General features: G+C 34.6%; 4 protein-coding genes and 1 non-coding gene across 5 annotated transcripts; 1 reads left to right on the plus strand and 4 right to left on the minus strand.

Annotated features, from left to right (window-relative positions):
• Positions 1 to 41,739: 41,739 nt before the first annotated feature.
• Positions 41,740 to 43,044, minus strand: LOC116117031 (protein SENSITIVE TO PROTON RHIZOTOXICITY 2-like). Its single transcript, XM_031403066.1, has one exon. The coding sequence runs from the start codon at positions 42,975 to 42,977 to the stop codon at positions 41,742 to 41,744; it is 1,236 nt and encodes a 411-aa protein (XP_031258926.1). The 5' UTR covers positions 42,978 to 43,044; the 3' UTR covers positions 41,740 to 41,741.
• A 6,001-nt stretch (positions 43,045 to 49,045) lies between these two features.
• LOC116117028 (50S ribosomal protein L9, chloroplastic) lies at positions 49,046 to 52,344 on the plus strand. The gene is made up of 6 exons (XM_031403063.1): positions 49,046 to 49,225; positions 49,381 to 49,508; positions 50,552 to 50,597; positions 51,307 to 51,404; positions 51,489 to 51,536; positions 52,023 to 52,344. The coding sequence occupies exons 1-6, from the start codon at positions 49,070 to 49,072 to the stop codon at positions 52,141 to 52,143; spliced, it is 597 nt and encodes a 198-aa protein (XP_031258923.1). The 5' UTR covers positions 49,046 to 49,069; the 3' UTR covers positions 52,144 to 52,344.
• Positions 52,345 to 52,710: 366 nt separating this feature from the next.
• TRNAV-UAC lies at positions 52,711 to 52,783 on the minus strand. Its single transcript has one exon. It is a non-coding gene; the product is annotated as a tRNA-Val (tRNA).
• A 2,818-nt stretch (positions 52,784 to 55,601) lies between these two features.
• On the minus strand, positions 55,602 to 57,059 carry LOC116117025 (zinc finger protein ZAT5). Its single transcript, XM_031403060.1, has one exon. It carries the CDS (start codon positions 56,963 to 56,965, stop codon positions 56,039 to 56,041), a length of 927 nt encoding a protein of 308 aa, XP_031258920.1. The 5' UTR covers positions 56,966 to 57,059; the 3' UTR covers positions 55,602 to 56,038.
• An 8,743-nt stretch (positions 57,060 to 65,802) lies between these two features.
• Positions 65,803 to 69,854, minus strand: LOC116117021 (superoxide dismutase [Cu-Zn], chloroplastic). Its single transcript, XM_031403053.1, has 8 exons — positions 69,514 to 69,854; positions 68,811 to 68,872; positions 68,677 to 68,716; positions 68,438 to 68,533; positions 68,323 to 68,354; positions 67,917 to 67,992; positions 67,472 to 67,525; positions 65,803 to 66,122 (listed from the first exon to the last, which is right to left on the minus strand). The coding sequence occupies exons 1-8, from the start codon at positions 69,788 to 69,790 to the stop codon at positions 66,097 to 66,099; spliced, it is 663 nt and encodes a 220-aa protein (XP_031258913.1). The 5' UTR covers positions 69,791 to 69,854; the 3' UTR covers positions 65,803 to 66,096.
• Positions 69,855 to 71,655: the final 1,801 nt, after the last annotated feature.

The raw sequence follows: 71,655 nt of genomic DNA on the forward strand, positions 1-71,655 counted from the left end.
CATGATGCATATTTGGAATGAAATTGTGGATGCATGATTATTATTATGATTGACTCCCGGATTGGAAACCATACCCATCCCCCTCCAGACATCAGCTAGTATTTGATATTTATCCTCATGTGCGCATTGAGATGGGTCGTCCTACCGAATGATTGGGATATCCTACTATGACAAGACGGACGCCTGACGAGCTCCAGGCGGGATTACACCAGGCGGTTATTGGCCAGTGTGGGATTTTGGATGCCCCGAGGGTAGACCATGGGCGAGATTATATTTGATACCATATCATAACACCTTAAGGGTAGACTATGGGTCGAGCATGGTTATCCAGTGATGTTCGTACCATCCCGAGGGTAGACTGTAGATGGTGCCACCTTGAGGGTAGATTGCTGGTGGTGTAGCTTCATGTCTGAGTTAGGGACTGGTTCAGATAGTTATGATCCAGGCCCCTAAGTGCTAGTAGGGTGGTGATAATTGATTTATTTTATATGATAATGGTGTGTGATTTCATGGCATCCGAGAATAATATATACTGTTTGTTGCCTTATCATGTAAGTGCATTAGTGTTGTGTGGCATACAACTAGATTATTCATGCATGTTTTCAAAGTTAAAGTTATTTTCATATCAAATATATTATCCACTCACTGGGCTTCCCAGCTCACTGTTTTATGTTTCCTCCCCCAGGATTGTAGATCGGGTTCGTGTGGAGTATACTCTACGCTCTAGGTTGGCCTTGACGCGTGATGATCTGCATCTTTTACAAACTTTAGTGGACTCTAATACTACGTTTCTTTTGTAACTAGATTTCAGTTCCTGCTTTTAGAATAATTATTTTTTGTATTTCCACCTTCTAAACCTTAAACATGCAAATGCACTACTTTTCACTTTCGTCTATAAATGGAATTGTTTTCATGAAAGTTTTTTTTTTTTATATATATATAGATTATTCACCTTCCTTTCGGGATCCTGGGTCTCTCAGAGCGCCCGGATCTGGTGGGATAGGGATAGGATCGGGAGGGGGCGTGATAGATTGGTATCAGAGCCTAGGTTTCGAATTTTGAGTGCATTTGCACAAGTATGCATACATGTTTTGTATTCTAACAAGTTAAATTGATTTTATAAATATCATCATGCATAAACAAGATTGATTGTGCACACGATCTATGAGAGCAATGAGTGATCCTCAAGGGCAAGGAGAGGATTAGAATGCGGGGACAGAGGGTGAGGCTTTTGCGGCCCACGAACAAGGACCCCATATAGAAGGACCTGAAGGGGGTCAAGGGATGGAACAGGAGATGAAGCAAGAGATCCATTCTTCTAGTAGTGAGTTTGGGATAGAGAGAGCCATTGGGAGATTGGCCCGGTTGTTTACCCGTGCCACTGGTGATCGGGCACAAGAGAATTTGAGGAACAGGAATACCGTAGAGAGGGCTAGGAAGTTAGGGGTTGAGAAATTTAATAGAGATGGTGATCCTATGGTAGCGATGAGATGGTTAAAGGGTACTGAGAAAGTATTCAGGGTTATGGCATGTACTGATGAGGAAAGAGTGAGATTTGCAGAATTTCTGTTAATAGGGGGAGATAATTGCTGGTGGCAGTCCACTCGAGGAAAGTACCATAACCCCACCTGAATTGATTTTAGACAGGAGTTCCTATATTGTTATCAACCTAGGGTTTATCGGGAAAACAAAAGAAGAGAGTTCTTGATGTTGACTCAAGGGAATATGACCGTCAAGGACTATAGAAACAGATTTATAGAACTTGCTAGGTTCGCTCCGGGTATTGCAAATAGCGAGGAAGATAAATGTAGAAAATTTGAGCATGGCCTTAGGGAGAGGATCAAAACAGCGGTGGTTGGATATGCCTATTCAGATTTTGTTAGATTGGGGGAATCCGCTATGAGGATAGAGCAGAGTTTAATAGTGAGAAAGAGAGAGAGAGAGGAACCATGCAAACAGAAACGTGGTAATCGATATTAGGGGATTGGTGGTTCGAGGAACTGTATGCCGAGACTAGAGGGCAGTTTCTCTTGTACATCCAGTAGCCAGGGTTTTGGGACCAACAGGAGGTAGGGACAATTTGGTGGCAAACAATCAGTCAGCAAAAATTCTGGTGGAAACTAGCGACAGTTGGTAATCAGTGTGGTCGATCTCATGCGAGGCAATGTTGGGGAGTGACCCCAGTTTGTTATCATTGTGGACAGCCTGCGCATTTTAAAAGGGAGTGCCCTAGTTTATCTCAAAGTGGGATTGCCCTAGTTTATCTCAAAGTGGGATTGTATCATAGAGGTCACATTTCTAGAGCACGTTATTTCAGCTGAGGGTGTTTATGTAAACCCACAAAAAGTGGAAGTAGTTTTGAATTGGGAGAGACCTACTAATGTTACCGAGATTAGGAGTTTTCTAGGATTGGCAGGGTACTATAGGAGGTTTGTGGAAGGGTTTTCCAAGATTGCCACCCCGCTAACCAAGTTAACTTGGAAAAGTGTGAAGTTTAATTGGTCCCATGAATATGAGCAAAGTTTTCAGGAATTAAAGTGGAGATTAACAACGGCTTCTATCCTCACTTTGCCCTCGGGTGTGGAGGGATTTGATATTTATAGTGATGCATCTAAGCAAGGGTTAGGATGTGTGCTAATGCAGAATGGAAGGGTAATCGCCTATGCTTCTAGGCAGTTAAAGAAGCACGAACAGAATTACCAAATTCACGATTTAGAGTTGGCAGCAGTGGTTTTTGCATTAAAGATTTGGAGGCATTATTTGTATGGAGTAACCTGCTAGATCTATACTGATCACAAGAGTCTAAAGTACTTGTTCAGTCAGAGGGAGTTAAATATGCGACAACGCCGATGGATTAAGTTGATTAAGGATTATGATTGTGTAATAGACTACCACCCCGAAAAAGCTAATGTGGTAGCTGATGCCCTCAGTAGGAAGTCCAAGGTATGATAGCTCACTTAGGAGTGAACCGTTATGAATTACTACAAGAGTTGAGGACTTTGGGAGTTAATCTATTTCTAGGCAAATTTTATGGGTTATTGGCTAATTTTCAGGTGAGGCCAACTATAGTCAATAAGATACGGGGGATGCAAAAATCAGACCCTCAATTGGAAAAGTTAAAATCTGAAGTTAGTAGTAGGTCACGGACAGACTTTTGGATAAGAAGTAATAGGACCTTGATGTTAGGAAATAGGATGTGTGTACCAGATCAAAAGAAGTTAAAATGAGAAATATTAGAGGAAGCCCATTCCTCAGCATATGCTCTACACCTAGGGAGTACCAAGATGTATCGGACTCTCCGAGAGAATTATTGGTGGTTTGGTATGAAGAGAGAAATAGCAGAGTTTATTTCCAGATGTTTGATATGTCAACAAGTTAAGGCTGAACATCAAAGACCGGCAGGACCCTTGCAACCCCTTCCTATTCCTGAGTGGAAGTGGGAACATATTATAATGGATTTTGTGATAAGCCTCCATCACACAAAAAACGGCCACGACAGCATTTGGGTAACAGTGGATCGATTGACGAAGTCCGCTCATTTTTTGCCAATAAAAATGACGTATTCACTAGACAGATTAGCGAGTCTTTATGTGTCTGAAATAATTAGACTTCATGGTGCCCCAGTATTATAGTATCAGACAAAGATCCAAGGTTTGCATCCCGATTTTGGCCTAGCTTACAGAATGCTTTGGGAACAAGATTAAGTTTTAGTACGACCTTCTATCCTCAAACTGACGGACAATCTGAGAGGACTATTCAGACACTGGAAGATATATTAAGGGCCGTGGTGATGCAGTTTAAAAAGAGTTGGGATTCATTTTTACCCTTAGCAGAGTTTGCTTATAATAATAGTTACCAAGCCAGCATTGGAATGCCGCCATACGAGGCTCTATATGACAGGAAATGTAGAACTCCGATATGTTGGAGCGAGGCAGGTGAAAGGAATTTCAATTCAAGTTGGGGACATGGTATTTTTATGAGTTTCACGATGGAAGGGTTGTCGGAGTAGGTGCCCTAGAGCCAATCAATTATTGTAGGATTGACTCTTGGTAATAATGTTCATTAATCAATAATAAAAGGCATTTTATTCTATATCGCGTAAATGATTATTATTGCAATATGTATTGATAAATGTCCTTGGAATGGTAGAACCATGACGAGGGTATCAAGTGTTTCAAATCTTGACAGTGAGAATCCTATGAGCACATATGTTGGTCATTCTAGAAACGTCCGTAGCCCTAGTGTATTCTGAAGTAAGGGCATAGATAATACGATAATGCTATCATAGTGTTGAACGACCCTGTCGAAAGACAGTGACTGATCTCACCTATCAAGGTTGTTGGTGACAACTTGGTGCAACACATGGGTGCTTGCTGTAGGCGAATACACCATAGCAAGTTCACTGGACTGACCCACTAGAGGATTCCTGTAATGCCCCACTTGAGGTACATAGCTAACGTTTCTTCTTTTGCTCTTATTTGAGTTCGTTTATTAGTATTATTGTTTGGTTGACCTTTGATTGAGTGGTGTGTTGAATACTTGCCCTGAAATTGGTTGAAAAATAAGAAGTTCAGTGTTCCAGGCTTCGCCGCGGCGAAGAGGTGTTGAAGCCACGGGAAGCTGCTGGACAGTTTCGCCGCGGTGACAGAAGCTTCCTCGCTGCGACGACGTGCCAACCAAAATGTTTGTTAAGTTTTAGATATTTTCTTCCCTAAGGGCAATTTGACCATTCTACCCCTAATTAGTAGGAAAAGTGGGGAGTAAAATGTAAGGAATTTTCATGGAGAATATGTTGATATGGGGGTGTGGTTGTAATGAATCAAAGGATATAGATGGAATTCCCAAGGAAGAGTAAGGGCAAAATGGGAATGCTTGTGCATAAATTTCATTAAAAGGAATTAAGTCATTGCAAACCCTTCATTCTTCTTCTCCATCGCCACTCTCCTTTCTTACTTCCTCTCAAATTCTCTTTCTTTTGTTCAAGGATTTTTAGAGGGCTTTTGGAGTGATTTGAGGTAGAAAATCAATCTAAGGCATCCTAAGGTAAGGATTCTTGCTTTGGATGTGAAGTTTTGTGAGATTTTGAGTATATTTGAATATTGAGGGTTTTTGTTCATTTGTTTAAAGAGTAGAGAAAAAGTCAAGCAAACCAAGAGAAAGGAAGAGCTAGTGAGATCTCTCCATAACAAGGTAAGTAAATCCCAACCCAAGTTGAGATTTGAGAATTTTCTTGATTAGGGTTTTTAATAGCAATTATGTATGTATGTTATATACATGTTATATGCCATGTTATTGAGTCTTAAATGGAGATTATTATTGCTTTGTGATTGTTCATACATTTCAAGTATAAGAAGTGAGATGTGGGTTGGAAAGGTAGTTTGAGATGGAATTGAAGGATATTGAGAAATCCTTTTTGGAAGTGTCTTTCTTTGGTAGGAATTATGGCTATGTGAGGGAGTTTCTCCCCATTTTGGATGGTTAGAGAAAGACATAGACTTATTGTTATAGTAGAGTTTTATTATGCACTTGAGTTGTTTGATGAAATGCCTAATAGAGGTTTGAGTATGAGTAGTGAACCTTAATTCTTGCAACATTGCATGTTGGCATTTCATAAGTGCATTAGTGGAGATGAACCATCCATAGGCATTAATTGTGCATTGAGAAGTGACCTAAGAAAGAGTAGGAAACTTTGTGTATGCACTTGCTCTATGAGTAGAGAACTTTGTGGATGCAACTACTCTAAGGGTAGAGAGAATGAGAAGTGCTAGAGTAGAGTGAATGAGAAGAGTATTAGAAATGGGTTGATGCTTTGTGATCATCACCCGACAGTTATGAGAATCGGGTTGATGCTTCGTGATCATCACCCGAATAGTTATTAGAAATGGGTTGATGCTTGGTGATCATCACCCGATAGTTATTAGAAACGGGTGGATGCTTTGTGATCATCACCCGGTTAGTTATTAGAAAGTGGTTGATGCTTTGTGATCATCACCCGATATTTATTAGAAATGGGTTGATGCTTTGTTATCATCACCCGACAGTGATTAGGAACGGGTTAATGCTTTGTGATCGTCACCCGAAAGTCATGAGGAACGGGTAGGTGCTTTGTGGTCTCCACCCGATAGTTACGAAAACCAGGTAGGTGCTTCATGATCCCCACTCGGTAGTCACTAAGAACGGGTTGTGCTGTGTGAACTCCACTCGACAGTCATGAAGAGTGAGATGGTGCTGTGTGAACGCCATCCGACCGTACCTTCGGTAAGATGAGGCCATGACGTTTAGTAGAAATAGAAACAGAAACAGAAACAGAAATAGTGTAAGGAAAGAATTAAGAGAAATACATACGGGGATAAACAGATAGAGGGTTTACTTACTGAGCATTATTTTGTGCTCACCCTGTTATTTTCCTTTGTGGATGCAGGATCTAGGTGATGATGCGATCGGAGGGGCATCGGCAAGCGAGGAGGAATAGCTACACTGTTTCCCTTGTTTTTGTCTTTTTAAATGGCTTTTTGTAAATGATGCTCTTTGTGTATAAAAGACTTATTACACATAATAAAAAGAAAAGTTTTGGGCCCATTTTCTATTGTTATTATGCATGCATTGTGCTAGTTTACAGCAGTTGTTACAATTCCATATGGATGGTAACTCCAATGTCTATGGAACAAATCCTCTAACGAATGGCGGTGCATGTGATCCTTAGACTTGAGATCACCAGAGCGCCTTGTGCACCGATTAGTGTAGTTTGACACTAGCCTAACGCGGTTCTATTCAGAGCTGTCAATATGGTGGTGATTGGCTGCATCAAGGAGTGTGTCAAGACTATGGTGGATAGACAGAGGATTCATCACTCCCGGGTATGGGAGAAGTTATCTCACGGTGCAATTCAGTATATGGCAATAACACTAAAGCTGTGACCACAATGGGATTGAGTTGTTGCTCTATCCAATTTATAATACAGGTCATTGGTCCAGAAAATGAATACATAATATCGAGAGTAACCGAAGGTGATACTATTTCTATGCATTTGTCTCGTCGAGATAACATATGATGAAAGGATCGAAATGTACGGTAACCATATCGTTGACAAGTAGCTACTTTGCTTAATCTGAATCTATCGAGTGGCTACGATGCCTTGCTAGGGGCCAATCTTGGTCCATGTGTAGTGAGATGATCAATTGGTGTTAATCGTGATACTACACACTGCCGGTATAATGAGGAGCCTATGGGTCACACACATAGAAGANCTTACTTCAGAATAATACTGGGGCTACGGACGTTTCTAGAATGGCCACCATATGTGCTCATAGGGTTCTCACTATCAAGATTTGAAACACTTGATACCCTCGTCACGGTTCTACCATTCTAAGGACATATATCAATACATATTGCAATATAATGATTTACGCGATATAGAATAAAATGTCTTTTATTGATTAATGAACATTATTACAAAGAGTCAATTCTACAATAATTGATTGGCTCTAGGGCATCTACTCTAACAATATCCTACTAGGACAAGACGAATGCCTGACGAGCTCCAAGCGAGATTACACCAGGCGGTTATTAGCCGGTGTGGGATTTTGGATGCCCTGAGGGTAGACCGTGGGCGAGATTATATTTTGATACCATATCATGACGCCCCGAGGGTAGACTGTGGGTTGAGCATGGTTATCTAATGATGTTCGTACCATCCCAAGGGTAGACTGCGGATGGTGCCACCCCGAGGGTAGATTGCAGGTGGTGTAGCTTCATGTCTGAGTTAGGGACTGGTTCAGATAGTTATGATCCAGGCCCCTAAATGCTAGTAGGGTGGTGATAATTGATTTATTTTATATGATAGTGGTGTGTTATTTCATGGCATCCGAGAATAATATATATACTATTTTTTGCCTTATCATGTAAGTGCATTAGTGTTGTGTGGCATACAATTGGATTATTCATGCATGTTTTCAAAGTTAAAGTTATTTTCGTATAAAATATATTATCCGCTCACTGGGCTTCCCAGCTCACTATTTTATGTTTCCTCCCCCAGGATCGTAGATCGGGTTCATGTGGAGCATACTCTATGCTCTAGGTTGGCCTTGACGCATGATGATCTGCATCTTTTACAAACTTTAGTGGACTCTGATGCTACGTTTCTTTTGTAATTGGATTTCAGTTCCCGCTTTTAGAATAATTATTTGTGTATTTCCACCTTCTAAACCTTAAACATGCAAATGCACTGCTTTTCACTTTCGTCTATAAATGGAATTGTTTTTATGAATGTTTTTTTTTTTATATATAGAGTATTCACCTTCCTTTCGGGATCCTGAGTCTCCTGGAACGCTCGGATCCGGTGGGATAGGGATACTCGGGAGGGGGTGTGACAACAGTGCTTTTGCACTCCTTGACATTGCTGTTTTGCTACTGTTTCATTGTTGTATCACTGCTATTTCACTGCTGTTTTACTATTGTTTACCTGCTTTTTTACTATTGTTGTTCCACTATTTTGCTGCTTGATTTTCTACTATTTTTCCTGCTATTTTGCTGTTAATTTTTAATAAATTTTCAACACCCAGGAGATTAGTTAAAGCTGGCCCGAAGACCCCGTCATTAAAAAAAAATGATGCTTGCACCATATTTTCGCAAAACATTAAGATTTGAAAAAAAAAAAAAATTGAAATAACAGCTTTATGGATGAATAAAATAAAAAGATCGCTCATTAAAATAAAGAAATAATTGGTTCATAAGTTATTAAATATAAAAAGAACGCTCATTAAAGGGATTTATGAGTGTGCAGGGAGGAAGGTGAAGATTGTTGGACAGATCACAAAGTGCAAAGTCATTGAAGGAAACGCTACCGTTTTAGCTCAAACAATAAACATTCAAAACACTGTCGTTTAACTATCGTTTAGAGTGCTAAAGTCTACTGAAATTGTGTATATGTAAAACAGTAGCACACTTTTCTTTGTAATTAATAAAAAAAGTGCAGTGAAGAAAGTGTATCTTCTCTGCTCTTACTCTCTCTCTCTCTCTCTGTTTTTCAATTGCAATCTCACATGGTATCAAATCTCTCAATCTATCCCTCAAACCTACAATCAGCCTCTGTATAACAATAGACCACCTTACTTTGGGGGAGTATCATATGGTAGAAGAAGAGGACATAATGCTGGAAGAGGAAAACTAATTTGTCAGTTATGTAGTAAAGCAGGGCATTCAGCTGGGCAGTGTTATCATAGGTATAACTCTGCTTTTACTGGTCTGTCTCAGAATCCCATTGGCTACCCATCACAACCACCTAGTTCGTATCATGAAGGATTATCATCTCAGCCACATAACAATCAACATTCATACAACCATCATCAATACAACAATGGTGACAATCATTACCCATCCAGCATTCCTCAGTTTAATGGTCCTACAGGAGGTTCTTATTGTCCATCAGCTTATCGACAACCAACTTATAATACTCAAGTTGGCACTCAACATGGGAACTTCAACAATGGCTTAAATCATTATGACAATGTGGCTGGTACTGCTTATAATGTTCCTAGTAGCAGATAACTGGTCAGAATCAAGCGCATTTCATGGCTGTGGGTTAGCACAACCCTTTCAACCTTCTTTAGTGCAATCCCCTCCACAAGCACAGCAGCAATTTGCGGTGGCTACATCTCTTACACCCACAGATCCAATGTGGTACATGGATTCAGGGGCAACTGATCATGTCACTTCAGACCTCAGTCATCTCAATGTCAGCAAAAAACTACAGTGGAGTGGATCAACCTCAGGTTGGAAATGGTGAGTACCTTAATATTTCTCATACTGGCCATTCCTTTTTGCCTAGTACTTTTCACTCAAAATCTTTGCATCCAAAAAACATTCTTTGTGTCCCTAAGATTACAAAAAACCTATTAAGTATCTCTAAGTTTACTAAAGATAACAACGTTATTGTTGAATTTGATGCTCACTGTTGTGTTGTCAAGGACAAATTCACAAGAGCAATCCTACTGCAAGGGGATCTTAAAGGGGGTCTGTGCCAGCTAAATTCCTCTTCCAACAAGCCTTCCACTCATGTGTCATCCCCAAATAATTTGTCTTCCCATATAGCCTCTGTTAGCTCTATTAAGAAACCTAAGTCTCAACTGTCAAATACTTGTAATGACATTAGGTTTTCAGTGTAGTTAAATGAAGGTCAGTCCAATAATACAAGTCAGTTCTATAATAAAGGTCAGTCATCTTCAGGTCAGATTTTCTCTGATCTCAGTGATAATGTTGATTAGGTCTCTCATGTTTTAAATAATAGCACTTGTACATCTCTTGTTACTGAAAATTGTCAATGTACTACTTGCTTGAAAAATAATGAAATTTCTGATTCTGCCAATAGTTATGTCTCTAAAACAGTCTTTATATCTAATAATTCTGATCACAAACACAATAATACTGATGTTCATTGTTTAATTGCTAACACACAATCTGATGAATACATGCTTTGGCACAAACGATTAGGTCATCCTCATTCACAAACTCAACATCAAATTTTAACTGATTTGCATTTAAATTTTCCATCGAAAATTAGGACCTCTGTCAGTTCCTATGTTACCTACTGTGATGCTTGCCAATTAGGCAAATTACATCAGTCTACCTTTCCAGCATCACAATCTCATGCCATAGCTCCATTAGAACTGATTCATAGTGATGTGTGGGGCCCTGCCCCTTGTACCTCAGTAAAAGGTTTTAAATACTATGTGCAATTTTTGGATGACTATAGTAGATTTACATGGTTGTTTCCTCTTAAGACCAAAGCTGAAGTTAGATAAGTTTTTATCAAATTTCAGCATCTTGCTGAAATCCAATTTGGATATAAACTAAAACCCTTACAGTCTAATCAAGGTGGGGAATACAAAGCCCTTTTACCATACTTAGTTGATCAAGGTATTCAGGTTAGACAGTCTTATGCTTATGTTCACCAACAAAATGGTAGGAGTGAGAGGAAACATAGACACATTGTACAGTCTGGTCTTACACTATTGGCCTATGCATCTATGCCACTGCAATAATGGTGGCTAGCCTTTGAAATTGCTGTTTACTTAATTAATAGACTGCCCACTCCTATCCTAAATAATGTGTGTCCTTATAAAAAGCTTTTTAACCAAATTCCTATCTATGAAGGCTTAAAAGTTTTTGGTTGCTTATGTTTTCCTTACACTAGGCATTACAACAGGCATAAATTTGATTTCCATACCATAAAGTGTGTGTTTGCTGGTTACAGTTTAGTACACAAAGGTTATAAGTGTCTAAAACCTGATGGAACAGTAATTATCACCCCTAGTGTACAATTCAATGAATGTGAATTTCCTTTTGCAATCAATAATATGTTTTCTTTCCCACACCCAAATCTGAACTCTTCATCTCAGACCAGTGTTGACACTTGTACAAGTCCACAAGTTTTACATTTTTCTTATGACTCTAATCCTAGTCATTATCACCCTTCAGCTCCCCTTGGTTCCCCTGCAGTAATTGACTCTTCTGATCATCTTCTTCAGACAATGCAACAGTAGGTAAGACTTCTCAATTTGTTGTGTCTCCTCCACACACTATACCAACTTCTACAACACCAATTCCTTCTCCTAATATCTCCAATATCCCTACTATAACTCATTCTGATCATAATCAAACCACAGTAGATACTCTTCCTATTATTCCTGCAGATTGCTCTTTCTCAACATGTCAACTTGTTGTTGATCTCACTTCATCACAAGTTGTTGTTGACTCAGATGACAGTTGTCTCGGTGAGACCCTTTGTTCCAATAAATCAGCACCATGTCAGCTTGTTGTTGATCTCAATTCACTGCAAGTTGTTGCTGAACCAACTGATAAGTCAGTATATGAGAATATTCATCCAATGGTGACCAGATCTAAGTCAGTTGTCCAGTCCCATATGGTTTCTTATAGTCAAACTGGTGATGATAATTATTTTGCACTTCTCATTGGTGGGTTTGACAGTACTGAACCTACTGAATCAGAACCTGGTATAGTCTCTGAAGCTCTCCAGAGCAGCAACTGGAAAGCTGCCATGCAGTGTGAGTATGATACACTTATAGCCAACAACACCTGGACACTTGTTGGTCCTACTTCTGATATGAACATAGTGGGAAACAAATGGGTTTTTCTCACAAAATTTAATGCTGATGGAACCCTACAGAAATATAAGGCCCGGTTAGTTGCAAAGGGTTTTCAGCAGACTCCCGGTCTTGATTACTTTGAGACTTTCAGTCCAGTGATTAAACTAGCTACTATACGCATTGTTCTCACTCTAGCTGTGACACATGGATGGGATATTCAACAGATAGATGTTAACAATGCATTTCTCAATGGAGTTTTAACTGAAACAGTCTTCATGAAGCAGCCACTTGGTTTTGGGAGTTCTATTTCTCCTAATGCAGTTTGCAAGTTGAACAAAGCACTTTATGGTCTCAAGCAAGCTCCAAGAGCTTGGTTTGATCGATTGAAGGCTGCTTGACAACTTAAAGGCTTCCAAAACTCAATATTAGACTCTAGTTTGTTTATCCTGAAACAAAACACTCGTTTTATTTATTTAGTGTATGTCAATGACATATTGATCACAGGTTCTGATCAGGTCTTTATTAAGCAGTTGATAAAAGATCTCAATGATAATTTTGCCTTAAAGACACTTGGCTCACTCAAATACTTTCTAGGCTTGGAAGCAACAAGAGATTCAGCTGGTATTCACTTAAAACAGTCTAAGTATGCTTCAGACTTATTAGTTCTAACCAAAATGATGAAGGCACATCCATGCTCAACTCCCATGACTGTATCAAACTCAGTTCAACCGACAGTGAGCTGTTTCAGAATCCTAGCTTGTATAGAAGTACTGTAGGAGCACTATAATACTTAACCCTTACAAGACCAAATATCAGTTATACTGTTAACAAGTTAAGCCAATTTTTACAAGCACCTACTGATCTTCAATGGCAAGCTTGTAAGAGGGTGTTGAGGTACATTAAAGGTACTCTGGATTTTGGTCTTGTGTTCAAACCAGCAAGCATTCTTCATGTTGACTGTTATGTTGATGTTGATTAGGGAGGAAATATAGAGGATCGAAGATCTACCAGTGGCTATTGTGTTTACCTAGGACCAAACTTAATTCAGTGGAGTTCTAGAAAATAGAAGGTTGTTGGCTTTTCCTCCACTGAAGCTAAATATAGAGCCCTTGTTCACACAGCCACAGAGATAGCCTAGCTTGAAAATATGTTTACTGAGCTTGGCCTAACCTTTCACACTATACAAGTAATCTGGTGTGATAATGTTAGTGTTGGTGCTCTTGCATCTAATTCTGTATTTCATGCTCGACCAAACATATTGAGATTGACGCTCATTATGTTCGAGAACAAATCTTGGCAAAAAAGCTAGCCATCCAATAAGTTCCCTCCAAGCTACAAATTGCGGATCTTCTTACAAAAGCACTCTCAGTTTCTCAGTTCACTGAGTTAAGAGCCAAACTGAATGTGGCGTCATTAGGAAATGTGTGCAAGTAATTGATAGTTGGTTCAGTGCTGAGATTTTTTTTTGGTTTGCAGCTCATTTACTTAATCTACAGTTCTGATAAATTGGTGGTGGTTTATAGATTCTCTTACTTTGTTTTTCATCTACTCAGTTAGTTGATCTGGAGTTATTAATCTGGAGTGATTGTTCTGGAATTCAGATGATTTTTTTTTTTTATCTGGTTTGCGACTCAGTTAATTAATCTGCAGTTCTGATAAATTGGTGGTGGTTTACAGATTCTCTTATACAGATTCTCATATGCTCAGTCAGATGATCTAGAGTTATTAATCTGGAGTGATTGTCCTAGAGATTGTTCTGGAGTTATATCTGACTGTTCTGGAATTCTGATGATTTTTTTTTTTTTAAATTGCTCTAGAGTTCTGATAGTTGGTCTAGGTTATTGATCTGGAGTGAAGTGATTGTGCTGAAGTTTTTTTTTTTGGTTGTTCTGGAGGTCTGATTTTTTACTGTTAGTGCTCTTTGAAGGTTCTAGTCTGGGTTGCAACTCAGTGAGTTGCTCTTTTGCAGTGCTGATAAATTTCTACAAGCATAGATCACTGATCTGATTGCAACTCAGAAATTTTCCTTGTTATGTTGCTTTTAGTTGGTGGATGTGTTCTGCTATTGCGGATCAGATGTTTTCTTCCAGTTCAGTTGATTGATGTTTTCAATCTAGATACTTGGTTTGCCTTGCAGTTCTGCTATTGCAGATTTGAAGTTCTTGTTTTGCAGTTCTGCTATTGCAGATTTGATGCAAATTTGAAGATCTTGTTTTGCAGTTCTGCTAATGCAGATTTGAAGTTGAAGTTTCTTGTCTTGTAGTTCTGCTATTGAGATTTGAAGTTTCTTGCCTAGTTGTTCTGCTCCTGCAGATTTGAAGTTTCCTTTAGTGAGAAAATGTAGCCCAGCCATTTGGTTCAATGTAGTTAGTTCTTTAGTTTGAACAATGGTGTGAATCAAATGTAGCTAAGTTAAATTGCGTGATAATCAAATGCAGCTGAACTAAGTTGAGCTATGCAGTCCATTTTTCCAGCAACTTATGCAGTCCAGTTTGAGGGGCAATGTTGGACAAATGACAAAGTGCAAAGTCATTGAAGGAAACGCTGCCGTTTTAGCTCAAATAATAAACATTCAAAACACTAACGTTTAGAGTGCTAAAGTCTACTGAAATTGTGTATATGTAAAACAGTAGCACACTCTTCTTTGAAATTAACGAAAAAGTGCAGTAAAGTGTATCTTCTCTGCTCTTACTCTCTCTCTGTTTTTCAATTCTCTGTTTTTCAATTGTAATCTCACAAAGATAACGGATAATTTTGGAATATATATTTCAATGAATTTTTTTTAATTAATATAATCTAATTTGGGGCTTAAAAGAATTTTAGTGGGCCAAATAGCACCACTCAATTCTTAAATGCCTCCCCTTTAGGCCCTTACTGCCTTGACTATTATTTGAGTTCCTTAATAATAATAAGGAAAAAAATGATCCCTCAACTGAACTTATTATAATAAGGGATAATATTTTATCACCCCCATGTTTCAGGTTAATATTAGTGACCTCCTAACTTTTTTAAATGAACATTCTACCCCAAGATTTTATTGTACACTACTCATGCTGGTCTTTTGACACTTTTTTATTTTCATGTAAGTATCATAGTTCCATAATTCCATTTTGTCTAAATAATATAATTATCTCAAAAATTATGATACATAAATGTATATAAGTTTTGTATAATAATGGTAGAAATAACTTAATAAAAATAAAAATAAACTTATAATATAAAAATTCTATAGCTGACAATTTTCTACTTCTATTTACACGAAAAATTAGTATCTATAAGAAAATCTTATCCATACGCAAATTCTTTTTTACGCAAAATTTTGAAATTTCATGTTCATTTTATAATGTATCTTTCAAAACCAAATAATTTATCTTCAATACTATCTGCCCCCAAAATTTATCCTATTAGACAATGTCAGAGTTTGAAAGAGAAGGCAAGAGAGACGCTAGATGTTGTCTGAGTATGGCAGAGAAGAAAATGTAGAAGAAATTGTTTTCTTATTGAGTTGTGTATTTGTTCGTGTACATGTTGCCTATTTATACTAAAATACTAACAATTACAAAGGGTAATACAATAGTTGACATAATGTCATGATCTCACAATAATGCTGTAATCACACAAAACAAGGAAATGAAATATTTGACATTAAAACGCAATATCAACATTCCAATACTCTCTCTCAAGCTTGTGGTTTGTATATGTCGTAAACTCCAAACTTGCGTAGTAGGTATGAATAATGTCTGCTACATAATGGTTTTGTGAAAATATCCATTGGCTGCTCTGAGGTTTGAATGTCGTAGTAGGTATGAATAATGTCTGCTACATAATGGTTTTGTGAAAATATCCATTGGCTGCTCTGAGGTTTGAATGTGCACAGCCTTAATCATTCCTTCTTAAATCTTGTCTTGATGAAGTGATAGTCAATTTCAATATGCTTTGTTCTTTCATGAAACACCAAATTCGTTGCTATGTCATTTGTAGCCTTATTGTCGCAGTACAAATTGACATCCTCTTCACTTGTACCTTTAGGTCTTTTAGGAACCCAAGAATTCAAATGATCTTACATGTGGTTTTAGCCATGGCTCCGCATTTAGCTTTTGCTAACGAAAAAGATATTGTTGACTGCCTTTTTGTTTTCCATGAGATGAGTGATCCTCCAAGTTTTATACAAAAACCAACGATTGATTTCCTTGTCATTTGGCATGAACCCCAGTTTGAATTGCAGTATACTGCAATATCCAAGTCTCCTTGCCGAGGTAAGAGAAGTCCCAGGCCAATGCATTATTTTAAGTATTTGAGTACTTTCATCGCTACATCCACGTGGGATTGTTTCGGAAGATTGTTTTACTGAAGAATTGAATTGATGATAATTGAATACAAGAATATCATAATTTTACTAATTTCATGGGCTAGCTTCTTTTAATTTTTGGCTATTTTTCTGTTGTTTTTTCAATTACAATACTTTGAGAATCACTAGGTATTCATAGGCTACTATTAATTACATCACCTTTCCTAGAATTCAATGATTTATTTCTGTTTACACCAATATTTTTAAATCTACAAGGACTATAACTTTCCTTTTATCCTAATCCAAGTCTAATTCTTCTTCAACAGGATTACAAATCATTTTACCCTCCCTTAATTTGTAATCTTTGATTAATTCTTGAATTTCTTGATTTTTCTTCAAATTCTTGTGACCTCCATCTTCGATTTGTTTTTGGCCTTCAACTTCATGCTTCGATCTTTGAACACTTGTTCCTTCTTGAATTGTTGCATCAATTTTACTTTTGCCTTTTGAGACTTTACTTTCTTCAACCTCTTGAGTCTTGCATGGATTGAACAAAGTGGCATTATGTGATTCATAAACATTAATTAAAGACCATACCTTGAGGACTTTCAAGCTTGAAAGATTTCTTGTTTGAGGAGTTTTCAACTTGATCTTTTGAGGGAGTTGTTAAATTTTCTTCTTCTTGGAGGTTCCTTTCTTGGGTAGATTTAACTTGAGGCAATAAGGATCTACCAAAATCATTAGATCGTTTTTCTTGAAATATCGGCATAAAAAGTGGAAAAAAAAAATTATTTTTGGATATCTCAATAGTTGCCACTACGGTATTATTTTTTTGATAAATGATTTTGCATCTATTGTTATCAAAAGAGATTGAATATCCTCTTGATTTGGCCTACACTTAAGAGGTTTTGAGTCAAATTAGGGATATAAAATGAGACTTCCCACATTGTTTGGGAAGGAAAAGGTTGAGCTGGTTAAATACTGGGGAAATTCCCTAAATGTCAAGATGCATTTTGGCTTTAAGTGAGGGCTATTGAGCCTGAAAACAAAATCATGAGGGACTGGGTTTCGGAGTTGAGCCACCCAGATTGCCAAAACAGACAATATCTTGATTATGAAGATAAGTTTTATGTTACCTATTTTAGTGAAGACTACAATTGTGCCTTTTCCTTTTAACAATTTGTAGCTTCCGTTTACCAAGTTTCCCTTCAGAATAAATTTTTTGATCAAAATCTATGAACATGTCGCGATTTCCAATCATATGATTGCTGCAACCGCTATCCAAGTACCATATAAGATTTTGTGATTTGGTGGCAGTATCATTCTTGTATGAATAGAATAAATATTCTTCTTTGATTCTTTTCGTAAAACTGGCCTTCTTGTTTTTTTTCTTTTGATGCCAGCAATCTCTTTGAGAGTGATTATGGATTTGACACATTTTACATTGAAAATAACACATTTTGCAAATAATGGATCCATGATATACCATAGTAGGCTCTGATACTACTTGTAGGAAAATTTTCGCAGCAGAAGATTTCTTTATTGAAGAATTTTATTGATGATAATTGAATACAAGAATTTCATAAATTTACTAACCTCATGGGCTAGCTTCCTTTATCTTTTTGGTTTACTGTTATGCCAAAAATACACATTGATGTCAGCACCACCAATTAGACTCAATAAACACTTAAAGGCAAATGGTATTAGCTATCAAAACCTTAATCGCCTCAAAGAGATATATATAAACTTGTCCCACCTTTATCAAAATAAAGGATCGGGATGAATGAGAGTTTTCCATGTGTCAAGGCATTTGCAAAAGCACTCATTACATTGAGTTAAAAAGTGCATAAATAGGCTACTCTCTTCTTGAAAGAAAAATGCTGGGCATATAGAGCTAGACATACATTTGAGCTTTATTATTTTTCTCTGTAAACAAAACATTACACCATCTTTGTACCTTACAGGCTATATCAAAAAAATAGTTAGAAATATAAAATAACAGTGGATATAAGATTTGTTTTAAGCATCCGAACCACTATAAAAATATCTCTTGTCAGTTTTATTTATGTTTCTTCAAATATATATCTAATCAACTCTCACAATCATATCACGTGTAATTTCTAAGAATCTGTTAACACTTACACATGCGACGTCGTTATTGTCAAAATCATGCGTCAATAATTACTATCTCCTGTGTTTTTTTTTTTTTCAGTTACAATACTTTGAGAATGACTAGGTATTTATAGGCTTCTTTTAACAACATTAGTTTTCCTAAAACTCAATGATTTAATTTTATGTTTATACCAAAATTCTTAAATCTACTAGGATTAGAACTTTCCTTTTATCCTAACCCAAGTCTAATTCTTCTTCGACTGGGGGCAGTAGATTTTATTTCTGGTTTCTGTGGTTACTGCTGCCCGTGTAAAAGGTCTGCTGAGTTTTTTGTTTTTGCAGCAATCTAGAGTGCTTTTTCTTCTGCTTTAGATTGCTTTGTTGCTGGGCATTAGGATTGGTTGTCATTCCTTGTTGCTCCATTCTTTTGTATTCCGCAGCTCTTTGGCTTGTCAAAGGGTTGGCGTTAGGTTGTAAATTTGTTATTCGTTAATTTTATTACAGTGCTTACCCAAAAAAAAAGATGTGGGTGTGCATCAAACTTATATTTATACATGAAATATTAAGAACCATGCATGCTGCACATTGTAGACTATGATTAAATAAATCATTGGCAATACATTATATAGAAAACTAATTTGATGAATGAAGAACCCTTTGAGAAGGAAAAAATAAAATCATGTACTATATAATGGTGGAAACTGGATGAGGCACATAATATGAACAAGTTTGGTGGCAGTCTTGAACGCAAATAACATATGATAAGCAGCGGTGTAGCCAAGATTCTAATTTTCGGGTGGTTGGAATATTTTTTTTTTTTTTTGGGTAATTAAGCTTTAAATAGAAAAAGAAAAAAAAAATGTACAAAGAGACCTATAAAGGCGGCCAACCTACTACAAGACAAACCTTTGAGAGGATCAAAAACAAAAGTCTAACCAAGACAAAAGCGCTACACAGGACATTATCTCCCAATGCACATCCTACCGGATGACAAACCCTAGGTTATGACGAAAACAAAAACCTATACAAGACCATCTCCAAAACATACACAAGACAACCATCACCAAAATAAAGCCAACCAACAAAAATATATTTTATGTTTAACTAATAAAATTTTCTCTATTTATATATAATGTGTTTTACATTTACTCAAAACATTTTGCCTCATATTTTACTAGTTTGAAGTTATGTTTTATTACAATATATATTTAAAATCTAATGATAGAAACTTAAAAAAAAAACAAACTTTAAGAGGAAAGATTCTAGAGACCCATTACAAAAATGTGTATTATTTAGTCAACGCATTTCCAGTAGTAAAAATTTAATCTCCCTTGCATAATTAATTACCTTATTGATGACACTATAACTAAATCTAATCTTAATTATTTAGTGTGTTTTACTAATTAGGAGAGGCATATAAAAAAGAGAGATAAAATGGTAAGTTTTGACATTGTATAAAATAATAAAATATAAAAACAAAAAAAACTTAAAAAGATTGTAAGAATTAAATATGAACTCTTAAAGTATAAAATAGGTAAGAATCTAATTAAATATTTTTACACTACTATTTAGAACATATGTCATGTCTAATTTAATTACAAAATATATATACTATAGAAGTTTCTTAAGGTTGAGATGGAGCCAACAAGTAAATCATATGTATTTTATCATAAATATATAATATTTATGCTAAAAAACAAGGAATTATTCTTTGGCTAGGTGGCCAGGGCACCTCAAGCTGATCAAGAGTAGCTCCGCCCCTGATTTAATATATATATATATATATATATAATGTATGTATGTATGTATGTATATAGAAAGCTAAATACCAATGCAGGTTGTTTACCTGTTAACCATATAATACAAAGGGTGTAGATTGCAGTTCTGTAAAACATAAAGGGTCACACAGTAACTCACCAATACACTGTCATTTTAAGTTAACCTTCTTATTAGATAATCACTTTGAGCTCAAACGAGCTAATGTACTACTCTACTTTACCAATTCTTTCATGTATTCTCTCCTTTGTATATAAGAGAGATTTTTTATTGTAATTTTCATTCATTCAACTAAATACAAATCAGATCTTACATTTTTCTTTCTTACCTAAATCTTCACATGGTATCAGAGCCATTAACTCGCGTCAATGGCTGAGAATTCTGGTGTTGATAGTTCTGCAAAGAAAGTGAATAACTCGCGTCAATGGCTGAGCTTCATTCGTCTATCGTTCCTTCAAGTCTTCAAGTAATAAATCTGAAGCTAACAAGGGACAATTACCGTGATAACTACCGGTTCTGGCGCTCGCAAGTTTTGTTCACAGTAGGAGCTCACGAATTGGAAGAGCATTTGACAGGTTTGATCCCCTGTCCTGAGCCCTTACTTACCTCGCCTATTGATATTTCAACTGAATCAGGAATAATTAGTTCTAAAGAAACCCTAGCTAAAGAGAAAATCAATCCTGAATATGTTACTTGGAAACGCAGTGATAAATTTCTTGTTACCTGGTTACTTGCGTCAATATCCGAGTGTATGTTTAGTTGTGTATCTAAGTGTTAGTTTTCTACCAATGTTTGGTTTACACTTGAAAAGGAGTTCTTGTCAGAGTCTAAAGCTAGGGCACTTCACCTAAAAAGCTTACTTCAAAATACTCAAAAATGTAGCCTTAGTGTTAGTGACTACATCAAGAAAATGAAAGACATAGCTGAAAGTTTAGCATCCAGTGGACAAGTTGTTTTCGATGAAGATGTTCTTCAATATGTTCTAGATGGATTAGGTCCTGAATTTGATGCTGCTGTAGTCAATTTGACTTCCAAACTTGAGTCTATGTTTGATTCTGTGAGTGTTCAAGAAGCACATTATCTTTTACAGAAATATGAGCTAAGACTAGAGAAATTTAACTCTGTTGATTTTCCAGTAAGTTCAGTTCACATAGTTGCAGTGAGTAATTCTAGTAATTCTCATTTTAAACATACTCATTCAAGCACTATGAACACCTCAGTTAGCTCTACTGGAAGTCCAGCTTCTCTCACACAGTTTACACCTTCCCTAAACACTTTGTCTAATCCCTCTTACACACAACATTATCCTCTAGGAGCTACGATTCCCACTGAACAAACCTATTCACACTATACTCCTCCCCAGCCTTACTATAATCTGTCAGTACCTACCTATAGACCTATTGTTTTTCACAATGCTGGCAGAGGTCGTGGTAGGAGCAATGGCAGAAAGAGGCCAATATGCCAAGTCTACAGCAAGATTGGTCATATTGCAGTACAATGTTACCACAGGTATAACTCCAATTATAATGGGACCTCACCTCAATACAACTCTTCCCTACAACAGCTAGGTGTTGGATCATATTTCTCTCCTGATTCCCAAGTTCCTGACACCCTTGGACACAATTATGTCAACAATTCCACTAGTAACATCCTGCCACAACAATCTGTCCAGTCCTCTCAGTCACATGAAGGATCACAATATCAAGGACAGTTTACTAAAACCTCTCATCAACCACAATCACAGCTCTCAACAATTTCACAACAAGGATTCCAATTACCCAGCAAACAGCAACAAACACCTAACCAAGCCTACCTAGCTTCTCACCAGAACATACAGCAACAAACACCTTCTCAAGCCTACCTAGCTTCTCAACAGACCATACCTATCAGCTCTCATCCCTCATCAGATCCTGCCTGGTATATGGACTCCGGTGCTACCGACCATGTCACTGCAGATCTTAGTCAGTTGAATGTGAGTAGAAATTATGGTGGAATTGAACAATTACAAGTAGGCAGTGGTGAGTTTCTTGATATATCCCATGTTGGCTTTGCTTCTTTACCTAGTTTTCTACAAAATAAATGTCTACGTCTGAAAAATGTTTTGTGTGTACCAAGAATTACTAAAAACTTGCTCAGTATATCCAAATTTACTAAAGACAATAATGTTGTGGTTGAATTTAACTCTGACTGTTGCATTGTTAAGGACAAGGTTTCCAGAGCAGTTTTACTACAGGGAGAACTTAATACTGGGTTACATCAGTTAAGACTTCCATCTGTCAATTCTTAGGACACTTTAGCTCAGTAGTCTGTTCCTCTTAATGTACAAAGCCTAGTTTCTGTCATCAGTCACAAACCTCAAAATAAAAATTGTTTTGCTACTCATGAGTCTGTATCTACTCTAAGAGATAAGATACCACACAAGAGTCATAGTGAGTTACAAACTAGTGTCTATTCCTCTGCTATTAATGCTGCTAATAATGTTGATAATAAGCATACTAAGTCAGGGCTGGATAGTTGTAATGTTTCTCCAATAAATAAAACCTTTTCTGTTTCTGATTCTGATTACTCTTTGTCTAATAATAATGTTGGACTTGTTAGCAATATTGATGATATTTATTCTAATAATAATAGTCATGATGCTATTGATAATTTTATTAATAGAACTGCTAGTCATGATGTTTCTATTGTTTTTTATGCTGGTATTCATTCTGTCTCTAATAGCATGTATCCTGGTACTAATAGTCATGTTGTTGATAATACTCATAATAAGAATGCTAGTCCTATTGTTCCTGCTATTTTTAATCATATTGTTCCTCTTGTTTTTGGGGCTAATGATATTAATTCTGTTAATTGTCTTGTTGATTTTGATGCTGATGGTATTAATTATGTTGATGAACATCGTGTTGTTGATAATGTTAGCAGTAATACTGATGCCAATTTGGCAACCAGCCAATTGTATCCTTTAGCTCTTCAAGTCACCTGTCCTAAACAAAACATTTCATCACTCTGGCATAAAAGATTAGGACATCCACATTCTAAAGTTTTTCTGAAAATTATGTTGCAAGTTAATCACAATCCTTCGAAACATATTCCTTCCATTTCCTTTTGTGATGCATGCCAACTTGGCAAAATGCACAAAAACAGTTTTCTTGTCTCTAATTCTAGAGCTACTGTTCCTCTTGAATTAGTTCATAGTGACATTTGGGGTCCTCCTCCAGTGGCTTCCATTGAAGGTTTTAAGTACTATGTACATTTCCTTGATGATTTTAGCAAGTTTACCTGGCTTTTCCCTTTAAGAACCAAAGCTGAAGTGCATTCTGTTTTTGTTAAATTTCATCATCTAGCTAAGAGACAGTTTAATCATAAACTTAAGTGTCTACAGTCTGATCAAGGTAGTGAATATAGGGGTTTAGTTCCTTACCTAACCAAGTCAGACATTCAGTTTAAGCACTCTTGTGCTTATGTCCATCAACAAAATGGACGAAGTGAGAGAAAACATAGACATATAGTTGAAACTGGTCTCACCCTACTTGCCCATGCTTCCATGCCTATGAATTTTTGGTGGCTTGCATTTGATACTGCTGTATTTTTAATCAATAGGATGCCATCTGCTGTTCTTGATTTTCATTGTCCTTATCAGTTGTTGTTTTGTAGATTACCTCTTTATTCTTCTTTAAAAGTTTTTGGATGTGCATGTTTTCCTTACCTAAGAGATTACAATAGGCACAAACTTAGTTTTCATTCATCTAAGTGTGTTTTTGTAGGATATAGTCTAGTTCATAAAGGCTATAGGTGTTTAAGTCCTGAAGGAAAAAAATTTATTACTCCTAATGTCACCTTTAATGAAGATGAATTTCCTTTTGTGCACAACTTCCTTCACTCTTCAGTTTCAACTTCTGCACAGTCAGCAAACATTCCTTCTAGTATTAGATTTCCCTCTTTGTCAATACCATCATCAATGTCTCCTACTGGTTTAGCAGCTCCTAGTAGTAAAGTTTCTCCAATAGTATCATGCTCTGCATCCATTCCTCCTTCAACAGTTGATGCACAAAATTCCTCCTTAACATCACTTTCTCATCAATCCAATAATGTTTCCAACAACACTTCATCTTCAGAACATGTACCAGTCACAACATCTCCTCCAACACCTTCAACATTACATCCTATCACCATTCAAAAATAACCTACTACATCACAACCTCACAAATTACAAAATCAGAAATCTTCACACAGTTAGGAACCTAATTTTTGTCCTCTTACAGTAGACTTAACACAGTCTCAATTTGTCATTTCCTCCACTAATAATCCCACTGCATCACAAACTCTTAACACACAAAATCAGTCTACTACATCTCAATTTCACCAGTCACAAAATCAGGAATCTTCTCATTGCCCTCTTGTAATTGATTTGACTATATCACAGTTCCCTACTTCATCAACTGGCCTACCTACTGCATTTAACCCTACTGAAACAGATCACTCACTATCAGCAACCTTTTCTCTACCTCTAAACACACATTCTATGTTAACTAGAGCAAAAACCAATCTTCAACACAAAACTGCCCTTATCATATCTGGCTAAGAACCTGCCCTACCTGAACCTGATTCAGTTACTGAAGCCTTGGTCAGTAATGAATGGAGAGAAGCCATGTAACTTGAGTATGATGCATTGGTAAAGAATAAAACTTGGTCTCTTGTTCCCAAGATGAGTGATATGCAGATTGTTGATAACAAATGGGTCTTTAGGACAAAGTTTCATGTTGATGGGTCCCTCCAAAAGTACAAAGCAAGGCTGGTTGCCAAGGGGTTTCAGCAAACCCTTGGTTTGGATTTCTTTGAAACTTTTAGTCCTGTAATTAAGCCTTCAACCATCAGAATTATCCTAACCCTTGCTGTGGCCAATGGATGGGACATTCAATAAGCGGATGTCAATAATGCCTTCCTAAATGGCACCCTCAATGAAATAGTCTATAGGAAGCAGCCTGAAGAGTTTTAAAATCCTCAATTTCCTACTCATGTTTGCAAGTTAAATAAAGCTCTTTATAGACTTAAACAAGCTCCAAGAGCCTGGTTTGATAAACTGAAGTTTGCTCTTCTGGACAAAGGATTTAAAAACTTTATATCTGATTCCAGCCTATTCATTTTTTAAAATGATTCCTACATCATCTATGTCTTTGTATATGTTGATGATATCTTAATAACTAGCTCTAATATCTCATCCATACATCAGCTTGTTCAAGATCTTAATGATCAGTTTGCCTTGAAAACTCTTGGGTCAATTAAGTACTTTCTTGGTTTGGAAGCCACAAGGACCTCTACTGGAATTCATTTGAAGCAAACAAAATACATTGTTGATTTGCTATCCAAAATTAAGATGATGGATGCTCATGCATGTTCCACACCCATGGCTATTGGCACAAAACTGTCTTCCACTGACAGTGAACTGTTCAAAGATCCCAGCCTCTATAGAAGCACCATTGGAGCACTTCAATACCTAACTCTAACCAAACTCGACATCAGCTTTATTGTTAATAAGCTGAGTCAGTTTCTACAAGCACCAACGGAGATTCAATGGCAAGCTTGTAAGAGAGTTTTAAGATATATCAAAGGTACACAGTATCATGGGTTGCAGTTCAAACCAACTACATCTTTGAATGTTGAATGCTATGCTGATACAGATTTGGGTAGTAGTTTAGATGATCGACGGTCCACAAGTGGGTACTATGTTTATCTAGGCCCTAATCTTATCCAATGGAGTTCTCAAAAACAGAGAGTTGTTGCTCTTTCTTCAACAGAGGCTGAATATAGAGCCTTAGCATACATAGCCACTGAAATAGCTTGGTTGCAAAGCATGTTTTATGAGTTAGGTTTGATTCTGAACACTCCTCCAGTAATTTGGTGTGATAATGTCAGTGCTGGTGCCCTTACTGCAAATCCTGTTTTTCACTCAAGGACCAAGCATATTGAGATTGATATTCATTACATCAGGGATCAGGTTTTAGCTAAAAAACTCATGGTTCAATATGTTCCGTCTAAACTACAAATTGCTGATTTTCTTACTAGAGCCTTATCAGCAGCTCAATTCCTTGAATTAAAGGAAAAATTAAATGTTGTAGCAATGACCAGTCCTGAAAATTGAAGCAGAAGTATAGATAAGAAGTAGTTGTTGTGACAATGCAGTTCTGTGGAAATATAATTATGAAACTTTGATCTGATGTTTGTACTGTTTTGTGAGTGCAGTTTTGAAGGTCTGCTGTTGGGATTTTTTTTTTTTTTTTTGGTTGAAGTGGTGAGTGCAGTCCCAAGAAATCTGAAGATTTGATGTGCGTGTGTGAAAAAAAAAAAATTGTTTTGATATGGTGAAGTGCAACTTTGAGAAATTGAAGCATAAGCTTGGATTAAGAAGTAGCATTTTAGTTGTAAAAATGCAGGCAGCCATTACAGTTCTAAAGCTGTGAAAAAAAAAAATTCTATGAAAATGAAGTTTGGTTTGTGTGCAAGTGTTCTCTGTTGATGTGCAAATCTGAAGTTGTGAAAATGTAGGTTCATACTTTGATGAATATTGTGTAAGAAGCAGTTCAGTTATGAAAATGTAGTTAAGAAAATGCAAGTTGATGTGCAGATCTGAAGTTGTGAAAATGTAGGTTGATACTTTGATGAGTACTATGTAAGAAGCAGTTCAGTTATGAAAATGTAGTTATGAAAATGCAAGTAGCTATGCAAATGCAGTTCTGAAGCTATAAAAATGCAACAAATGCTAAAAATGCAGTTCTCTATTGATGTGTACTGTGTTGCTGGAAGAAACAAAAGGTCTGGTAAGAAAAATGTAGTTTCTTTTTTTTTTTAAGGAAAGTGTTAACTTTCAACCATATGAGGAGTAGTCCAGTTTGAGGGGAAATGTTAACCATATAATACAAAGGGTGTAGATTGCAGTTCTGTAAAACATAAAAGGTCACATAGCAACTCGCCAATATGCTGTCGTTTTGAGTTAACCTTCTTAGATAATCACTTTGAGCTCAAACGAGCTACTGTACTACTCTACTTTACCAATTCTTTCATGTATTCTCTCCTTTGTATATAAGAGAGATTTTTTATTGTAATTTTCACTCATTCAACTAAATACAAATCAGATCTTACATTTTTCTTTCTTACCTAAATCTTCACATCGCCATATGACACATTTTGGAACTCATACAATTGTTCTATTTTGACACATATGATTTGTGTTTACTATGTGGTTGAATTTTATTGGTGATGTTGTTGAGAGATATTAATTGCTGAATTGATATTCCAAATCCAAAAGTAAAAGCATACTTATTTGAGTGACACATATGACACTTTTTTCTTTTCTTTTCTTTTTTTTTTTTTTTTTTTTTAGCTCTAAAATTGTTTTATTTTGGAGCTCTAGAATTGCTCTCTCTTGCCACGTTGAATGTGTGGTTTAATGAGATATTTTTAGCTCTAAGATTCATGAATACTCATGCTGGTTGTTCGCCATGAATACCCATGTAGGTTGTTCGTCATGTGGCACATTTTGGAAGCTCTAGAATTGCTCCATTTTGACACAATGGATTGACAAGCCAGTCAAATTGCTCTATCTTGACATGTTGGATTGGTATTTATTGCTCCATCTATAATTATTAATTAATTAAAAAAATTTGAACAATTCTAATTATATAGGTGCATTGCATTGACATTCTAAAGGTCTAACCATAATGACACCTTATATTTGTGATTGTCATGTGGTTGAATTTTATTGGTGATGATGTAAACAATATTAATTGCTACATTGGTATCGCAAAGCCTAAATAAATAGACATAAAGATTGGAATACATAGGTGTATTGCATTGTTGTATTAATAATTAATAATAATATTAATTATATAGGTGCATTGCATTAGCATTCTATAGGTCTAACCATAAGGACACCTTGGATTTATGATTGACATGTGGTTGAATTTTATTGGTGATGATGTAGACAATATTAATTGTTGCATTGGTATTCCAAAGTCTAAATAAATAGACATAAAGATTGGATTACATAGGTGCATTGCATTGGTCGTAAAAGCATATATGTTTATTAATAATTATATAGGTGCATTGTATTGACATTCCAAACCTTTCTTCGTATTCAATTCGTATTTAATTGTATTGGCATTCGAAAGGTCTAAATAAGGGGTTATAAAAGGGGCGTATGTTCAACTGTGTATTATCGCAATATGATAGTTGGTGCCAACAATACGTTTGGTCTTTTGTTAATTGTTTATAAGTCATGTTAGTTTGTGTCAATAATACGTCTGTTCTTCATGATTTTATTTATCGATGATTTTTTATTTATTTATGTTTTTGTTGTTGTTTACAGGTCAAAGATTCATGAATTGGCATGGAATAAAGGCAGGATGTCCAATTGACATTGTCAAATGAGTTGTTATTTTGATTCGTTCTTCTGAACTGTAAGCATATCTTCTAACTATTTTAATACGAAATTGTAAGTATATCTCCTAACTATTTTAACGGTTATTATTTGATTGAATGATTGTTTTTGTTTGGTCAATCTATTTGAATGATTAATTGTGTTAGTCCTATCGAACGGTAAGTGTATTCCTTAACAATTTTAATATAAAGATTAATTAACTTTTGTTGATTTCGTTTTCAGGTAACAATTGTTATAGAAATGAAAAATTGTTCCTTGACAAATCTTAACATGAAGATCAATTAAATTTTATTATGTTTGTTTTCAAGGAAATGTTCATGTATTTTACTAAGATCAAATCGAGGATGATTTTATTGTCAGTCGAACTGTGAGTATGTGTCATATATATATTAGTAGAAACAGTACAATTGTGTTGAATATGTTTTCTGTAAAAACTTTTGTGCATTTAATTTGTTATATGAATGATTTATTGTTTATGTCTTGTTGATGTGCGAGTATATATGTTAAATGAATAAATTTTGGCTGATTCCATTTTCCAATTAATCGGTATTATTTGAAATATTTCTTACCATTCTTAATATGGTAATCCTTTAAATTTGGGTTAAGTAAACTTTTCATTTTATAATCATACGCATTTTGGTTTCCACTGAACAATCAATAGTAAATTGACCATGACTTGCACAATAAAAATCCAATTGATGAGACGATTGAATCTTTAGAAACTAGACAGACAGGGCTTTAATTTGATATATTATACGCTTAATTTGGATAATTGTGGCCCCCACTGCCAAACCATTCCTTTCATCATCACACACATTTTGGCTTCCACTGAACAGTCAGTAGTAAATTGAACATAACTTACTCAATAAAAATCCAATTGATGAGAGGTTTGAATCTTTAGAAACTAGATAAACAAGGCTTTAATTTTATATATTATACACTTAATTTTGATAACTGTAGCCCCACTTCGGAACCATTCCTTTTATCATCATATAGATTTTGGTTTCTCTTGTTTCTCGATTTCTACTAAACAGTCAGTAGTAAATTAGTCATAACTTGCTCAATAAAAATTTCATTGATGAGCGGTTTGAATCTTTAAACACTATACATATAGAGATTTAATTTGATATATTATACGCTTAATTTGGATAACTGTAGCCCCACTTCTGAATCATTTCTTTTATCATCACACACATTTCAACTTCCACTAAACAGTCAGTAGTAAATTGACCATAACTTGCTCAATAAAAATCCAATTGATGAGAAGTTTGAATCTTTAGAAACTAGATAAATAGGGCTTTAATTTTATACACTTAATTTGGATAACTGTAGGCCCATTTCTGAACTATTCCTTTTATCATCACACACATTTCGGTTTCTCTTGTTTCTCAATTTCTACTAAACTGTCAATAGTAAATTAGCCATAACTTGCTCAATAAAAATCCAATTGATGAGCGGTTTGAATATTTAGAAACTAGAAAGATAGGTCTTTGATATATTATATGCTTAATTTGGATAACTTTAGCTCTACTAACGAACCATTCTTTTTATCATCACACACATTTCGGTTTCCACTGAACTGTCAATAGTAAATTGACTATAACTTGCCCAATAAAAATCCAATTAATGAGAGGTTTGAACCTTTAAAAACTAGACATATAGGGCTTTAATTTTATATAGTATACGCATAATTTAGATAACCATAACCCCACTATCAAACCATTCTTTTTATCATCACACACATTTTGGTTTCCCATGTTTCTCGATTTTCATTGAACAGTCAGTAGTAAATTAATCATAACTTTCTCAATAAAAATCCAATTGATGAGCAGTTTAAATCTTTGAAAACTAGAAAGATAGGGTTTTAATTTGATATATTATATGATGAATTAGGATAACTATAGACCTACTGCCGAACCATTCATTTTATCATCACACACATAAAACAAATTCAATTTTAGTGATGACAAAGGAAAACAAATATTGATATGTAGTTTTAATTATATTTTTTCTATCTCTTTTTGTTGATTTTTGGATTGATTTTGTTGTTTGATTTGTGGGTTTTGTGGATTTCACAATTATTGTCTTTCTTTAAGATGCTATCATCAAATGTTTTTTTTTGCTATAGGTGGTGGTCAATTCTAATTGCAGCAAATGGATTTGTGTTACAAGACCTTTTATCTTCATGGCTTCTTCAATGCTTCAATTAAGTTGCCTTTAGATTATACTGTTGGAGTTGTTGTTGCTTTCTATGTGAGTTCTCTTCTCAACATTCTTAATTTTTTTTATTTCTAAAATAATAATAATAAAAATAATTCATTTTCTCTTCTCAACAATCAAAATCAATTGTCTCCTTTGGCTCTGCAAGTCTCTTGCTTAAAAGTTCATATTTTTCAACATGGTTTCTCTTTCTTTGATTAATTTATAGACTTATCAATAATACCCAGTGGGTTATCCTGCAAATGTTTTTGTTTTTCTTGACAAAGTTTTAAACTTTGGTAGCAGTTGCAAAGTTCTCAACAGATTTTTCTTGCTTTCTTCTTTGTTTGTTGATTTTCTTCTCACTTGGTATCAAAGCCATTGGCAAACATTAAGAATGGCCGAATCCCCTCCTACCTCTACTGCTTTTCATAAATCTGATAACTAATCTTCACATAAACACAATATTGATTCTAGTAACTTCTCTAACTCATATACAATTTCTTCATCAGTTCTTCCAACAATTTCCCCAAAATTGACCAGAGATAATCACCGGTTTTGGAAGTCTCAAGTGCTCTTTGTCGTAGGAGCTCATGACTTGGAAGAACATCTGACTGGATTAACCATTTATTCGAGTTCAGTCAGGTAGTTCCAACTCTGAAATTACCAAGAAACCTAATCCATAGTATAATTTGTGGAAAAAGACCGACAAACTTCTGGTTAGTTGGCTATTATCTTCAATTTGTGAATCCATGTTTGTTGTAATCTCTAAATGTCCATGCTCTACTGACATTTGACTTACTCTAGAAAAATAGTTTCTCACTGAATCACAGGCTAAAACTTTGCATGTTAAGAGTCTATTACAAAATACAAAGAAAAATGAGTTAAGTATGCATGAATATTTTCTCAAAATGAAAGGTTTTGGCTGAAAGTCTTTCATCAAGTGGAGTTGTAATAACTGATGAGGAACTGTTAAATTACATATTGGATGGACTCAAATCTGAGTATGATACTGCGGTGGTGAATATCACAACTAGATTAGAATCTAAATTGGACCCTATATCAGTTCAGGAAGCTCAAATTATCCTACAAAAGCTTGAACTTAGGTTAGAGAAGGCCAATGTTGTGATGAATTCTGTAGTACATAATGAATAATGAATTTCATGGAGTTCTGCTAATATAGCTAATCTGAGTGTTGATAATGGTCGAAGTAAAGTACAATCAGATCAAATTGCCTCCCTTTCTCCTAGTGCACCTCAAAGTTCCTGTCATGTAGTTACACCACCTCTCTCACAGCCACATCTCTCACAGTGTCATAACCTTGTCAATTCATATTATCCTAATAGTCAACAACAATCATTGTACTTACCTTCTCAAAATCAGTACTATGCTTATCCATCTTCTGGAAATTTTTATGGTGGAAGAGGTCGAGGCAAAATAGGAGGCAGGAGCAAATTTGTGTGTCAAGTATGTGGAAAAACAGGACATTTAGCCTTGAATTGCTATCATAGGTTTGATGTTCACTTCATAGGACATAGACAACATGGTAACTTTCCTAGAAAAAATTTCAACACTACTGGAGCTACTGCTGGATTTGTAAGACCACCTGACTTTACTCAGGGTAGCTCATTTCCTCCTGTGCACTCACACTATCATCCACAAGATCTAAGTTCAAGCTCTTCAGTCTCTCTTCCAAGGGATTACTCTTCTCAACATAATTCAATCCCAGGATCATCCACCACGCATACGGGCAGTTCATCAAATCAACTCTCTGCAAATTAGAATAGTCAAGCATTTTTGTCTCAATCACATTCACAGAATCAACCTTCTACTGCCATTAATTACATTGCTACACCCTCTGTTGTCCAAGATGCTGCCTGGTGCATGGATTCTGGGGCTACAAACCATTTTAATTACCTCAGACTTCTCACAACTGACGGCAAGCACAAGTTACACTAGGAGTGAACAACTACAAGTAGGTAATGGTGAGTTGCTCTCCATTTCACACCTTGGTTCTGCCATGATAATCTGTTCTACTAAAGTTTTACATCTTAGAAATGTTCTTTATGTGCCTTCAATTACAAAGAATTTATTAAGCATATCTAAATTCACTAGAGATAATCATGTTCTTGTTGAATTTTATGCTGATTCTTGTGTGGTTAAGNTTGAATGAAAAGTTGAGAGAATTGAAGGATGAAAGAGGCGGTGGAAAGAAAGAAATGAGAAGGTTTTCTAAAACTAAACCTTTAATATCTCATATTTTCTCCCTTCTTTCCCATCTTACCCTTACTCTTTCTTAGGAATTCCATCTTTGTCCTTTAATTCTTTGCAAATACACCCCCAAATAAACTATTCTCCATGCAATTTCCTTGCATTTCAATCCCCACTTTTTCTGATAATTAGGGGTAAAATGGTTATTGTGCCCCAAAGGAAGAATTCTCTAAAAACTCAAGGAAATTTTTAGCCGAGTCTTTGCCGCGGCGAAGCTATTTCTTCGCCCCGGCGAAAACTTACAGCAGCTACACTGCGGGTTGTAGCACCTCTTCGCCGCGGCAAAGCTTCTTCTTTGCCCCGGCAAAGACTGTAACATCAAAATTTTGTCAAGTCTTTACAATTTTCAGGGCAACCACTCAACCAAACCAAACAATTAACAACATACAGACTCAAATGAGGGTAAATCAATAAACATTCAAGTCATTCATCAAATCTTAACTACGTACCTCAAGTGGGGCGTTACAGTACTATGCTTATCCATCTTCTGGAAATTTTTATGGTGGAGGAGGTCGAGGCAAAATAGGAGGCAGAAGCTAATTTGTGTGTCAAGTATGTGGAAAAACGGGACATTTAGCCTTGAATTGCTATCGTAGGTTTGATGTTCACTTCACAGGACATAGACAACATGGTAACTTTCCTAGAAAAAATTTCAACACTACTGGAGCTACTGCTGGATTTGTAAGACCACCTGACTTTGCTCAGGGTAGCTCTTTTCCTCCTGTGCACTCACACTATCATCCACAAGATCTAAGTTTAGGCTCTTCAGTCTCTCTTCCAAGGGATTACTCTTCTCAACATAATTCAGTCCCTGGATCATCCACCATGCATACGGGCAGTTCATCAAATCCACTCTCTGCAAATCATAATAGTCAAGCATTTTTGTCTCAATTACATTCACAGAATCAACCTTCTACTGCCATTAATTACATTGCTACACCCTCTGATGTCCAAGATGCTGCCTGGTACATGGATTCTGGGGCTACAGACCATGTTACCTCAGACTTCTCACAACTGACGGCAAGCACAAGTTACACTGGGAGTGAACAACTACAAGTAGGTAGTGGTGAGTTGCTCTCCATTTCACACATTGGTTCTGCCATGATAATCTGTTCTACTAAAGTTTTACATCTTAGAAATGTTCTTTATGTGCCTTCAATTACAAAGAATTTATTAAGCATATCTAAATTCACTAGAGATAATCATGTTCTTGTTGAATTTTATGCTGATTCTTGTGTGGTTAAGAACAAAACATCCAAAGCCATCCTGCTCCAAGGCATACTTAAACCTGGTCTTTACCAACTTCAAATACCAACCTTGGATTTTTTTATTCCAACTGAAGTTTTGGCAATTTTTTTACCTTGGAAGTTTTGAAACAATAGTGCACTTTCAATACATAGCTCTAGTTCTCAATCATGCTTACAGCCATTAAGACCTATTGCTTCTAATAAATGTACACCTGATTGTGTTTCAACTGATCAATTGTGTACTGATTGTAATAAGTTTCCTGATTCTGCAACTGTATACTCTTCTGGTACTAAAAATAATAAGGTTTCTGAGTCTACATCTATGCTTTCTTCTGGTGTTGCAAATAATGAGGCTTGTGACTCTACAAATAATAAGCATGATTTTCAGTATAGTTTTCAGTCCTTTCCTACTCAAAAACTTGATGTTATGTTGTGGCACAAAAGGCTAGGCCATCCAAATAGTTCAGTATTAGCTAAGGTCTTGATTGAATTGAAGATCCATCACTCATCTAAAACTGATATGTCATTCTGCCAAGCCTGTCAATTTGGAAAACAACATCAATCAGTCTTTCCCCGATCTAATTTCACACATCTCAGCCCTTAGAGTTGATCTATTTTGATTTATGGGGACCATCTCATGTTCCCTCATCCGAAGGCTTCAAGTACTATATACAATTCCTTGATGATCACAACAGATTCACATGGATCTTTCCCTTGAAAACCAAGTCTGAAACATACTCCACATTCATCCAATTCCACAAATTAGTTAAGAGACAATTTAACACACCTTAAAATGTGTTCAAACTAATTGGGGAGGTGAGTTTAGACGCCTAGCTTCTTACTTCAGACAACATGGTATCTCATTTAGACACCCCTGTCCACACACACACCAACAAAATAGGAGGGTTGAGAGAAAACACAGGCAAATTGTTGAACAAGGCTTAACCTTGTTAGCCCAAGCTCATATGCCTCTTAAATTCTGGTAGCCTGCCTTCCAAACTATTGTTTACCTAACCAACAGACTACCCTCTTCTGTGCTGTCCAACTTGTCCCCTTTTCAAATATTATTTCACTCAACTCCCAACTATTCTGCCATAAGGGTTTTTGGATGTGTTGTGTACCCTTTCCTTAGACTTTATAGTTCCTATAAATTCAACTTCCACACTATAAACTGCACTTTTATAGGCTATAGTCTTCAGCATAAAGGATTCAAGTGTTTAGCTCCTGATGGTCGCATCTATATTTGTCAAAGTGTTTAGTTCAATGAATTAGATTTCCCTTTTCAATCTCTACACAACTCTTATACTTCATCACCTCAAAATTTAGTTTCCTCTACTTCTACAGCAGTTCCCACTACATCTCAAAATTGGCATATTCCTTCCTCTATTCTCACTTCCTCTCAGAACAGAAATTTTTCTTCCATTACCTTTGACTGTTCTCCTTCATCATCCCCACAACAATCTGCATCACACTCTACTCTGTTAGGCCCTAATACACCATTAGTATCCACTTCCCTACTGCCCCTACCTCAAATACTTTGCCATTTCCTGTGTCTCTTAACTCTCTTGTCACTATTGACTCTAATACCTCTTATAATACAGTTCCCTTACAAGTTGTTCTACCTTTTCCTTCAACTATTGCGCCTGCCCTTAAAACTCATCCTATGATTACTAGAGCTAAGGCTAAAGCTAAAGCACATAACACAGTCCTTATTCCTTCCTCCGCCATTGATACCAAAGAACCAACCTATGTTGCTGAAGCATTGTCTCATCCCTCTTGGAAAACAGCCATGCAGGCAGAATTTGATTCTTTAATAGCCAATGGCACTTGGGATTTAGTTCCAACTGCTACTGATATTCATATTGTAGCCTGCAAGTGGGTTTTCAAAATGAAACACAACCTTGATGGCTCTATATAGAGATTCAAAGCAGGATTGGTTGCTAAAAGGTTCTAGCAAACCCTTGGTATCGACTACCTTGAAACCTTCAACCTAGTTGTTAAGTCTCCAACTGTGAGAGTAATTATGAGTCTAGCCTTGAGCCTTGATTGGGATATACAACAGGTTGATATAAACAATGCTTTCCTAAATGGTGATTTGACTGAAAAGGTTTATATGGTTTAGCCTGAGGGTTTTCTTGATTCTTTGAATCCTCATCATATTTGTAAGTTAAACAAGACTCTCTATGGCCTAAAATAGGCTCCAAGGGCTTGGTTTGACAAATTGAAGAAGGCATTTTTGGCCTGGGGGTTTAGTCATTCAGTTGTAGATCCTAGCTTGTTTATCTATCATCAAGAAGGAAAGACAATGTATGTGTTAGTTTATGTGGACGATATACTCTTGACAGGGAGTGATTCCAATTTAGTTCAAGAAATAGTTCATAAACTCAACACTCAATTTGCCTTGAAGATATTGGGTTCCTTGAAATATTTTTTGGGATTTGAAGTAACCAGGGATGCATCTGGTTTACATATGAATCAAAAAAAGTATGTCAAAGATCTCCTAGAGAAGACTAAAATGATAGACTGTAAACCATGTCCTAAACCTATGGTAGTTGGTACCAAATTATCCTTGGAAGACAGTGAACTGTATGATAACCCAGCTCTCTATAGAAGTACCATAGGTGCCTTGCAATACCTCACTTTATCCAAACTTGACATAGCATATTCTGTCAACAAATTAAGCCAATTTTTGAAAGCTCCCACTCAGCTACATTGGCAAACCTACAAACGCCTACTTCGATACATTAAAGGCACCACAAATTATGGTGTACACTTCAGTAAAAGTCACAGATTTAACTTGGAATGTTACACTAATGCCGACTGGGCAAGTAACCTTCATGACAGGAAGTCCACTAGTGGTTGTTGTGTGTATCTTGGTTCAAATTTGATTCAATGGCATTCTAGGAAGTAGAAAGTTATGGCTTTGTCCTTTACTAAATCTGAATATAGAACTCTTGCACAAGGCTCTCCTGAACTTGCTTGGTTTAGTAGCTTATTCTCTGAACTAGGATTGGATCTTAGTGAAGTTCCTATCATTTGGTGCAACAACCAAAGTGCAGGGTCCCTTGCCTCTAATCTTGTCTTCCATGGCAGGACCAAACACATTGAGCTAGATGCTCATTATATGAGAAGTCAAGTCACAGCTAATAAATTGAAAGTGCAATATGTACCTACTAAGTTTCAGAAAGCTGAAATATTTACTAAGGCCTTCTCAACCTCTAAGTTTGAAGCTCTGAGAGATCAGCTTAAAGTTCAAGCTCCATATGCTCCAAAGTCTTTATAATCAGCTTTCAGCCTCTCAACTTATAGCAGTCAAAATGAGTAACAACATACTTCTCTGATCTACTATCATAGTGAGTCAACTGATAATTGTTTTGAAGGCTTATTTTTGGTGTTGTGAAAGTATTGTGAATTGACACATTCTTGTCATGTTGAAAAGCATTGTTGGTATTCTTGGTGTTGTTAAATCAGTCATGTTTAGAAGCCTTATTTTTGGTATCTCCGGTGTTGTGAAACCAGCCATGTTGAGAAGCCTTGTTTTAGTATTTCTGGTGTTGTGAAATCAGTCATGTTGAGAAGCCTTGTTTTGGTATCTCTGGTGTTGTGCAACCAGCCATGTTGAGAAGCCTTGTTTTGGTGTTTCTGGTGTTGTGCAACCAGCCTTGTTTTGGTATTTCTGGTGTTGTGAAGCCAGCCTTGTTCTGATTTCATTTAAAGCCACAGCTAACAGTGATTCACATTGTGCATTAGTCATCTCTATTGTGACTAAATTGGTGTGCCTTACGTATGGATTGGACAGTTATGGCAGTCTCACTTGTTCCACTGGTAGCAACAACAGCAGTTGAACAACAGAAAATAAGTGATTGCAGTGCATTGAGTGACTTTGTCAATTGGTTTTTCTACATGATGCAATTGTCTAAACTATGTAGTTGTCTAAGCTCTGTTTTTTGTTTCTTTTGCTGCTTTAATGTCTGAAGAAGCACCAAGATCATGGGAGGTTCAATTTACGGAAGAATGTTAGGATTAGTGATTGAAGACAAGTCCTATGGAGGTTCAATTTACGGAAGTATGTTAGGATTAGTGTACAAAGTTGACCTGTTGACTGGTGTTGACTGAACTGTTGACCAGTGTGTGTTGACTTGTTGACTCAAGTCTGTTTTGTATATATAAACAGCTCTATAACTGACTTTACTCTTAATGAAAAACAAGGTGCAAAGTTCTCAACATATTTTTCTCGCTTTCTTCTTTGTTTGTTGATTTTCTTCTCACTTAGCAAATGTCAAATGGTAATATATTTGAGAAGAACCATGATAATATAAACTTTGAGTTCAATTTGTGGATATTTTATTTATTGAATTTTAATTATCAATTCAATATAAAATAAACTTCAATATAGAAAATATATATTTAAAACACAAAAAAAACCAATAATAATGTAAAAAAATATATATATAATAAACATGTTTGCGCAACGCAACTTGAAAATGAATATAAGTGACAGAAATTGCGGAAGGTCAATATAAATTTTGAGTTTAAATAGTTGATCCTGATAATATTCAGGTGATATTAGATATCATACACGATTCACTATAAAATACTGACATCAAATATCAAAGACATGTCTACAAAAATAATATCAATTGTATAAGGTGATGATCCTGAAAATATAATTAGACCATATAATATTCAGGTGATCTTCTCAAGTTGGATGAATGATTTAATAACATCTACCTATAATTGACTACCTATAATTGATATTAATAATTATACAGGTACAATTATTAATTTTATCTTAACACAACATACAATTTATACTTGCTTTAAAATTTGTGTAATTTAACACTTATTATGTCTTAATCTAATTAGTTTATTTTGTTATAATAAATTTGTTTACAATCTATTTCAAAAACATCGAATAAAATTACCTATGCAATGCACGGGCCCCATGTCTAGTTTATATATAAATTGTTTCGCATAACAACATATTATATAAGCTCAATCTTCAATCAATAATTATTGAGGACTAATCCTCACAAGAAGGGAATTTCAAATTGACTAATTGAAATTGGTTCTGGCATGTGAAATTGATATTAAGCTTGTACAAACTTCATGTAATCAATGATTTCAAATTTTTCGACTATGCTTTGGGCTATAATTGACAGTTTGCAATCAAGATACCTAAACAAAAACTTAACAAAGAGAAGATCTATATCGCCCCTCCTTCACCATAAATTCAACCCTTTCTTTCTTCCTTCTCTCACACCTAATCTCTCTTTTAACCCTAGCTAAACCACAACAAAGCAAAATCTCAACAAAACTAAACTAAAAACATTCATGATAAAAATAGCATTGGCAATCAAGCGTACATAAAAAAATCACTTGCATATATATACCATACCAATCGAGAAAAGAAAAAGAATTAATTTTGCCAAAAATCAGTACCAGTGAGACTGTGAAATTTCAATCTCCAGCCATCATCAGATCCTCCCTTAATTTCTTCAAAATCCTAATGCTAAACTTGGGATTTGTGTTTGATTAAAATAAAAGTGATGAATTTTAGGTGCATTCGAAATTCTAGCTCATTTGAGAATGTGGGGTTTATGTAGCAAACATGTATCCGCAAAAAGAATGAATTGCTACGTCTTACGTATCCAATTATACGAGAGACGTTGTTTGGGGTTGGGACTACTGTACTGTGATTAAAAGTACGTTTTGTTTTGCTCCTAATGACAGTTTGAATATGCAACATGCATACGACGTGACTATTAATGATTCAGTTCCATATATATGTATATATGGAACTCTGCATCAAACAGTTCCACTACTCAATCCAATTCAGGCTTACTTTAATTCTAAATACAAAAGAGTTCAGATCTTTTTGTGTCCTAAACTCAATCTAAAGTAGTTCTACCAATCTACCAACTTGCAAAATTTAATCGATTAAATATTCGGTCCAGTTCTAGAATCTCAAAACATGATTCTATAGAACAGCATTACGTATCTCTCAAACGTCATGAAGGTCGCTACATGTATTCAAATTGCAATTCACTTATGCGCGATGTGGTACTTTTATAGTGAAATTCCTTATAGTGCTAAAATTAAACGTAAACCAACAGCTTAAAATAAAAGCTCAGACACAATCAAATCATAAGGTTTTAATTTTCTTTAGGAATTTTTTTTTTTTTTTTTTTTTTTAAATTTATTTGATATCTACAGCTTCCAGCAAAAGCACTTAATTGGTAGCTAGCACTTTCAAAAGAAATTAAGAATCCATCATGTGTTTCATCATGAGGAATTCTTTAATTATTTTTTATTAAATATATAACCTACAACTAATAAAAAATAGATGAAAGAAAGAGAAAAAGAAAAGAAATTTGTAGCTGTTTGATAATACTTTCAGCTTTGTATAGAGGCATCCCAACTACTTAACTCAGTGTACTATCAAAATCATTATTACTCTAACTAATTTTCATGGCCAAATTATCAAGAAATGGGGTCAAGCTACGAATATTGCGTGCTTCTTCACTAAACCTAGCTAGGAAAACGAAACTTATCACTGCGACAACTACTAAAGTGGTTAAGTGTCAAGCTTAAAATCAAACCCGAAATTATTAGGGAAGAATTGTAAGTAATGGTATGATATGAAGCAACCTCGTACATTTGGCTGGAATTGATGATATAGCAAAGGAGATGAAGATGACCACAAACATATATATCTATAAGACATATTTATTGATAAGTATCATCGGTTCATGCATTCAAAACGTTAATTAAAAGCACAAATCTCCTCTATAGTTAATCATATAGTACTGTAATTATATATATATATACATATTAATAGTAAAACCTCTTCATCTATAAATTAGTACCATTTCAGTATTCATTCTTATACAATATATAGAGTATATCGCTAAAGGAAGAAAAAAAGTACTGCTACATCTTTAAGAGTCATACATGAGCTTACCAAAAGAAACACAAACCCATTTTCACGGAGAATAGAAGCCATACTAGTCAGTACTCCGCATAATTGATCAACCCCGGCCTAAGATATAATCAATGAAAATGGAAGCTAAATTAGCATATAAATCATGAAATTGATTTAATCTAATGATAAACTGATTATCCAAAACATGGCTCTTATTCACTTCTTAATATATAGCAACTCTTTAATTACATTAAACGTAACAAAAGCATGTACTCTACCAGAATATTTTCAAGTTTCTCATGAATTTATCAACTATACTTGATGACTTAAAAAAAAGAAAAAAAAAAAAAAAAACAGAAAGCAAAAATTCCTCTTTACCTATTATCTAGTTGTATATTTGTGGTAATTGGTGGTCCAGTACTTTTCCGGGCTTCTTCAAATTAGCAATGATGAGTGGGGTGTGCCCAGCAAACAAAGCAACATGACCCATTAGTTTGTCCTTCCTGGAGAATGTGGTACCGCATGAGCACTGCCATTTGAGATCCCCACAGTGCTTTTCATGAGTCCGAAGATCAGAAAGCACCGAGAATTGCTTCCTATTGCATCTCTTGCAAACATACATCTTGGGGCAATGGCTCCTCTTGTAGTGGTTCTTCACACAAATCATCGATTTCAGTGGTTGGAATTTGGCATGTTTCTTGTTCCACCTACACCCTTCTTGCGGACATGAATATTTTCTAGTAATTTTCATGGCAGACTCTTTGTTTCCCATTGTTACATTCATGTTCTTCAAAGGATTTGTCAAGGCTGCGCTAGTCTTGTATTCCTCACCATGAGCTCTCATATGCATTCTCAAATTTGCATCTCTCTTGAAACCCTTACCACAAACTTGACAATAATGTGTGTACTTGGCTAATAAATCAGCCGCATTCAATTCGATAATATCATTACTGCTTGAAGAAAGCCCCTGTGATCCTTCATGACCTTCACTAAACTCAACGCCTCGCGACAATTCCCTCGCTTCATGATCAGTTTCAACTCTATTATCGTTGCTCGGATTATGCGTGCCTTGACTATTATCGTTCGTACCATAGTTGTAGATATTGTCGCCATACCAATCGAAACTCACACTAGAACAGAAACCTTGTTGCCCTCTTTCTTGGCCGATGTTACCGAAACGATTATTAATATTGCCATCAAAATTATTTGGTTGCGATAATCCTGCGGCGGCATCAGCAACTTTAACATCATGATGTTGGTGCAATTCAATATTTGTGTTATTGTTACCTGGAGGGGATCGAAGAGTCATTTGCTGGCAAGTGAACAACATTGAAGAAGCCGCCGCGATTATTTCTTGAACTAAAGAACCCATGCTGGCCACAGCTATGGAGGTCGACTCAGGCTGATTTTGATGATCTGGGGAGATGAGAATGCCGACGACAGATTGAACCTGATGGACCTTGTCTTTAAGCAAAGAAAGAGTGTAAAGAAGAGAATTAGAGTGAGTATCTGGACCTGAACTTACTTCCATAGAAGATGAAACAACGTCCTCGGCCACAGAATACATTTTTGAGCCTTGTGTCACATTCGGGAAACAAGAAGAAGAGACCCCAGAAATCATTTTCTAATATTTGCTTTTTGGCTCTCCAATCTTGAGCGTGTTGTGTTTTCTAGATTTGCTTTTTGGATCACTATTGGGAAAATCTTGTTATTGAACAAAAGTGATTATATAGACAAGCGATATATAAGAAATGATGTCCATCTGGGGACGCAGATAAAAAAACAAAATAATAATAAAAAAATAAAAAAACTTCAAGTCAACTTAGCTAGGGCTGAGTTCATAGTATCCCCACTTAATACCTCCCTCAAATGCCACCACTCTCGCATTGGGACAACTTCTGCATAAAGAACTAGCTTGCATGGCAGAAGTTGGAATATAACATAAACAATTACCATTAATTCAATTTACAATTACCATTAATTCAATTTTATATTCACATTTAAGTTCAGGTTTTCTACTTAACGTGGGGGTTCACATTAAGATGTTAAAAGGGTAACTAGTAAATATTATTTATTATTTTGAGAATTCAAATTGGATATGTTTCTATATTTCTAAATAAAGTGAGAACATAACTTATAACTTAGGATCGATATATGTTAACATAACCTTTATACTATCATGAACTTTATTCACCTATGTATCCCTTAGAATTTACTAACTTAATTTATCATAGAGAATTAAACCTTCATATTTGGAGAATAGGCAAATTAAGGACTTCTAATTTGCTAGCTCTTCATAAAAGATTATTCATGAATTTTTTTTTTTTTTTTAAATTCAAATGAGGTAAAATTTTTGCATAGTTTTTCAAATCAAGCAGATTATATAATTAAAATCAGAGGCGTGATAGCAAATGGTGTTTGCTTTATAAATTTTAGGGAAGCATCCGTATAAATATTCTCAGTTTGCTTAGGAAATTAATTAATAAATTCCTCCATTTTTTTTTCTCTTCATCTTCTCACTCATTTTTCGATCAAAACACTCCATTCTCACAAAAACTTAGTGAAACAAGTTAAAAAAAAATTCATGTGGGTTCTGATTAGTTCAGTGATATTGCATCTTCTGCATCAAGTGGAAAGGAATTTACTTTACATTTCAAAAAATAAAAATAAATTAAAAAGGTAACAACTTCCATCAAAACCTATAATTAATTACAAAAGCTGAATGAAATTTTTTCAAACATATACTGACTATATGCTAGACAAACACACGCTCATTTATTCTATCAGTTGTCACCATCTATTATAGGTAGACACATTGATAGGTTATACCTAGAAGGATAGAAGAAATTTAAGTAATTAGTCTTTCATTTCGTCAAATTTTTACGCAGTGAGTTGAAAAATTTTCCGATGCTTCCTGTTTATACGAAGAGAAAAACAATACGTACGTTCCAATGGAATATCGTCACTGTTTGACATAGCCCAATTCTTGGATGTTAAGCAGCTAATAGAAACAACTGCAATTAATTCTAGATAAAGAAAAACTTTAGGTTAAATAAAGTTTATCTTAAAGGCTATAACTCTTTTCAGTCTGATTTCTATTGATTAAAAGTAAATCTCAATCTGTATAACTGTTAATACACAACTTGTCATAATAATAATAATAAAAAAAGTCTTAGAAAATGATGTTAATTCTATGATATGACATCGTTGGAAGCACCCAACTAAATTTGCTGTGACTTTCTCCAATGAAATGGCGGCCATGACGATCAAGAATCACTCAGTCTGAACATCCAATTTTCCTTGAAGTGGTTATGTTGCAGCTGAGAGTGTTCAAGTCTTACTTTTATGGCGTAACCATTAATGCCAAACTTTGTTTTGACCATTTCCAATAACCATGCAAAAATATTAGGTATTAATGCTGAAGTTACGTAGACATTCAAATAACATTAACTAAGATCGATGACGTTTTTATTGCTGTGATTTATTAATAAAATCTTTTATTTTTAAAACAATTAACATTATATTTATGAGTCTCGAAATTAATATTGAAATAACAGTCTATACTTTAATTTCTCTAAGAATTGTCCAAAATTTTAAATTGCTTCATATACCAATTAATTAAAACCCTTTTTTAGTAAATTTGATTGAGAGATTAAAAAATAAAAACACGTTTTCTCTAAGAATTGTCAAATTAATTTTCAAATAACCACTAAAAACCCCTTTTTTAAGTAACTTTTGATTGAGAATTAAAAAAAACGAGTTAACAACTTTTTCCCACCCAAATAATGGCTTAATAACACTTTTCTACGCACAAACTTTTAAAATACCATTTTACTACCTAAATTTATATTTTCACGGTTAACAAAGAGCAAACTAGATCTAAATTGTTTGTGCTTTCGAAAAGTGAAGGCCAATAAGTCTTTTGATGATGAAATGTTGGGTTTTAGTGGTTGAGATTGATCAAATTTTGATTTGGGAGAGGCGGTTGCACAAACCCCAACCTCTCGATTGCTTATGATTAGCGAAGTTTACGAGAGTAAGGTTTAAAGGATTTTAGAGGGAAGAGAATAATGGTGGTATAGGATCACAAAGATGTTAAAATTAAAAACGAAATATAAATTTAAGTAGTAAAATAATATTTTAAAAGTTTGTGAGTAAAAAAGTATCGTTAAACTATTATTTGAGTGGAAAAAAGTCGTTTACTCTTAAAAAAAAAACACGAATTTTAGGAATAATATTTGTTTGCTGTCTTTGATAAATTCTTTTTCCATCTACAGTCCCCAGCAAGCTTGAACATCTAGGGTCAAACACCTATATTTCTTCATTATTTAATAGTATGCAATGATGCAAAAATTAAACGATTATTTTGGGGTTAAAAAATAAGAGAGATGGAACAGGTTCAGCAATAAAAATTAAAGAGATCATATATTTAATTTAATTAATTTAACTCATCATTATCTCTTCCATTTTAACCTTTAATTATTTTAATAATTAAATAACATCTTGGATTTACAAAATCTTAGGGTCATCTATCATATTTATGACTTATTTGAAATATTGAGTTTGTAAGATATTTAATAGATTTTAAAAATTAATTAAGATATATACAAACTAATTTAAGACTCTGATTAAAAAAATAAAAAAATAAAAAATTCTTGTTGAAAAGAGTATGCACTTGTTCCTGTAACATTGCCGAATCGGAACCAACAACGCCTTGGGAATAAATATAAACGACTTGGTTGTTGAATAATGCTATTAATTAATAAGTATCTGTTGGCAGGTCTCAATTATTCTTCGGGATACGAGTAAGTTCATTGCTTCTTATTATTATATAAAAGAAGAGGCTGAGTCAAGCCACTGTTCTGTTGAGGCTCTACATAGCTAAATCTTTATAAGAAATTCAAAATAAAATATGTTAAAGCTTTTGTTGTGCACACGCTCTATACCCACTTCTAAGAGACAAAAGTATATTAAATTTAATTTAAAACTGCTTTTGTTCAAAACGATAATGTTCTTCATATATAAATATGGGGTGCTTCAATTCAAAGCTATCTGTATGATTGTTTCCAGTTCTGCATGATTATTGTATTTGAGAATCTTCAAGGCTTTAGTTATCCACGCCTATTAATATTCACCACCAATTGTGGCTCTTAATTGTCATTTAACTTATTTTTCTCAATCTAAATAAAACAAAATATTAATTAACAGAGAATATAAGAATATTAATAATAAATAAATAAAATCTCACGAAATGCAAAAGATCCTATATAATTTATCTTTAAAAAAAAATGTTTTTGAAAAGATGCGATACACCTTCTATTTGCACTTTTGTCGTTCGATACATTCAATAATATGATATTGAGCAATGACACATAATACAAAACAACGCATGATGTTGTTAAAAGATTGAGAGTCAAGCATATCGTCTTCAACTTCTAATCCTAAATAACTTGTAGTGGGCAAACCAGCAGATGCCAACATAATACAAATATGAAAACACCAACTTTCAACTCTATAGGTATCAAACCAAAAGTATGGCATCCAACCTCGGTTACTACCTAGCTATTCTAGACTGAAATACATTATTTAACACATGACCTCTATTCCTTAATTATCTTATATTAAAAATATACATTTAAATGATGAAAACATTATGGCTTACAAATGAAAGAATTAATTTTAATGGTAATGGAGGATAATTTGATTGATTTGTTGTCAATCTGTGCAGAGAGAATGGTTGTGTTTGAAGAGATAAATAAAAAGTGAAGAGTTAAATTTAATTTATAAGGGCAAAGTTGTTCATTTAATAAGGAGGGGCTATAACGTGCAAGATGCCAAACCAAGACCCTTGAAAATGAGCTACTCTTCCACTCACCCCTACAAATAGATGTATTTAATATAGTTTTCCATTATTCAAATATTAGCATATAAATAAGTATAACCAATCACGTATTAAATATGCATAAGAAAATTCGTGTAATAGACTACCATTAGATAATCTAATGGTAAAAAAACAAAAGGGTTCAATATGGGTTTCTAAGTTCGAGTCCCTCAAACACTAATAGGGGTGATCACTTAAATGATTTATCCGATTGTTCACTTCAAAGCTTTGGAAGATTAATTGAGATACACGTAAGTTGGCCCGAACACTCTCAATCACAAAAAAAAAAAAAATCATATAATTAAAAAAAAAAAAAAAGGTTTTTTTAACAATGTTGTGCTAACAAAAGTATCTAGTTCTTGATCACTACTTTTAACTAAAGATGCTACTTAAAATAAAAAAAAATAAAAAAAAATACAAACTTACAATTTGATATTTTTTTTGTCACTTCATACATTCCATTGTAAAAACTTCTTTTTATATTAAAAAATTGAGTAATACTACACATACATCATTCTCATACAACATTTCTCATACAACATTATATGGCAATATATAATTAACTAATTTAAAGTTAAAATTAAACTTTTACCCAATCATATCTTACCACCTAATATTGTATGAGAATAATGTATGCGTAGTATTATTGTAAAAAATTACGTTTAACAGTTGATAAAGTAATACAACTCCTAAACCTCATTTAAATGGGACATTCCTAATTGAAATCCATTACAACAATATAATGGATTTCAATATAAGTGAATAATTGAAGATGATCAATTTCCTAATTCTTTTATATTTATGTTTGATGTTGTTAACGTTATTTTAAACCGTATTTAACAGTCTCCTTGGATTTATATACGAAGAAGATCATGAAGTTTGGGAAATTCTTAAAAAAAATAAAAAAAGAGGATCAAAAGCATAAGGCAACACGTGTGAGAAAAATAGTTCGGGTGCGTTTGGCTCTCTATTTTTATCCATATTCCCAATCTTATTCTCCAAATAATGTTTGGCACACTATTCCAGAAATATTATCCTATTTTTTTAATTACTTTTAAACCCCATAAGGTTATTAATTTCACTAAATGCCCCCTGAATTTTTTTTTAAATTAACAAAACCCCCCCCATCAACCCAACTTGTCAGATTCCGGCAACCACCGCCGGTGATAGCCGGAATCTGTACAACGGCCTAAATTCCGACCATAAATGGTCGGAATGGCCTTTTCCGGCCAGATCCACCACAGATCTGGCCGGAAAAGGCCAGATCTGGCCGTCAGCGACGGCCAAAGAAATGGCTGTTGTTGACCGAAAACGACGGCCACATCTTTGGCCGTCGCTTTGGCCTTTCCGGCCGTCGACGGCCATAACAGGCCGTAGATCTGGCCTTTTTCGGCCAGATCTGTGGTGGATCTGGCCGGAAAAGGCCATAATGATGCGTTACGGCACAGATCCGATCGGTCTGTGCCGTAACGAAATTTTTCAGCCAGATTTCGGCGGTGGCGGCCGGAATCTGACACTGCAAGTGGTGGGGGTGTTTTTGTCATTTTATATAGTAGGGTCTTTAATTAAATTAGTAAACCTAAGGGCTTTTTCATAAATTTTTCAAATTTACCTCGTAATACTCCCCTATCCAACAATCCAATACTATCCTCAAAATCCTATCCAAAATACTACACCAAACGCACCCGAAATTTTAATAACTTAAGGGTGAACAAAGTAAATTTATTTTTATTTTATTTGCAAAATGGGTCTTATGTTACTGTAACAAAACGGAGCGGCAACCAGATAAGATCACATAGAGTGATAACAGAGAAAGTTTCTGGGCGGTGTAAATGGCAGTATCATCATCATCATCAGCCACTCTTTCATGGAGTTCTTCTTCTTGGCTTCATAGCTTCCGTAGCAGCATTAATGAAACTGTGAAGTTGCCCGACAAAAGAGCTGTTATGCTGGTTTTGGCTCAAAAGAAAGCCAAAAAAACTCGTAAGGTAAAAACTTGATTGTTAAAATGAAATAGGTTCTTTAGTTCTCACTTATATTTTCTCTACCCTAAACGGGTTGTTTGATTTTAGCTTAAATTTGGGATTTTTATTTTTTTTTTTTAGTGGTTGTTTAAGTTTTAATTTTATGTTTTTGGTGTTAGATAATACTGAAAGAGGATGTGGAGGAGTTGGGAAAGAAAGGGCAACTATTGGATGTGAAGGCAGGATTTTATAGGAATTATCTTCTGCCAATGGGCAAAGCTCAGATTGTCACTCCTGTTCTTCTCAAGTAATACGTTTGTTTCGCTTTCTGTTGGTTTTCTTCTTAAACTGGCTTTTGTATATGTGATAACTATTGATGACATTTGTGTTCATTCATGATAAATTTTAATCTGAAGAAATTTAATTTAGCCATGACTACATTTGTTCTGATGCATAGTGTGCCAAAGAAACCTCAATCATGTATTTTGCAATGTGCTTAAACAATATATTATTCATATATCTAAGGTCATGTCAAATGTTTGGTTGCGTCTATAAAATAGCATCCATAGTTTTTCATCTCTTTTATCCGCAAGAAATAAGAATTTTCGTGGCTTTCTATGTCAAATAATTTAACCTTGTTTTCCCCAATTTTCTTAAGGTTGATTTGGTGGAGTCAGTTGAAGAACCTCAATGTCTATTCCAGTTTACGCCCAATTTGCTTTTGTTTATTTGTTTCATTGCCTTCAGTGGGTTTAGTTGCCAATGGCTGACCTAGTGCTCATCAGCATGGTCTTTGATTGATTGATGGTTAGAATTACAGTTAAGGTTCAGGTGGTGTTTCCACTATAATCTAATGCGGCTTTGTTTTTCAACATAGTTTCTTTTCATGACTTGAACATTTCTTATTAACAGGGCAGAAAATTTAATGTTCTTTACACTGTTTTCATGGTTTGTTTCTATTATTTTTTAGATTCTGGTGTCCTTTCTAATGTTTATTGAATATTTGATGCTAATTCGATGAGAATATAAGTTTTTTTTAGTTCAACTTATTTAGTCCACTGATTTTACTTTGGAAGCTCCCTAAAACCGTAGATGAGAATATGAGTTCATCAAGACTTACAATCTTGTAATAAATTTGAAGAAAGCAGTTGAAAGTAGAGTTTAATAGTATGGTTTAGTATGTATGAGAACTGTGTCATTAGACTGCATTGTCTTGCATAGTGGAGACATGTTTTTTTCTGCAGATAATGAATGTTGACAAAAGTTTTTTATTATGACATTTATGTCCTATTATTGAAGAATATTCATTCTTTTCCCTTGATTTTGAAATTAACCCATATACTTGTGCAGGGAAATGAAGCTGGAAGAGGAAAGAATTGAGGCTGAGAAGAAGCGGGTAATTAAGTAGCACGTGCATTTGTTTTCTTCTTCCCATGAGTCATGCACTTGAAAAACATTTTTAAGGTCACAAAACGATTTTAGAAATTTGAGTCGGTTTATGGCCTTTTCTATATATTTAAAATTTTGTAATCTCTCCTCGTATTTTATTGAGTAGCCATGCCCTTGATTATGTTCTAAATGTAGTCTTCCTAGATTAGCTGATGTATGTCTCCATGTGTAATTTTGTCTGTGTTGTTATTATGTGAGTTTTGGTAGTCACACTATCTCAGTCAGTGTTCTGTGAAAGATCCTTGCAATATAATCATTTTTTGTGTGTTACTGGTTAGAAAGTGAAGCTTGCCATTGGTGGGTAAAATAAGGAGCACTGCTTCCCCTTTTCTTCTTTTTACAGTTCATCAAAGCAGTTAATTCAAAACTCTGGAAAGCTTGTGCTTTCTTTTTTTCCTAATATAATTTCTAGATTTGTTTAATTAATCTACCTTGTCTTCCCTTGCATTGGATTCCAAAAAAAAATGACTCTGTGTTACTCAGTTGCTTTTGGCTTTGATCCACTTTCTCATGAAAGATTTTGATGCTTTGATATTTAATTGGATGTAAATCATGACTATTTATTTCTCCCAAACAGAGATGTCAGATTATTTAATGGTGGAATCTATTTGTTAGATAAATATAGCTATCATCTTAGACAAATTCATTTTGTGCAGGTAAAAGAAGAGGCACAACAACTAGCGCAAATTTTTGAAACTGTTGGAGCTTTTAAGGTGAAACGCAAGGGTGGAAAAGGAAAACTGATTTTTGGAAGGTAAGTTGGATCTGGTATGACATTAAGCGGCCAGCAAGTATGTTTTCTATATCGTGTCTATCTGACTTGCACTTATTTTGGCAGTGTTACTGCTCAAGATCTTGTTGACATAATCAAGGCACAGCTTCAAAGGTACTGTCTTCAATCTATCCTGGGTAATCATGTGAATGTCACCATAACTATTGTTGTGACAATACTTGTACAAATTACATTTTCAGAACATCTGCAGCAATTTCCATTACTCAACCCAAGCTTCAATAATTTTCGCAATATTTTGGGAAATATTACCAAAATCTAATGTACTTGGAGCATATAAAATTTTGATTTGGCATTTTTTATTACCAGTTGTTTGAAATGCTTATATGAATGAAGTTGGTCGCCTTTGTAAATGTGAAAGGTTAGTTTCTATTTGAAGACAGAAAATAATGGTGAATAACGAACTATGAATTATTTCAGCAATCATATTTAGGCTGATGTGTTGGGCAGTATGGATCCCAGAAAACAGTAGGAAGTACAAATATAAGTTTAGATGAACAGAGAGGGAGTTTCTCATTTTTTTTTCAAATAACTCTCTACCCCTGCTTGTGTAATTGTTGTTTTTGTTTCAACAAACTGTAGGGATGTAGACAAGAGAATCGTTTCTCTTCCAGAGATCCGTGAAACTGGAGAATATGTTGCAGAACTGAAGCTTCACCCAGAAGTTACGGCTCGAGTGAAGTTGAATGTTTTTGCTAACTGATTACATGCACGTTAAATTCCTACTCCGTGAATTTGGTTACAGAGTTGGGAGATGAAAGATGGAGTGTAATTTTTTGTGTAGAGATGTACAAGTTTGAATAACCTCAGCAGGTGCAATTTTATTATTCATATATCATCTTTTGTAGAATGTAGCTAATATACACTGGTCATTTTTGCAATTCTATATCTACTTTTGCTTGAATTGCTGTGATTTCTGAATTCACTTTCAAATTATAAATTATCTAAACCTACCCACCCAAAAATACAAATGTAAAGACGTTCAATATCAAAATGTATATGCAGGAATCCGGAAGACAACCAAATATATTGTAATGTCAGCAGAGGAATGTAGGATTCAATTTGAATACATGGATTGTAGACTTGGTGTAATGTTGACAAAATTTGTGGGATAATATGAGGCCTGGTTTTTGTCTAAGTGTCTTCTGCAAAGTGAATGATGGGCCTCAACAATCTATAGATGATGCCATTGTAGAAGTTCCTGTTATGTCACTTTCACATATAGGAAGTATATACATGAAGCTGTTAGATTCAAAATTTTTAAAAAAAATGTTGCTGCCCAGGATCGAACTGGGGACCTTTAGTGTGTAAGACTAACGTGATAACCACTACACCACAGCAACTGGTTGGCTTAACTTTTTAATTTTATTTTTATTCAGGCATAAAGTAGAATTGGCAATAGATCTGCCTGCCTGGATTTTCTTGCATTTGAAGTTGAGATTTGAGAAGCGGTAGTTTTGAGGCTATAATTAATTAAGAGGCTAACGTGTAGGACTGTAGATATTTGAATGGTGATAAAATGTAAGAGTTATTTCAGTCTAGGGACCAAATAAGGAGTCTGTTGGATTCCCTAGCGTGCAAGTTATTTCCAAGACTCTAATACTTTCAATTTTATTAAGAATTAAACCCCGTTACAGTTTTAGATGTCTTTGCCATCTTCCTATTTTTAACACATTTCAACCCTATTCAACACTTTCAAACATTCAAACCAGGACGGCAGTGAAGTGAATGAGTCATGTTTGGGACCAAAAATGGAAAAAAGGTATTTATAAAATTTAAATTAAATAACTATCTTTGCGTGACCAAGTGCTTCTATAGAGACTCTTAGATGTATTACTCAAGAACTTTTATACTCGAGTTATTCCTCCGTTGCTGAAAAGGATAATCACTGAAACTCTTATCTGAGTGATAGTTCAAGGGTCCCGAAGAACTAGTTGAGGTACGCATAAGTTGATCTGGACACCCTCGGTCATTTAAAAAAAAAAATTAATTAAATATCATCTTCTAAATAGTTGACCTTACTTTTTTTTCTTTTTGATAATTATCATGGTTTTGGAGTTACAAATACTCTTAGTTTAATCATAATACTATGTTACACAATATATACATTCTGATTTATAATTTTGATCATTTATCACATTTCTTAGGGTATGAAAAGATACATATAGATTTCATTTTGTAACTAACATGACCATGGACAACCTAACTAAACCAAATTGTAAGAATCATATATATAAATATATTAGGTACCCAATATCTTACCAAAAGACAAACTACCACAAAAAAATAAAATCAAGAAAGCCTAATTGGATCTAACTCATGATGGGTATTAATTATGAGACCAAACCTCATTGATTTGGTTGATTACTTTGGATTTAAACCACATCTCTATGTAATGAACATGCAACAACTAGTGTATTTTTACGATGGCGGGCCGGCAAGTACCAAAGTTAACACAATTTAAACAGCAAGTCACAGTTGCATAATGACAAAAGCAAAAGAGTGGGAATTGAGTTTCCTATCCAATTGGAAAGGCTTCCTTAGCCATCCAGTTGTCTAGTTGGAAATCACGCTACTTCACTTGTGGCGATCGATATCCACTATCCACATGTTCTGTAGTGTATATACAATCTATATATATTCTATCCTAAATTATTCCTACTTTGGATTAGGATATGAGCATTGACTATATATGGTATATATATGATTTTCAGAATTAAAATGATTTCCATGCTAAAGTTGGAAAAATGATTGTATAACTGTTACTTTTTTTTTTCTTTTTTTTTTCACCGAAGTGTCCGAGCCAATTTACGAGCACTTGAATTAATCATCCGAGACCCTGGAACTATTTGCCAAGTAAGTGCCTCAATGACCACCCTTATTAGTGCATGAAGGAACCAAATTCAAGAACTCATGGAATCTCTATTTTCTCTTTTACTATTAGACCATCCAGTGGTGGTTTAACTATTACTGTTGGAGTTAGATTTCTTCTTCATTATGTGAATATTCACAATTAAAACCTTAAGTATTTGGTCAAAATTCCTTAATATATAATTACGCATTTCTCTTTAATTAAAAGATTATGATTTGATTGCAGGCTTTCAACTTACATAGAAGCCAACTATATATAGCATGGAGATTTTATGTAAAAAGAATAATGAGGGAGTCTCTTTGAGTAGTGGAGCAGGCAATGAATATAAGGGTTTAATAATAAAAGAAGCAAAGTACAGCATAGTATAAAATATTAAATAGAGGGGGGTTTACACTTCTTTTAAGCATATAGAATAAAAATAATAATATAATTATATGTGGAAGAGAATATTAGGAAGTTATGTGTAAAACCTCCCACTACATGTGCATGTGCCAATGTTAATGAATCATTATGGGATTTTTATATATCCTCTATTTATGCATTTAGACATCTCACGCAATCAACTCTTCACATACTTCTCTTCTCACCAAAGCGTGCACATAACAAACTCTACACAAAGCCGATGCTAACTCACTTAACTCTTTTTTTTTTTGGATGATGGGAGGTATTCAATATGCACATTTCAATTAATCTCTCAAGACTCTGAAGTTGAGGACCAAGTAAATCTCTCAGTGACCACTCTTATTCTGGTTTGTAAAGACTCCAACTCAAGAGCTTATGAAATCTCATTTTACTCTTTTATCATCAAACCACCCAATAGTGGTTTACTTAACTCTCACTTTCATTAATTAACCCATTTATAATCTTAATAATAGCTGGTTAAGTGAGTAATCATCTTCCACATAATTTGATAGTGAAAAGAGGCTCACCTAACAAGAAATAGAACCTAATTAATTGAGAGACAAATCCACTCCATGTGTATTGATATAATTCTAAGCCATAAAAAGTCAAGTAATTTAATTAATATTTTTATATCTATCAAAAAAAGAAAAAAGAAAAAAGAAATGAACAGGAAGGTGGACCTTACAAATGGGATATAGTTTGAGTTTAGTTAAGTGACTTGCAAAGTAAGGGAAAGTTAAAGTTGGTTAATTAGGTGTAACAAGTAGACTTATAAGAAGAAGTAAAGGTGGACCATTTCCCATCTATATTATATAATAATACAATATAAATAAAGAGAAATACAGGTGGATACATATGGCAAGAGCAGTAACCAACTCAGCTTTGCTATCCATTTATTCTTTGTCATTTAATGAAAGAAACCGATGAGACTGTGAGAGAGTAAGTAAGAGCGAGCTTTATTTGTATCCAAAAATTGACAAAGAACAACCTAATCCACCACTTTTAGTTGTGGTGCTCCTGCCCCTGCTCTCGCTATGCCAAACCTCTCTCCCTTCACTCTTACACATCGCTCTCTCCCACTTAACAATAACTACACATTCATTTTTTAGGCACCCAAAAGATGCCTCATCACTCACTTTTCGTGAATCAAAGGCAACCATCAACACTAACCACTTACTCAAAGTATTCAACTAGTAACTAATAGAGATCATCGAATATTAAAATATTTAATCATTCAAAGAATTGATAATTGTATCAAGAATTTTCATATCAAATTATAACAATCATATTATAATAATAATTCACATCTGGAGTGTTTTCCGTTTTAGTAGTGGCAATCAACCAAAGCTGAGGCGGAGAAGACAAGAGCTTGCTGAGTGGATCCAAATTGGAACTTGGAATCACGGAGATGATATTGATGATCATGATCTTCGGATGGTGCGGGAAGATTAAGGTCCAACGGTAGAATACTTCTAGGTGGTTGAGGCTTATGATGATCACCACTGTTGGATTCATTACTGATAGCTTCAGAATTGTTAGCACCACCACCCACTTGATTAACTACTGTTGCAGCAGCCGTAGCTCTATGTCGTCTCATGTGACCACCAAGGGCTTGTCCTGATGTAAACTCTGAGCCACAAATTGAACACTCATGAATTTTGTTGGCCTTACTGTTGGCCGCTACTTGCAAAGAAACAACAGGAATATTACTGCTTTTAAGTAATTGCCCACTTTCTTCAACTGAATCACCGTTTACTTCTGCCACAACCACTGATGATTTTTTCTCCTCTATTATCACCTTCGGCTTCTTGTGACTCGCCCTGTGACCACCCAGTGCTTGAAACGAAGGGAAAGATCGGTTACAAGTTTTGCACTCGTACACATAGAACCCGGCCTTGCTTGATGTACTAGTGATAATACTGGAGAATTTCCGAGAAGAAGTATTAAACTTTCCTTTTTGTTGTTGAATTTGCCTTGAAGCATCACCTTGAGCCAACATGATTAAACAGTTAGCCATGGCTTCTTCTTCTTCCGTGGACTCATAAACTTCCCCAGATGTTGTTGGGGAGGATACGGAGTTATAAGAATCATCAACAACAACTCCTCCCCTTTCTCTTTCTGATCTTTCTCCTCCAACGCAACCACTGGATGAGCTATCAGTCAAGGCAGCAACACGGTGTGGGGAAGACGACCGTTGGCGCTTGGTACGCTTGCGTTTAACAACCAGAGGGGAGTGATCGTCAGAACCCATCACTTGAAACTGAATTTCCTATTCACCTTGTCAGTGAAAAGAAAATGAATGAATAGAAGAAGTGAGAGCAATGGAAGTAGTAAGCAAGAGAGTGGCTTAAATTGTTATATATATAGTGGAAAGTAACAAGGTGGTGGTTGCTGTATAATTTGTATTTTTTTTAACTTAGTAATTAACAAACAAATTTTATTTTATTTTTAGAGTCAAAAATAAAAATAAAAACGGCCCCGTGAACAGTTACCAAAAGAAGAGTAACGTGGATAGATTAGGAGGGTACTAAAAATAGGGATAAGTTGAGTTTGGTTTTAATAACGTTAAGAGGGAGTTAGAGATATCTTACAGAAGTGAAGTGAAGTCACGAATAAACACAAGGCATAAAAAAGAAAAGGGTTTGCACGTTAAAGGCGTGCTACCCTCATTCACTCCATGTCTTCTTAAAGTAAAGTACCTCCTTCACCACCACTATTTCGGTATTTCTCAGATTCTCCTCACTTTCAAGCTTTCTTCTTTACCTTTTCTTTCTTTTTCAGTTTTTCTTTAATTATATATAAATAAATCATAATAAATTCTCCTAGGAAAGACTGTTAATAAAAAAAATTTGACCAATTAGTTCCACTTGTAAAAGAAGTCATAATTCATGGGAGATAAGAAACTTTTAGGTGTATTACTCAAGAGACCATGAATTCGAGTCTCACATTAGTTACTAATAGAGGTAGACAATTGAAACTCTTATCGGATCAATAGTTTTAAGGTTCTAAAAAATTAGTTAAGGTGCACGGAATTTGGTTCAAACACCTAGTGATAAAAAATTTAAAAAAAAATTGCTTTTAAAAATTGTTATTAGAAGTAGTTTTCTCCTGTGTCTTTTTCACATAAAGCTTGTGAGTGTAGAAACTAGTAGACTGGAATTAAGATCCTTTCCTGATTTGAGTTTTATTGAGCTCTTAAAAATTTAATGACATGTGTATATTTAAAATTTGATGTTAAGATTTATTTCCCGATTTTTTAGTACTCTGTCTAGTAATAAAATAAAATTAAAAAAAAAAAAAAAAGAAGAAGAAGGATGTTCATCTTAAATTCAATTAAAGTAATTAAGCATGTGACAAGTGACAACTACTGTGATCAGTCAGTTTTTGGTTAATTTCATGTTCTTTGAGGCACCTTGGGATCGCAGCTTATCTGTTAACATTAATTAATTAACTGAAATATTCTATTTTTTTAATTATAAACCTTTTGTTAATAATCAGCTAAACTTATTAAAAGAGAGATGGACTTGTTAGGATTAAGAAGGTACACCAAAAGAATCATAATTATAATTAATTAAATTTTGTTGAAGTTAACCTAATCCTATTCTACTAATTATTCTGTTTCGTTGCTCTAATCTAAAAAGTTTAGTTAGGACTTAGGAAGCCACCTGCTGATTATGTAACTAATTGTAGCTCAGTTAGATACTAATTAGGAAAGGGCAAAGCCAATACTACACTTACAACCTAATCTCATAAATTTTTTCTTATAATCCCGATGTAACAGTTCGTTATTGATCAGTTCGTAAAATGAGTCTCGCATGCTCACTATGAGTCCCGTATGCCCAATTGCGTGCTGCTAAGTTGGGGTTGTGAAAAAAAAAAATTTAAGATTAGATTGTGAGTCAATCTTTATTGATTAGGAACTAACTAATGGCTTATAATTTAGGGTTATTGAGTGTAAGCTTGTGATTTGTCACATAATCCCATTCTCCAAATTGGGTAGTTTAACTAGCTTGCTATACATGTGATTTGATAAAGTGAATCCACCATCTTTAAAGTATATAACTAATTAAATCAATTAATTTCTTGCTTAAAGGCACCAAGTTAGTGACGTTTTGCTAATTGCTTAAGCTAAAATTATTGCTTTTTATTAACCTCTTCATCACTACTCTTTAGATTATGAAACAACCCCTGCCTGCCCTTTCAAATTTCAATCAGTTAAAATATTCATATGGTCCCTATCAATGGTAATAAATACTATTGATATTATAAAATTACTGGTTTGATATATCATTTTTTTTTATATAATTACTACTTCATTCATTATCAAGTTGTTCAAGTACCGTTGACCATCCATATATTTAATTTTCATTAGCCAACATTTTTGTGAGATCTATTATCACCTTCATTTAGTAAGAGAATATTAAAATAATCAATAGTAATTAGATGCTTTCCAAGTGATATATGATATTAATCATTGAATTTCATTTATTTATTTATTATTTTTTTGAAACAGAGTGTCCGGACCAGTTTGTGCGCACCTCGACTAATCCCTGTAGGTGATTAACACAACATCCCACCACCATAATCACCTACTTAAATCTTGTGAGCCAGGGAGATTCAAACCTGAGACCGTGCGCTTTAACCACACGTCTCAATCGTTCATCCTACCACTTGTCACTTGAGCTACCCAAGGGTGGTACTTAATTTTATGATTCTTATGAAAAACCCTAAATCAATAACACCTCACATTATACACAAAAATCAAAATATTATATAATGCTATAGCATATTTATTATTATTTGTATGAACCGGGTGTATACAAATTAAATAATAATTTATTGAGGTAAATATTTTTCTTAAATAAGAAATTTGGTAAAACCCAATTGGCTGGCATGATATCTGTAATGAATTAATTAATTAGAAAGAAAATGTGTAGTGATAAAGTAAGTAGTAGTCGTGTACACTCAAAGCTCAATCAAGCAAAAATGATTGAACTTACTCTTGTTCACGTTATACGCCTAAGAATCTTTAAAGTGGCCCTCACATATTTCTTTCTAAACATATATTTTGAAGAAGATCAATGGAGTGATTTGATCACTCATTAAATTATTGAAGGGAACCCCCACCCAAATCTCTCTCTCTCTCTCTCTCTCTCTCTCTCTCTTAAGTCTTAAATAACAAGAATATGAGACTCGCATCTTCATTACTTAAACCCATCTCCCCTTTTATTATAATCTTAAACCCATCTCCCCTTTTATTATAATCTTTTCAACTATATATTTACTTCAATATATAATGTCCGTTTCTGGCTTCTACATAATTATTCAAACTAAAGGTCTATAATGATGATTTGGGTTATATTAGAATTTTAATTTTGATATTAATTATAAAATGAGGGCATGCTAAAATATGGTGATGAATATATAAATAAAACAGACTAGGGCATCTTTTTAGGGGTGTATTAATTGGATGGGTTGAAACTGGGTACGCTAGTGGTCACACATTGAATTGTTTTGAACAAGAACACGTGCATAGCAATTTACAAGTATAAAAGAAAAGAGATTAATTAAGTAAAGTAAATGAAATATCTTAAAGAAGAAGTTAAAAAGGGAATCAGATTCAATGTATAATGTAATATAAAAGTAAAGAATCTAAAATTAGGAGATGGAGAGAGGGAGAAGAGTCGTATTTGTATTTTGTAGTACTGATGGTGGCAAAGAAGAGCTACACTACTACACTTGAGGTTCTACCTACTTGACTAACAAATTGTTGTTATTATCAATAGTCGTGTGAGGCACGTAAGTTTTTAATTAGCTACCAATTCATGCCCCAATCAATTTTCGATTTGCCCTGTTAAATATCTAATCAATAATTAATTACACTAAATATAGAGTAAACAACTTTTTCCCACCCAGGGTTTGCCTAATGACATTTTCCACCCAAAACGTTTTAAAATACCACTTTCCTACCCAAAGTTTATTTTCCGTTAATACCCAAAATATACTTCACTTTCTCAGCTAGTGTTCAGCGAGCTACTAGGAGTCAGGGTAAGAGAGGTTTTATAGAGTAAAGGCCAGCGGATCGAATAGTGGTGACCGATTGAGTATTCGTCGCCAGAATCAACTGAAAATCAACTAAGAATAGAAAACCCTAAATTTTCGATGACCAGCAATCGGCAAAAAATCAGGTGTCGGAGTGAGAGGAGTTTTGTATGGATAAGACCGAGGTTCAAATAGTGGTGACAAAGAAAATTTTCGCCACCAGAATCAGTTTTGGATAGTAACGAAATATTAATTTTGGATGAAAAAGTGGTATTTTAAAATTTTTTGGGTGAAAAATTGTCATTAAGGCAAATCTTGGGTGGGAAAAAGTCGTTTACTCCTAAATATAACCCATTATCTTAGATTTGCTTTGCAACACATTGACTCTTCTCTAGCCAAACATGTTCAACCACGGTTTTGTTTGTGAAATCATCAAAAGATATCTTACAATGGGGATTAGGTCTTTATATACAATCTTATAGATGTGCTAAAATATGTCTATTTCCTAGACCACAAGTAATGGCACAATATTAATTTATTGTCTTCTTTTTCAATATATCAAACCGACAAATAGATATTACGTACTGTTTCTAAATTAAAGATATTCAAACACAAAATAATCATATATCTAAAAGATATTCAAGAATAAAAAGATTACATGAAAGATTTTTTTTTGAATTATATACAGTACATTTGAAACATAAATAATATTTTAAAGTAAATAATAAAAGCTTAAACAAAAGACAGGCGCCGTAGAGAGTTAAGAGAGAAATGGTTGGTCAGGGTGTCGATATCATGAGAGTTGAGTAATATACACTAGAGAGTGAGCTAGTGAACTTAATACTCACTCCACTTCACAATCTGTAGATGAGTGAGAAATCGAGAAAGTGAAAGAGAGAAGGGTGTGTTGTGATTGTGAACCACATATATATTATTCAAGAGAGAACACGTTGGTTCATTGCCATTGCAACTGAGCACCTCATATCTAAACATCATTCAACTAAACCACTTTTTTGTTTTTATATTTACTAAAATTTCTTGGCTCACACACATCACAAATCAGTGACACACACCATTTTCTAGTATTCTACGTATGGTATCTCTTGTATTCAAAATTTATCCAACGATTAATGATAATGCTGTGATTCTGATGTTAGGTTGATTGCTTTTGTAGTGAAGATTTGTCGTAACTTTAATGGTGGCATCATCCATTTATGTTAGGTTCTTTCTGGCAAGCTTCCAAAATTCTCGATATTAATCATAACCACACAATGCTTCTTCATATGTCACATCTCATCTCTATTTCTCATGCTCCTTCTATTTTATATTTCATTTAATTTAATTTAACTCTCTTATCTCATGCAATCTGTTTCTGTTTTCAACTTTACTCAAAAGTGTTGCTAACGTTTTCTTTACTTAACAAAACACTTCTCCCTTTTTGATTCGTTTATCAGAAGCTGGTTTCGAAATTCATATAAACTTTCTATGATAATGAAAATCAATGAATGTCACGGAATTGCATTATCATTATTATTATTATTTTTTTTTTTTTTTTTTATGACTAGGGATATCCAGGCCAGTTTACGTACATCTCAACTAATCTTTTGGGATCTTAGAACTACCGGTCGAATAAGAGCTCTAGTGGCCAAACCGTAGGGTCTAGAACTTAAAAGATCATGTTAGATCCTCCTCTTGTTCTTTTATAATCAAGGGGACTCGAACTTGGAAAACCATGTTAGATCCTTATTTATTATTTTATCATCAGGTCATCCAGTGATGGTTATCTTATGTGTTTATATACATGATCAATTATTCATCTTAAAATCTGCCTAAATGAATATGTTTGAATCCCATTTTATTGACAAACGAGTTCCAGCGAATAAATAAGTAGATATACGTTTACTAGATATTCTAAGAATCATATTCTTGAATTTGAGTGAAGTCTAAAAGAAAAGCAGCCTAGCTAGAAGTCAATGCCCGCAAAACTTCATTAAAATATTTTAATGAAGTTGATACAGATTATCATGTTTGTTGTAATTAGCTCCATCTTCTCCACAACCAAGCAGAAAAAATATTAAAAAAAACAAACAGGATATGATAAGACATTAATGAGTTGTTGCTACCAAAGATATATATGAATCCAAACTAGCATATCTGTCATGGAGTATGACTCAAAAATAGTTACACTACAAAGCGAAAAAGCTAACCATACAACACACTAATCCTTCACGCCAATTATTCCCTTAAATTATGCTTCAACTTCTACACTTTAACTATCACTCATTGCATTTAAAAATTTCTATAAATTTTTATTCGGTCTGTTTGATTGGACATTGTTTACTGGCCAAAAGAACTTATTTAAAGTTATGAGTAGTGTTGAAATATTTTTAATTTGTTTGATTGTATTTCAAAAGTATTTAATAGAATTTTAAATAGGTTATGTTGCAATTTGTCGGAGAAGCTCAAAAATTGAGTTACTCCCATTAGCTCTTTTTAGCTTTATTTAAAGTGTTGAAAGGTCAAAAATATCTTTTTGTTATTTTATAAATTCGACTTGAATTATTCTTGTATTTCAAAGTCATTTTTGGTAAATTAATACTAAAAAACTCCTATATATTTTTCTGACTAAATAACTGAAAAAAATTGTCATAGAAGTTATATTTTTAAAAGTTCTACTTTATTATACTCTTTTTGTATAAACTCTACTCAAATAAGTTGTACTAAACATACCCTTAATTAGGTTGATATATTAGAATGCGTTGGAGAAGCACTTGGGTAGTTGGAACTAATGCACAAAGAAGCAAAAATGAAGAAATGGGTAGCCATCAAACTCCACCTTTAGCGAAAATGACAATCAGCCAACTCATGAACCCCATTTTACTAATTAGGCTTTATGAATTATGACACTCTTTTCACTGGATTTCTTCTACTTGTACTTTCACACTTGCTCTTGCAAATCAACTCTCAATCAAGCATCAATCCTAACTCATTTCCTTTCTAGGCATCTTCCATTTCTCTATGCTCAATTCATGTGCTAATCCAATCCATATTTAACCCACACCTAAACATGTGTTAATCTCATTTATTTAAGTTTTCTTAGTCTTAATTGGCATTTAAACTTGTTTATGTCTTTTTTTTTTTTTTTTTTTTTTTATGATCGAGGGTGTCCGGTCCAGCTCACACGTATCTCAAATAATCTCCTAAAACTTGGAACTATTGGTCGAGTAAAAGTTATAGTAGTTACCCTTATCAGTAACTGAGAAAAGATTCGAACTTATGACCTTTTAAATAATACACTTAAGATTCTTTATCAAACAACAGATAGTTAAACTTGTTTATGTCATTAATAGAAAAAATGGTAATTTGGATTCTGTTTTTGGGAAATGGAGCGAGAGATATGAGAGTGTCTTACCTAATTAGGTTGCTTGTTAAAGCAAGTATTGGTTTGTTGGCTATTCTATTCAAAATAATTATGGCATCAATATTCAATACAATCACACTCTCTGTGTTAATTATTAGTAATTAAATTAATTAGTCTTTTGTTTTGTCATAATCAATCTGTCAGTAAGCCCACAGAAAAGAAATTAATCATCAAGAAATTATCATTTCTGTAAGCCTAACACTTGACAAAATCAAGAATTAATAACAATATGCGATCACCGTGAATGGTGGGTACTGTAATTAGCTTGTCAATAATTTATAATTAAGCATCTTCTCACTGCTATTTCTGACACTTATACACTTCAGTCCAAAGAATTTTCTGCTTAACCCTATTAGACTTTGATTAGGTGGCCGACCTACTTCAAATATTTCCATAAATCTCAACCTAATTTTTTGATCTAATGGGGACTTCTATATCAGATTTAAGAGCGTCAACCTACTTATTATCACTTTATCAGTGCCGTTAAGTTAGGAGAAGTAACTAGAGATGTTACTTTAAGCCGGATTTCAAAGTAATATTTGAAAAAGAAAAAAAAAACATTTAAATTATTTAAAACATTTTTTATCTTTTTTTTTTATGATCGAAGTATCCGAACCAGCTTGCGTACGCCTCAAAACTAATCTTTGAGACCCATTGAATACCCTATAAGGATAATGTTCCAAGGTAAGTCACAAATATGTGATAAGTGACTCCGAAGTGGTTTGAACTCAGAAAATCAATGAAGGTTAACATTTTTCATCTTTGATTCCTGATATTTGAGTAGGTAATAGCTAGTGCATACCAATATTTGAAGAAAAATGTATGGAAAATGGTTTACAAAAATCACAAGAATCAAGACCAATTTGGCCCACGTTCAATTGTGAGTCAAGATCAGAGATGAAAGACACAATGAATTGAAGTTGAAAGGTAGTGAAATAAAAGATATTTCAGCATACGTATGTGGTTACTCACCAACTCCACAGCCACAGCAGGTTTCATTTAGCAGCCATTCAATTATGAAGGTCAAATTTAGAATAATACCGACGAGAATTATCAACAAAAAAATGCCGTCTAACACGTCATGGAAAGTAAAAATATCCTCAAGACAAAATAAAAATCAATTGATGACTCAATGCAAAAATTGGAATATAGAATATTTTCCAACCCAAATCCTATTTCAGGATAATTGTTACGACTCATTCTGAATACAGCTTGCTGCTGCATAATGGGGTTGGTTTGTTTCATATCAATATCAATGGAAGTGAAATACACTTGTGTACAACATATGCACAAAAATGTTTTTCCACCGCCTGGTGATGTCTGCAAGCTCAGGTCAGGTGGCCACTAGCTGACTCAGTGAAATAGTGACCCATTGGTTATAGGTAAGTGACCAAGTTCTAACTTATTTTTATCTGGTCAAGAAGTTCTAAACTGTCTTCACATAAGCCCAATAACAGACCTACAAAATGAATAAATTCCACTTTCTGGAAAACCAATAAGAAAAAACGAAATGAATTGAGTGCTGCAGTCTAGCCTAATAACGGGTTAGTGAGCATACACCCTGTTGGTCACCTGGTGCCCCATGGCTCCAACACGGGCTATCAAACTATACCGAGTGAACTACCTTTTAGCCAAAATAAGACCAACGTATTACACTACATCAACCCATCTTCCATTAATTTAAAACCCAAAAAGTTCATGACATCCTTAAGACATGCACAGATAACGCCAACTTTATTTTGTCGGGGATACAAATAAACAAGATCAATGCCTGCAAACATTATTTATTAACACTGCTGTCTCCACACTTTTATGTTACACTGTCTCGGTTTCATAATAACATCGGGCTCTATAAGAGAATCTGGCAAGAGCAAGCAGCCATTTGTGCAGACCATACTTGGTTCAATCTGGTGTTAACCTTACAGTGGAGTCAGGCCAACAACACCTGCGTAGACATTATGTGAAAAGATGAAAAATTGAAAAATCATGAAATCTTGAAGACTGAACCAACAGGAATAGTAGAACACAGACCGGTAAAAGCAAACTAATGGAAGCCAAAATAGAAAATAACCAAAATTTCAGCAAGAATTGAGACTGGGAATAAATTAAATCCATAAGAAAGTTAATTTTCTAGTTTGACATGATTTACCCTACTTCCGAACTATTAACCATCTGAATTCCTATGTTACAATCTTCAATGCGCAAGGACTAATCTTGGGTGCAGGTCTTTCCATTTTTATGACATGTCACATGCCAATCAGAAACATGATCATTCTCCCTATTTCAAATGTGAGACCCAGAAAGACATGATCTCTAACAAACAACTAAATACTTCATGGTTTGATTCTTCAGTAGGTTTATTGATGGAAATAAATCATACTTCTCAGATGCCTTCACATTCTCCCTTATTACTTCCATTCTAGTCACTGACATGGGAAGGTTTAAAATATCAAAGATACAGTCAAATGATGGTGACTAATCCCTCTTTCCCCACTTCTACTCTCATTCTTCAAGAAAAACTACATGGAAAAAGGAGTGAAAAGGAGAACAAAGGGTAAATCCAACCTCAGAAATAGTAGGGTCCACACTCCACTTAAATTTTTACCTTCATATAGACATTTTACAAACCACTGGCATAGGAAGTACTTTTCAAGGGTCCTTAACCTTGAGATAGGGGTTTAAGCTAAATAATCCCAATATCAAAAGCGAAAATGATGTTACAGAAGACTTTTCTTTGTCGGAGCACCATTATTGAGTAAAGGTTCTAAACACAATCTGACACTCCAAGCAGCAATAGTCATCATATATCATACAATTCTTTACACCTTCAGTAGCTCAAGCTCGTTTGTGTCCGTATATTTTTACATATCAGTGGCAAAGAAGAAAATAATCAATCGATGCCAAGTCTCTGTGAGTTGTTAATAAGAATAGATGTAAAACACATATACATGCCATTTTTAATTAAATATATTATTCAAAAAGAAAAAAAAAAAAACTGTATGAAGAACTGCTACAAGTTTGGTCATTCACTATTTACTACAGAAATATTCTTATCATATTTCATGCTCCAAGTATAGTCAATTAGTTTAGTAGAATCAATATTCCTATCATGTTTACTAGAGATTCAAAATTCAAATTAGTTAATCATGAATCAGTACTTTTGGCTTACTAATTACAATCAAAGAACAAACCACACAGAAGATAAAACTCTTTGAGGCAGGCACATGCAGAAAATTATAGATAATTGTAGAAACGTAGATTTATGAAATCCATTTTTTCTTTTGTTTTGCATACCACATGCTAGTCTTCCGCCTGCATTGCCAGTGGTTAGACTAAGTTCATGCCCACCTACAGATGTAAAACAAAATGGGAGTGAGGAGAGAGCAAAAGTAGAAAACAAATAAGATAGCATCAAAGGCAGCAATTAGTACATAATTATAACATTGTTAAGAGGAGAGAAGAAATCCCCCCTACTTGAAAGCAAAGACCTTTTTTCTCCCAATATTTCCTAAAATTTGTGTTAATTAATAAATAATATATATTTTGCTGCATAGATAAAAAATTGAGTTCATGGTGAAAGAAAAATAGGTTTCCATTCCGAAGTTCTTCCCTCAGCACCATGCACACATTAGAATGTCAAAGTGCAATTCAGGCACCAGTAAAACTTATAACAACCAATTTCCTGTCTGCGCAAAGATGAATTGCAAGCCAAGTAAACCATTAATAAATAAATACATACCTTTTCCAAGGTCATCCTCTAGCTCATGAACCACAAGGGCTCTTCCAATTACAGCATTAGGACCACTCAATGGTATCTGCACAGTTGAGCCAAAATTATCAAATGAATAATGCTACAGTTACCGAAGGATGTGCACCGAATGACGTGGTAAAATCCTGACCGTTGATTCATTATAAGTTAATATTAAGCAACGGTCAGGATTTTGCCACGTCATTGGGTGCACGAATTCAGTGTATAACTTTCGGTAACTCTATCATTTTCCTTATCAAATATTAACAAGGAGGAAACACAGTCCTCTATAATATCATAATTAGTTTCAGAAGTGATCAAAAAGGAAAAGAAAAAACAAAAACAATTACAACAGACAAACAAACATTGGTGGAAACAAAACCAAGCATTAAAATACCAGACTGTCTACTATTGTTGCTTCTGCCACGCCTGTGTAAAACAATTATCAGATTGGTTCAGAGGAAGACCAAAAAAAAAAAATTACAGAAAGAAAGAAAAAGAAAATGCATTACCATCGGCACCAGCAATTATGTTTCCCAGGTCACCCGCATGACGGATTTCATCCTCAGGAGCACCATGAGTCATATTGTTAGGATTGAAATGTGCTCCTATAATTTAGAAGAAAAAAGAAAGTGACAGAAAAAAATTTATAAAAGCGTATGCAAGCATCAGAATAATGATCTTCAACAACTGAAACATTGTAAGAAGTGACATAGTGATGGCGTAAGCTTTAATTACAGTCAGGCCTTACCTGTTGACATGCATCCATTTGTTGTATCACCATACTCATGCTACATAAGAATAAAACATAAAGTAAAACCATTAGGAAATCTCACAGGATGAAAAAAACAAAGTTTAGAAAAAGCTGCAGCCATAAGTACTCACAAGATGGAAACCATGAGGTCCAGGAGTAAGCCCTGTAATACGAACCTTCACAGTCGTAGGACCTATTTATAAGAGAGTTAAACACTTATTAATAACCGCTTAAATCCAAGAGACAATTGCTGACAACAAATACAAAGAGAACAACATATCAAATTTTTAGTATTGCATTTCCACTTCTTAAACACCAAAATAATAAACTAGACTCCAGTGTCCACATATGGCTATTTGACTTGGTATGGTAGCGGTTTTCCCAAATTCAGATAAAAGGGAAGCAATGAGGAGAAAAAAAAAAAAAAAAGGTCTGCCTATTAAAGATTTAAGTTTTATGTAGTGAAAAGCAAAAAATTTGCAGAGCATTCCTGCTAGGCTGCTCCGTTGATTCTTTAAATAAATGATCAATATTTTGGGGGAAAAAAGATATTGCATGAGACAATTATTTCATCTATAAAATAAATAAAAATCAGCAATTTATTAAAATCAATCGTTTCATCAATCCCAAACTTCTATTAAATGTGACTATCGCATTCCCCCAGTTTCATAACAAATTTGATTAACTAAAATTCATATTTCTATAATAATAATAATCCAGAAAAAATACCACCTCAGATTCTTCACTAAATTCACCAAAAACAAACACCCAGAACATACAATTCAGACAAAATATTAAAATTAAAAAAAAAAAAAAAAAAACAGAGAAACAGACCATCATTTTCTTGAGTCAAAGTGACAACCCCTTCAACATTAGAATTTCCCTTGAGAACAGCGACGGCTTTCTTGGTGGCGGCGACAACAGTGAGGGGCTTGGGAGCGACGGCGGAGAGAGTCAAGCTTGAACGAAGAGGGAGTTTGAGAGAGACGCCGTGAAAAGAAGAGTGAAGAGGAGGAGAAGAGTGTGAGGGGAATGTGGAGAGAAGAGTGTAAGAAAATGGAGAGGCAGAGAGGAGAGTGTGGGCTGCCATGGCTGCAATAGCAGCTTGCATTCAGCGAGTGGAGTGGATGATGTGATAATGCCAATGTGCTTTTTGGTGGTTGCTGTAACTCTGACTGTTCTATTTATACCTAGTATGTTTGTATCGACGGTGGGTGGGCTTGTAACTCTGTCTTTTGCTTGGATAGCCTTATACTTATGTCTAATTATGATATGACCCCCATCCATTATTAATTTTTTTTTTTTGGATAAAAACCCATTACCTATTAAGTTAAATATACAAAATCATGTGTCACACATTATCTGCTCACAATAAAAAATAGTTGGAATTAACCACTTGGCTTGTGACCGGTGACAAAATCTTAGGTTATCCAGAGGTTTTATGTTCGAGTTCTATTAAGTAGCCACTTATCATATTTGTGACTTATCTCACATATTAGACTTGTAGGGTGTTCAATGGATCTCAGGCAAGGTTTATTCTATTGTTAACTTCAGGACTCAAGGAATTAGACCTACCACATTTGTGACTTACTTGACCCATTGAGCTTTTAGAGTGTTCAATGGACCTCGAGCGAGGTTTACTAGGTCGTTAACTTCATGACCACAAGAAATTAGTTGATGTATGTGCAAGCTGGCCCAAACACCTTCGGTCACCAAGAAAAAAGAAAAAAAATAGTAGGAATCATTGTTGTCAAATCGCGTATCGTATTGTGTATCAAAAACCTAATTTTTCGAATCGTGTATCGCGTATCGTATCGTAAGATACGCATTTTTCAAAAAAATTAATAAAATAATCAAATTTTTTTAAAAATTAATATCATCCCCAAGATTAATTAAAGAATTTTGTGGTATTATTGACTTTAAATTATGGTATTACATAATCAAAATTAATCACAGAATTAAGAATCTATATCATTTTCTCTCAACTTTTCATATTATTTATAAGATTAATATTAATATTTATATCTCCACTTGTATTATTATTATCATGCAAAATGGGCAACATATGTTCCTCTTCACTTTCTCCATGCAAAATGAGTAAATTGTAGGCGGTTTTAGTGAACCGGGTTGGGTGACCCAGTTCCGACCCAAAAATTTGTTGGGCCTTTGGCCCAAGTTAATAAAGTCGTATCGATTTGTATTGATATTTTTAAAGATACGAACTGATACGTATTGTATGTAGGATACATATTAACGTATCGAAAGGTTAAGATACACTCTCTGATACATATCGTTGGCGACCTGTATAGAATCATATTGTATGATATGTATCAGGTATCGTAGGATACTAATAACCACGGTATAGGAATACACTAGATTATTCGATCTAGCATGTTTTAATCATACTTTAAATAATAAAGATAGGTTGACAAACACTTTTCATAATTTTCTCTCACAAATGCTGACGTAGCAACTCGTTATTGGTTAGCTAGCATTTGGGCATACGGGACCCATTATGAGCTGATTAATTATGAGCTGATACATCGCATTTGCGAGAAAAAATTAGTGAGAATGGTTTGTAAGTGTAGTATTACTGTATTTTAAAATTATATCATTAAATGCTAGACTATCAAGTTTAATTTAAAATAGTTTGACGTTATTAGGTCAAAGAATATATCATTTGTTGTTTCATTAGGGTTATAATTAGTAAATCATTTGATTTTATGACCATACTTATCCTTTAAACAAAACCTTTACATTTATTAACATCACTGTTATGCCTAAGGAAATAAAGAGGTGACGTGGGAAGAGTCACGTGAAGGGCGACCTGCTCCCGTCAGAACAACACGCACACGTCAGACCTGTCAAGCGATGTGGAGCCCACACGCGTCCTTTCTCCTGCCACAAGTCGTGCAATGTCAGCTTGGAAAAAGGGAAATGGGACATAAAGCCTGATTATACACTGACAATCACACC

Source organism: Pistacia vera, unplaced genomic scaffold, assembly GCF_008641045.1.
Source record: "Pistacia vera cultivar Batoury unplaced genomic scaffold, PisVer_v2 Contig796, whole genome shotgun sequence".
Lineage (NCBI taxonomy): Eukaryota > Viridiplantae > Streptophyta > Magnoliopsida > Sapindales > Anacardiaceae > Pistacia > Pistacia vera.

What these genes read in the sequence shown, in the direction of transcription:
- LOC116117021 (XM_031403053.1), bottom strand. Translation starts at nt 69,790, where the DNA reads ATGCAAGCTGCTATTGCAGCCATGGCAGCCCACACTCTCCTCTCTGCC. An exon ending in CATAATTGCTGGTGCCGATG is followed by an intron (nt 68,355 to 68,437) that starts GTAATGCATTTT and finishes TGTTTTACACAG; the next exon opens with GCGTGGCAGAAGCAACAATA. An exon ending in CAACAATAGTAGACAGTCTG is followed by an intron (nt 67,993 to 68,322) that starts GTATTTTAATGC and finishes TCAACTGTGCAG; the next exon opens with ATACCATTGAGTGGTCCTAA.
- LOC116117028 (XM_031403063.1), top strand. Translation starts at nt 49,070, where the DNA reads ATGGCAGTATCATCATCATCATCAGCCACTCTTTCATGGAGTTCTTCT. An exon ending in AAGCCAAAAAAACTCGTAAG is followed by an intron (nt 49,226 to 49,380) that starts GTAAAAACTTGA and finishes TTTTGGTGTTAG; the next exon opens with ATAATACTGAAAGAGGATGT. An exon ending in GTCACTCCTGTTCTTCTCAA is followed by an intron (nt 49,509 to 50,551) that starts GTAATACGTTTG and finishes ATACTTGTGCAG; the next exon opens with GGAAATGAAGCTGGAAGAGG.
- LOC116117031 (XM_031403066.1), bottom strand. Translation starts at nt 42,977, where the DNA reads ATGATTTCTGGGGTCTCTTCTTCTTGTTTCCCGAATGTGACACAAGGC.
- LOC116117025 (XM_031403060.1), bottom strand. Translation starts at nt 56,965, where the DNA reads ATGGGTTCTGACGATCACTCCCCTCTGGTTGTTAAACGCAAGCGTACC.